Raw genomic sequence first — 72089 nt, forward strand, 5'->3', positions numbered from 1 at the left:
GTTCTCTCCCTTAGCCCCAACCAGTCCCAGCAGAAGACTGCCCCTCCCTAAGCCTGGTTCTGCTGGAGGTTTCTTCCTGTTAAAAGGGAGTTTTTCCTTCCCACTGTAGCCAAGTGCTTGCTCACAGGGGGTCGTTTTGACCGTTGGGGTTTTACATAATTATTGATACACCCCAATGTGAGTCACAACTGGGCAATTCTATGGTAACGGAATTACAACAGCAGCAAAATCTGGACATATGGCATCTAACCATGACAGATTAGCTCAGACTGTAATTCCGTTACCATAGAATTGCCCAACTATGTTTGCATTCGGCCACATGGCCTCATCAACATCTCACCAGATGTCTTCACTGCCAAGGCACCTGGGGAAGAATCTTTTTGCATGTCTGATCCATCTCTGACAGTGCTCAGATGTGATCTCCTGGCAAGCAGCATTCACGGCCTCCAGGAGGGCCACCTGGGCATGTGGCTGATGGTCACAGACCCTACATCTCCACACTGAAAACAACTCCTCAATGGGATTGAGGAAGGGGGAGTAAGGGGAAAGAAACAGACACACCATCCTGGGATGGGCATCAAATCCTGCTACCAGATCATGCGACTGGTGGAATGCCTTGTTGTCCAAGACCACTCCATAAGTTGGAAGGCCATCCAGTCCCCTGTCTGCTTCAGGCACCAGTCTTTCATGTAGTTCCTCCAAGAACAATAGGAGCTGATTGGTATTGTCGGGGTGGCCCCTCTCTGGCCCGGCACGGTGATTGTGGCCCATTTCCCTATCACGTGTCTGCCTCACCGACGCATGTTGACTTATGGTGAAAGTTGTGTCCATATGGTCACCATGTTGTAGTTATTTTTTATTTTCTAACGACACGGCATGGTGCCATTTCACTACTTTCTGTAGTGATTTACTGTTTTGGAGTTTAAGTGCTGTGTGCATACCAGTGAGTAGCTGCATCATATTTGTTTATAATAATTGAGAGCTGTAATGTTCTGAACTAACTAACAATATTTGGGTTGTTGTTTCATACTCACTTCTTCATTCCCTCACTCTCCCTATCTGTACATATTTGTGGGGTACTGATGAGGCGTTTAGCAGGCTGACATTGTTAAATAGGTGGCTGGGGCAATTTTTTTAGACAGCAAGGCTTTAACTGATAACTGGCCTACGTTCTGGGGCCACCGTGGCTTGCTGATTCCAGACTTCCTCCACCCTACTGGGGAACCGCCATCTTGTCTGTGAACATAACTAGAGCTTTACAGGGAGGGTAACATTAGGAATTTACAGCAGGCCATGGAGCAGGTGATTAGAGACCCTGCAAGGTTCATGATAAATTTGGGTGTGGAATCTATTAGCTTAGTGGGGAAATTAGTGCAGAAAATCCACTGTGCTGATTGTGCAGTTTATCTGCCAGTGAAGGAAATTAAACAAGTTGAGACTGTGGTCTGCTTCCGCAGACGTGTCCATAAAAATCATAGAGGGATATGCTTTGCAAACTTAATACCTGTTACTACATTGGATGATGTGGAAATTGAGGATGGCCCAGTGGTTGTTCCAACAATAGCAAAGATTTTGTGTCTGCTAACTACAACTCGTGTGGACTGTCTCAAACCTAAACCTACTTCTAAGCATCTTATATATGCTACTCTGGAACCACCCCTAAACCCAAACAGTCCAACTGTCAACCCCACTGAGGTCCTTAGTCTGGGTCTCATTAACATAAGATCACTATCCTCAAAATCATTATTGGTTAATGATCTAATTATTGATCATCACTTAGATATGATTGGGTTATGTGAAACCTGGCTTAAACCTACAGTTGTCTTCCCCTTAAATGAGCCTGCCCACCATCATATACATTTAGTCACGTCCATCGTGATGCAAAGCAAGGCAGGGGTGTTGCTCTTATTTATAAATCTAGGTTTAGCTCATTAGCTGCTGGGGGTCACAAATATAATTCGTTTGAGCATCTGATTCTCCGCTTTGCTCATGATATTATGCATTGCCAAGGTCAGAAGAATAAAAATCAGCCGTATTACTTTGTCACTGTATATAGGCCTCCTGGCCCATATTCTGAACTCTTAGATGAATTTGGTGTGTTCATCTCTAACTTGTCAACGAGTGCAGATAACATTCTGATCATTGGTGACTTTAACATTCATATAAATAAGCCTTCTGATCCATTCTGCAAATCATTTATGGAAATTGTGGAAGCATTACGATTTTGGCAATGCATTCAGGACTCAACGCACATTAGTGGAAATACCCTGGATTTGGTTCTTGCACGTGGTATTGCTGTCATGAATATTCACATCATGCCTCTTACATCAGTGGTCTCTGATCACTCGCTTATTAAGTTTAGTTTCACTGCCGTGTTTAGTGGATCAACAATCTTATTTATCACTACGGTGATGCATCAACTCCTCAACTAAGGCTGAACTTGAAGCTAGACTGCCTGATGTCTTAGCATCACATTTGGCAAATCCCCAGTCAGTAGACAGTCTTGTGGATACACTCAGTGCTCAAAACTACACTCAACATGATTGCGCTACATTTGTTAAAATTGCGCTCCCCCCCCCCCCCCCCCCAAAAAAAACACAGTCACGTTGGGTCAATGACTACCTGCATGACCTCAAGCATAAGGCTAGAGGTCTAGAACGGAAATGGTGTAGTTCAAAATTAGAAGTATTCCACCTTGCGTGGCATGATGGTATCTTAAACTATAAGCATGCATTACTGGCTACAAAGCAGACCTATTACTCTGATTTGATCAACAAAAGCAAGCATAACTCAAACTTCTTGTTAAACACACTGGCAACACTTATTCATGGACAACCACCTGTCATTCACTCTCATTTTACAGCACAATATTTCCTGGATTATTTTGAGAAGAAAATAGAAGACATTTGGTTAAACATATCCCAGTATGCCTTAACCCAGCCACTACACCCTTCTATTGAGGTGGGCTCCATTACTGAGGTATTACCTAGATTTACAGAATTTGAGAGCATCTCTCTAGGTATGCTGAGGAAACTCATAACGTCAACAAATAGCACAACCTGTTTATTTGATCCTATACCAACAAAACCTTAAGGACCTGCAGTCCAGTCTTGGGCCGACTGTGCTGGAAACTATTCATCTTTCTTTAACTTCTGGATCTGTTTCTAAATGCTTCAGATCTGGGGCCTGTACTACAAAGCGGGGTTACTGGCTTATCAGGGTAACTTCTGGAGTAAGTTGATGACGTGTGGAGTAACTTCCCGGTTAACCCGTACTACAAAAGGTGGATAGGTTTCGATTGAGGCATGCTGCCACAGCAACTTATGCTGTGCGCCAAACCTGCTCCAAGCAGGTTATGTTCTAAGTTAGCTTGAGGTTTTTGCTTAACCACACCCTTTATAAGTACCGTCCATCCACCTGCATCACTCTGAAGACAATGCCGGCCTGCATGATCTGTTTGATATTGGAGCACAAATTGTGATGGGCTCACCTCGCAGGGCGAGGGCTTTTAAGGACCGCCGGAATCCGCTAACATACCCGGACGATATTCTTTATGACAGATATAGTTCCTCAGCCGAGGGAATTCGTTATCTTTGTCAGCTGATCGGGCCAGAAGTCTGTAACATCATCCATCGTACACTGTAATAAAAGACTGTTGTTTTTACAGGAAAACACTGGCAGCTGTGGTTACCAGGGAATTCCTGTAAAAATACAGCGGTTAAATGTACAAAAAAAAGAGCTCTTGTTTGTAGATTTAACAGTTCCTTTAATGTGAGTCAGCCGTGGTTCATTCACTGTAAATCCATGTACATATTATGTCTGTAATGTTATCTACTGTGCTGCTGTATAGCTGCCAGCATTTTCCTGTAAAAACAAGGTATTTTTTTAGTGTAACAATGCCCCGACAATCGAGCAGATAATGTGCCTTGTGCCTATTTTGCCAGTGGACAATTTATGTATTCCATCTGTGATGCTGAACATCTGAGCAAGAATACTGTATGTCGTATGATTCACAAGGTAGTACTTGCTCTATCTAAACTGTTGGATGCATTTGTCGTTTTCCCTGGCCATTTATCCGCAATGCAAATCAAAGAAGGGTTTTATGCAATCGCGGGTAATTACTAATATCAAAATAGGTCTAATGCATGTCCATTAATTAGGCAAAGTGGGGCTTATCAAGCTATGAATATAAACCTACCGTTCTGAAGGATGTTTTTATATTTCATCTTCACCTGCTGCCAGGTGCGTTTGGCACTGCTATTACATCTGACATATTGACAGGATTAGGAATAGCAATCATACAGTCAAGGTAGCCTATTTAGGAAACATTAAATTAACCTAATATTTATTAGTAGGCCTATGCCCACTTCTGAATTGTGTTGCATCTGGGCGTAATTAATGAAAGAGGGGCTTTTTTTTTTTTTTTTACACATATCAGACATTCCACAGGTTAATCATCTGTGGTTAATCACCCGATCAGCAATATGTTGCCAACAAGCCTGTCTTGCTTTATTGGCAGACGATGTGTTCCATTTCTCCCTTAACGTTAATTTAAATTCCTCGTAGCTCCGCATAGTAATCATGCATTCTTCTTCGGTAAAGTAAGGTGACCGCGCCATCATTGAAAAACGGTGACATGTGCTGCAACCCGCCCCTTTTATGTGAACGCGCACAAACTCCACTTAGGTTAACACAGGTTCAACAAATCAACATCTTATTCAGTGTCGTAGTACCGATTAACACCACTTGAGGAAACCAGGTTTTGTCAACCCCAGTTTAAGAGGTTGACTGGGTTACATCTGAGTAAGTTAACCCCGCTTCGTAGTACAGGCCCCTGCAGTGATTAAACCATTACTTAAGAGACCTAATCTTGACCCTTGTGTACTGAAAAACTATCGGCCGATATCAAATCTATCATTTTGCTCGAAAATTCAGGAAAAAGTGGTTTCACGGCAGCTCATGGACTATCTTACTGAGAATAATCTTTTTGAGCCACTGCAGTCTGCTTTTAGAAAATATCATTCCACAGAGATGGCTCTCACAATAGTAGTCCAATCATAGTCCATTGGTAGTCCAATCTCTTCTAGATTGGACTACTGCAATGTTTTATTTTCTGGCTTAGCGCAGTCTAGCATTAGGGGTCTCCAATTGGTTCAAAATGCTGCTGCCAGACTTTTGACATGAAGCAGAAAGTTCGACCACATTACACCCATTTTGGCATCCCTTCACTGGCTTCCTGTCCCAGTGAGATCAGATTTTAAGGTTCTGCTATTAGTCTATAAAATTGTTTACGGACTGGCACCTCTCTACCTAGCTGACCTAATTAAACCTTATGTACTGGCCCGGGCTTTGCATTCTAAGGGTGCAGGACTACATTGTGTCCCTAGGGTGAATAAGAAGTCTGCGGGTCACAGAGCTTTCTCTTATCATGCCCCTGTTCTATGGAATAATCTCCCTGCATCAATAAAACAGTCAGATTCTGTGGAGGCTTTCAAGTCAAGACTTAAGACGCACTTATTTTCCCTTTCATATGGCTATCATACTGGCATAGTATAGTTCTATGCTTTTCACTCTTTTAATTCATTTTATTAGGAAATGGAACGGGCCTCAACTTTAACTAAATTCTGGGTCTTTTAGTGAAACTCAGGGCTAGTAGCCGGCAATCACCTTAGGATTTCCTGTTCTTGTTGCTTATGCTGACAAATTATACTGTCTTTCTGATGCCTGATTCGGTTTTTTTTCTCTCTGTGTAGGGTGCAGCTCCTGTTGTGAAAGTGTAGGAACACGGACCCACAACAGGGGGCGCAATGAACGGACAATGGAGGAAGGTGAATAACAAGGTTTACTATTGTGAAACGAGCACAATGAATACAACAATCACAATTTGGGGTCGAATCCGCTGGTGTCGTGTGGGCAGGCTCGAAGGTAGGAGACGTCTGTCTCAGTCGAACCGAAACCACCCAGATCTCCTCTGCCACCGAACCCTGGAAATACTGGAACCGCCAAGTCCCGAATTCCCAGGTGGCCACTGCCTCCGCTCGTCGGATCCGGTACTGCTGGCGGGAGAGAGCAACAACACAGGTGTGGATGCGACAGCACCCAGCAACGGAGAGGGGAGAAGCCGCCTCCACCTCCAGTTACAGTATGACAGGCAGGTGAGTACTTATCCAAGCAATTCAGCTGTCCTGAAAAGGTTTAACAAATCTGTTAGCTATTTAGTCAGAATATAAATGCAGAGAACGTTACCTTCGTCTAAAGGCGATATCTCGGCACTGAGGTGGAGACGCCGTCCTCCTGATATACCTCTGTGCTGAGTGGAACAGCTGTGTCCGGTGATGGGTGACAGCTGTCACCCAGGCTGCTCCCATAAGGTGGCAGCGCCCTCTGGTGCCTGGAGCCCGCACTCCAGGCAGGGCGCCCTCTGATGGTGGTGGGCCAGCAGTACCTCCTCTTCAGCGGCCCACACAACAGGACCCCCCCCTCAACGGGCGCCTCCTGGCGCACGGCCGGGCTTGTCCGGATGGCGACGGTAGAAGTCGGCCAGGAGGGCCGGGTCCAGGATGAAGCCCTTCTTCACCCAGGAGCGTTCCTCGGGACCGTACCCCTCCCAGTCCACCAGATATTGAAAACCCCGGCCCATCCGACGGACATCAAGGAGCCGGCGTACAGTCCAAGCCGGTTCCCCGTCGATGATCCGGGCAGGAGGCGGCGCCGGACCCGGGGTGCAGAGGGGTGAGGTGTGAAGGGGCTTGATCCGGGAAACATGAAAAACTGGATGGATCCGCAGTGAGGCCGGAAGCTGGAGCCTCACTGCGGCGGGGTTGATGACCTTGAGGATCTTGTAAGGTCCGATGTACCGTTCCTGAAGTTTTGGCGAGTCTACCTGCAGAGGAATGTCCTTGGTAGATAACCAGACCTCCTGCCCAGGACGATACTTGGGGGCCGGGGCCCGCCGCCGGTCTGCATGTGTCTTCGCCCTCGTCCGGGCCTTCAACAAGGCAGAGCGGGCGGCACGCCACACCCGACGGCACTTCCGTAGGTGGGCCTGGACCGAGGGCACACCGACCTCTCCCTCAACCACCGGAAACAAGGGGGGCTGATACCCCAAGCACACCTCAAACGGGGAGAGGCCGGTGGCAGATGACACTTGGCTGTTATGGGCGTACTCGATCCAGGCCAGGTGGGTACTCCAGGCCGTCGGGTGTGCGGCTGTCACACAGCGAAGTGTCTGCTCCAGTTCCTGATTCGCCCGCTCTGCCTGCCCGTTGGTCTGGGGGTGGTACCCAGACGAGAGGCTGACCGTGGCCCCCAGTTCCCGGCAGAAGCTCCTCCAGACGTGCGAGGTGAACTGGGGACCGCGATCGGAGACGATGTCTGATGGTATGCCATGCAGACGGACGACGTGGTGGACCAGGAGGTCCGCTGTCTCCTGGGCCGTTGGGAGCTTCGGGAGGGCCACGAAGTGGGCCGCCTTGGAGAAACGGTCCACTATCGTGAAGACGACGGTGTGTCCCTGGGACGGCGGGAGACCCGTGACAAAGTCCAGGCCGATGTGGGACCAGGGGCGATGAGGCACGGGCAGTGGCTGTAGCTGCCCTGAGGTCTTTCTATGGTCGGCCTTGCCCCTGGCGCAGGTGGTACAGGCCTGGACGTAGTCCCGGACGTCGGCCTCCAGGGATGCCCACCAGAAGCGTTGCCGGACGACTGTCACGGTCCTTCACACCCCAGGGTGACAGGAGAGTTTAGAACCGTGACAGAAGTCCAGGACTGCAGCCCTAGCCTCTGGTGGGACGTATAGTCTGTCCTTTGGTCCGTTTCCGGGGTCCGGGTCACGGGTCAGGGCCTCCCGGACGGTCTTCTCTACATCCCAGGTGAGGGCGGCCACGATAGCGGACTCCGGGATGATGGGATCCGGGGGATCCGACGGTTCCGTTTTGACTTCGTCTTCGTGCACCCGGGACAATGCATCCGATCTTTGATTCTTGGTCCCGGGACGGTAGGTGATCCGGAAGTCAAAACGGCCAAAGAACAGTGACCAGCGGGCTTGCCTGGGGTTCAGCCACTTGGCGGTCCTGATGTACTCCAGGTTCCGATGGTCAGTGAAAACCGTGAATGGCACGGCTGTTCCCTCCAACAGATGTCTCCACTCTTCGAGGGCCTCTTTCACAGCAAGGAGTTCCCGATTGCCGACGTCATAGTTCCGTTCAGCGGGGGTCAACCTGCGGGAAAAATAGGCACACGGGTGAAGGACCTTATCAGTCTTCCCGCTCTGGGAGAGCACCGCTCCTATCCCTGAGTCCGAGGCATCCACTTCAACCACTAACTGGCGGCTAGGATCGGGCTGCACCAGAACTGGTGCAGACGAGAAGCGCCGTTTCAACTCCTTGAACGCGGCTTCGCACCGATCCGACCAGGTGAAGGGGACTTTTGGGGAGGTCAGGGCTGTCAGGGGGCTAACTACCTGACTGTAGCCCTTAATAAACCTCCTGTAGAAATTAGCAAAGCCGAGGAACTGTTGCAGCTTCCTACGGCTTGTTGGTTGGGGCCAGTCTCTCACCGCCGCAACCTTGGCCGGATCAGGGGCGACGGAGTTGGAGGAGATGATGAACCCCAGGAAGGACAAAGAAGTGCGGTGGAATTCACACTTCTCGCCCTTCACAAACAGGCGGTTCTCCAACAACCGCTGCAGGACCTGACGGACATGCCGGACATGTGTCTCAGGATCCGGGGAAAAGATGAGTATATCGTCTAGATAAACGAAGACGAACCGGTGCAGGAAGTCCCGCAAGACATCGTTTACCAACGCTTGGAAAGTCGCGGGAGCATTAGTGAGACCGAACGGCATGACCAGGTACTCAAAATGACCTAAGGGGGTGTTGAATGCTGTCTTCCATTCGTCTCCCTTCCGGACCCGAACCAAATGATACGCATTCCTAAGATCCAGCTTGGTGAAAATTTTGGCTCCATGCAAGGGGGTGAACACCGAATCCAACAAGGGCAACGGGTATCGGTTGCGAACCGTGATTTCGTTCAACCCCCTGTAATCAATGCATGGACGAAGCCCGCCGTCTTTTTTACCCACAAAAAAGAAACCAGCACCCATCGGAGAGGTGGAATTCCGGATCAACCCGGCAGCTAATGAGTCCCGGATGTAGGTCTCCATTGATTCACGCTCCGGCCGTGAGAGGTTGTACAGCCTACTGGACGGGTACTCACAGCCTGGAACCAAATCAATGGCACAATCATAAGGACGGTGGGGAGGAAGCGTGAGAGCCAGATCCTTGCTGAACACGTCAGCGAGGTCATGGTACTCCGCCGGCACCGCCTTCAGATTGGGCGGGACTCGGACCTCCTCCTTAGCTTGGGAGCCGGGAGGAACCGAGGAACCTAGACACTCCCGATGGCAGGTTTCGCTCCACTGAACCACTACCCCGGACGGCCAATCGATCCGGGGATTGTGCTTTAGCATCCAGGGAAAACCCAAAACCACACGGGAGGTGGCCTGAGGCACAAAGAACTCGATCACCTCCCGGTGGTTACCTGACACCACCAGGGTTACTGGAGGTGTCTTATGCGTGATTGGTGGGAGTAGGGAGCCATCTAGCGCCCGAACCTGCACAGGCGAGGTAAGAGCCACCAGAGGGAGCCCTATCTCCCTGGCCCATCTACTGTCAAGCAGATTCCCCTCAGAGCCCGTGTCCACCAGTGCTGGGGCCTTCAGGGTTGAATCCTCAAACAGGATCGTGACTGGGAGTCTTGTAGCAATGTGGGTGTGTCCCACGTGAATATTTTGGCCCACCCCTGGCCCAGTCTCTAGGGGCGGGCGTTTGGCGTTTGGCCGCTCGGGGCAGTCTCTCACATGGTCCTCTATGGAACCACAAACAAGACACGCTCCGTGGGTCCATCTCCTCTGTGCATCTGGTGCCCTAAATGTTGCCCTACTCGTGTCCCTAGCTTCGTCAGTAGGGGGAGCTGTGACCCCACGGAGCGCAGGGGCTGTGGAGCGTGGGGAAGGCGGAGCTCGATCGGCACCGGAAGGGAGAGGGACGACGCGTGCCTGGCCACGCCCTTCGCCTCGTTCCCGACGGCGTTCTTCTAACCGGTTGTCGAGTCGTATGACCAGATCGATGAGCCCGTCTAAGTCCCGCGGTTCGTCCTTCGCCACCAGGTGCTCTTTTAGGACCAATGACAGTCCGTTTACAAAGGCGGCGCGGAGGGCAGTGCTATTCCAGCCGGATCTCGCCGCCGCGATGCGGAAGGCGACTGCATAGGCAGCTGCGCTCCGACGCCCCTGTCTCATTGACAGTAGCGCGGTTGAAGCGGACTCTCCTCTGTTGGGATGGTCGAACACCGTTCTGAGCTCCCGTACAAACCCAACGTATGTATGAAGGAGCCGTGAGTTCTGCTCCCAGAGCGCTGTAGCCCAAGCGCGTGCCTCCCCGCGAAGCAGATTTATTACATAAGCTACTTTGCTAGCATCAGTCGCGTACATCACGGGACGCTGTGCGAAGACGAGCGAACACTGCATCAGAAAATCCGCGCACGTCTCCACACAGCCTCCGTACGGTTCTGGAGGGCTTATGTATGCTTCTGGGGACGGAGGAAGGGACCGTTGAACGACCAGTGGAACGTCACTTTCACGCGCAGAGTCCTCGGGAGGGAGAGCCGCAGCGGCGCCCGAAGGGCGCGCCTCCACTTGTGCGGCGAGAGCCTCCACCCTGCGGTTTAGGAGAACGTGCTGCTCGGTCATTAAATCGATCCGAGAGGTGAAAGCGGTGAGGATCCGCTGCAACTCACCGATTACCCCTCCCGAAGCCGCCGACGCGCCTTGGTCTTCCATTGGCCGTTCAACAGCCGGTTGACGCCCCTCGGGGTCCATGACGCTGGCCGAGATATCCTGTTGTGAAAGTGTAGGAACACGGACCCACAAGAGGGGGCGCAATGAACGGACAATGGAGGAAGGTGAATAACAAGGTTTACTATTGTGAAACGAGCACAATGAATACAACAATCACAATTTGGGGTCGAATCCGCTGGTGTCGTGTGGGCAGGCTCGAAGGTAGGAGACGTCCGTCTCAGTCGAACCGAAACCACCCAGATCTCCTCTGCCACCGAACCCTGGAAATACTGGAACCGCCAAGTCCCGAATTCCCAGGTGGCCACTGCCTCCGCTCGTCGGATCCGGTACTGCTGGCGGGAGAGAGCAACAACACAGGCGTGGATGCGACAGCACCCAGCAACGGAGAGGGGAGAAGCCGCCTCCACCTCCAGTTACAGTATGACAGGCAGGTGAGTACTTATCCAAGCAATTCAGCTGTCCTGAAAAGGTTTAACAAATCTGTTAGCTATTTAGTCAGAATATAAATGCAGAGAACGTTACCTTCGTCTAAAGGTGATATCTCGGCACTGAGGTGGAGACGCCGTCCTCCTGATATACCTCTGTGCTGAGTGGAACAGCTGTGTCCGGTGATGGGTGACAGCTGTCACCCAGGCTGCTCCGATAAGGTGGCAGCGCCCTCTGGTGCCTGGAGCCCGCACTCCAGGCAGGGCGCCCTCTGATGGTGGTGGGCCAGCAGTACCTCCTCTTCAGCGGCCCACACAACAGCTCCATCCAGAGATGGGTGTGGTAATTGTGCAGAAGACCCTCCTGTCCTGTGCACCAACAGCTTTTCCTGTATATTCGTTTTGTGAATTGTTCTGTAATTTGTGTCTGTAACATGGCCCAAGCAGAGGGTCACCCCTTTGAGTCTGGTCTGCTTGAGGTTTTTTCCTCAGAGGGAGTTTTTCCTTACCACTGTTGCTCTGGGAGTTAATAAGGTTAGACCTTACTTGTGTGAAGCGCCTTGAGGCAACTCTGTTGTGATTTGGCACTATATAAATGAAAACAAATTGAAATAGAAAAACTGTAAATATGTTCATGAATATCAGCTGGAGTAAAGCCTGCTGAAGAACATACTGTCATCTGGTGTCTTCATCGCTGTGTTGTGACTGACACACCATCATGTCTACAGTTAGCCTCTAAATGAACTAGCACACTGCTATCACAGCCTCAGTAACAAGGACAGTTATATAAACAATTACCACAATACCTACACATGCAATTTCATAACAAATAATGAAAGTGAATGATGGCATAACACGAAGGGACAGGTTGGTCTGGGCACTGAACGGACAGACGGGAGGCATGTCTGGTCACAGCCGTGGCTGTAAAGATCTCTGCTCCTGGACATTTGGTGTTTGGAAGGACATGAATTTACAACATTCCTCCATGAGGCACGTGTCTCTGCCAGCTGTCCTCACGTGGAAATATATAAAACATCTTTCACCTTTTTCTGAACTGATTACAGACCAGTGAAAATAGTGCTGTGGTAAAGTTTCTGTATGGTAATCAGAGCTTATGGGTTTGAATCCCGTGAGTGACATTTTTTTTAACCAGGTTTATTTAACCGCGGGGTTCTGTATTGCATCCCCTGTTATGTATTATTTATATCAAACCAGTGATATTCACTAATTACACCGCTGGTTTTTATTTTATTATCCTCCACATCGGTGGCGCGATGTGGTACAGCTGCTCGCACTGTGTTCCTGCTCGAAAGACACCATTGTGTACACGAACTGTCGCAGCAACATCGTGCACACCTGCCCGTTGGCTCAATGTTTTCCTGCATCGCTCATATGAGCTGTTCCACCGTGAGTCGCCCTGAGTTGTACTTATTCGTTCTATGTGTAAAGGGGCTCTAAAATATGTACACGCAAACCCACACAAACCACAACAGGGTAAGTGTTCAATATATAAAGATCATATAAAAAATAAGAATTTCAGAAGAGTAAATGAAACAGAAACATTCGAGAGACAAAAGACCAGGACATCCTGGACTGTTGGACAGTGATCAGATACAGATCAACAGACCTGCGTGACTTTACTGGAGTGTTCGGAGTCTACAACCCCTGGCAATAATTATGGAATCACCAGCCTCGGAGGATGTTCATTCAGTTGTTTAATTTTGTAGAAAAAAAAAGCAGATCACAGACATGACACAAAACTAAAGTCATTTCAAATGTCAACTTTCTGGCTTTAAGAAACACTATAAGAAATCAAGAAAAAAAAATTGTGGCAGTCAGTAACAGTTACTTTTTTAGACCAAGCAGAGGGAAAAAAATATGGACTCACTCAATTCTGAGGAATAAATTATGGAATCATGAAAAACAAAAGAACGCTCCAACACATCACTAGTATTTTGTTGCACCACCTCTGCCTTTTAAAACAGATTGCAGTCTCTGAGGCATGGAATTAATGAGTGACAAACAGTACTCTTCATCAATCTGGCTCCAACTTTCTCTGATTGCTGTTGCCAGATCAGCTTGGCAGGTTGGAGCCTTGTCATGGACAATTTTCTTAGAATTTCAGAAGAGTAAATGAAATTGTCTCTCGAGTTTATATTTGAGAGACAAAAGGCCAGGACATCCTGGACTGTTTGACAGTGATCAGATACAGATAAGCAGACCTGTGTGACTTTACTGGAGTGTTTGGAGTCTACACTCACTGAATGTTGCATAAGCTGCTCACAAAACACCTGCACCTTTTTCAAAAGACGTTTCACAATAAACCTGTCCCTCTTACAAAAAGTGTTCATGCCCTCATGAAATATTGCTTAACCGTGTTAGTTCCAACGAAGAGCTGCTCCTTTTTTCATGGGAATTTCACACTGTATCTGTCCATCTGGATACAGGAGAACTCGGTCTGAGTTGACCCCTGGGGCCTGTACTACGAAGCGGGGTTACTGGCTTATCAGGGTAACTTCTGGAGTAAGTTGATGACGTGTGGAGTAACTTCCCGGTTAACCCGTACTACGAAAGGTGGATAGGTTTTGATCAAGGTATGCTGCCATGGCAACTTACGCTGTGCGCCAAACCTGCACCGAGCAGGTTATGTTCTAGGTTAACTTGAGGTTTTCGCTTAACCACTACCTTTATAAGTACCGTCCACCCACCTTCAATCACTCCGAAGACAATGCCGGCCTACCTGGATGATCCGTTTGATATTGGGGAACAAATTGTGAGGGGCTCTCTCCGCAGGGCGAGGGTTTTTAAAGACCGCCAGAATCCGCTGACATACCCGGACGATATTATCTATGAAAGATATAGATTCTCAGCCGAAGGACTTCGTTATCTTTGTCAGCTGCTCGGGCCAGAAGTCTGTAACATCACCCATCGTACACTGTAAAAAAAGACTGTTGTTTTTACAGGAAAACACTGGCAGCTGTGGTCACCAGGGAATTCCTGTAAAAAATACAGCGGTTAAATGTACAAAAAAAGAGAGCTCTTGTTTGTAGATTTAACAGTTCCTTTAATGTGAGTCAGCCGTGGTTCATTCACTGTAAATCCATATACATATTATGTCTGTAATGTTATCTACTGTGCTGCTGTGTTTTACAGGAATTCCCTGGTAACCACAGCTGCAAGCATTTTCCTGTAAAAACAAGTCATTTTTTACAGTGTAGCAATGCCTCGCCGATCGAGCAGATAATGTGCCTTGTGCCTATTTTGCCAGTGGACAGTTTATGTATTCCATTGGTGATGCTGAACATCTGAGCAAGAATACTGTATGTCGTATGATTCACAAGGTAGTACTTGCTCTGTCTAAACTGTTGGATGCATTTGTCGTTTTCCCTGGCCATTAATCCGCAGTGCAAATCAAAGAAGGGTTTTATGCAATCGCGGGTAATTACTAATATCAAAATAGGTCTAATGCATGTCCATTAATTAGGCGAAGTGGGGCTTATCAAGCTATGAATATAAACCTACCGTTCTGAAGGATGTTTTTATATTTCATCTTCACCTGCTGCCAGGTGCGTTTGGCACTGCTATTACATCTGAAATATTGACAGGATTAGGAATAGCAATCATAAAGTCAAGGTAGCCTATTTAGGAAACATTAAATTAACCTAACATTTATTAGGAAGCCTATGCCCACGTCTGAATCGTGTTGCATCTGGACGTAATTAATGGAAGAAGGTCATTTTTCTACACATATCAGACATTCCACAGGTTAATCATCTGTAACAGATTTGGAGAACAATTACGCATTTACCCGATCAGCAATACGTTGCCAACAAGCCTGTCATGCTTTATTGGCAGACGACGTGTTCGATTTCCCCCTTAACGTTAATTTAAATTCTTCGCATAATAATCGTGCATTCTTCTTTGGTAATGTAAGGTGACCGCGCCATCATTGAAAAATGGTGACGTACGCTGCAACCCGCCCCTTTTATGTAAACGCGCACAAACTCCACATAGGTTAACACAGGTTCAACAAATCAACATCTTAATTCAGCGTCGTATTATCGCTTAACACCACTTGAGAAAACCAGGTTCTGTCAACCCCGGTTTAAGAGGTTGACCCTGGGTTACATCTGAGTAAGTTAACCCCGCTTCGTAGTACAGGCCCCTGGTGCCATCAGATCAAAGGTCAATCATGAGCTGCACAATGAATTTGAACATGACATAAACTTTATGTTTGAATCTGGTGAACACTGTAGTCACCCAGCTGGAAAGAGGGATTTCTGACCATCACCCAGGGAAATTTGATGCTGCCAATATTTTTGTGATCCTGAAGGCCTCAAATTGAAAATTAGGGATGTTCCCATTGTAGCAAATTGTCCCATGTTGTTTATTTGGCAGCTATGTTGAGTTCACCATCAGAGTCCAGATGTAAAAGATTCATGTTCATATCCTCTTAACTCATCAACACAGAGACAAACAAACAAACAAAACCTATTTTACAAACATTTTTGGTTTGAGGAATTTATTAAAAATATGTGCAAATGCCCACAACAGTTTTTTTTAATTCATATTTAACAGTAATAATAATTATTTTCTGGACAATCCCAAATCAGGAAGAGTTTGGATTGAACAGAAAATGAAACAAACAACCAACCAATCAAGCAAATTGAAACTCTGGTGGTGTTTTGACTTAAATGAGATTTCAGACACTAAAGATATTTCAGGTTTTTCCTGGTCAACTTCATTATCCTGCACGTCGGTCAAGTGGGCTACCTGCAAATGCACAGAGGGTGATTTACAAATATCCCTTGATGTGTACACGTGCTTTGTGATCCACAAACACAAATTTCTAATTTGTAACTTGTGTGTGGGATTTACAAAAAAATGTCTATTTGTAAATATATTACTTTTTTCATTTGTTAAAAAAAGCCATTTGCAAAACTTAAAATCCTGTTTGTGAAGTGTGATTCAGCATTTGTGGATCACCGAACACACGCATATATCGTGTTGGTCTCTTAGACATTCTCAGCGCAAAACTGCAGTTGAGATTCACAAATATGTTGGTCGCTATTTACAGTCTCATCCAGTACACTTAAGCGGTTAAATCATGGCCCAAGGAGAACACCATCAGCAGCTACCCTCGTCTGCAAGTCCAAATAATTTTCCTGGCCATACATTAAGATAAACATAGTATATCTAGCATGAAAATAAGTCAGTTTTGAGTTTCGCAGTACGCATGCACGGAAAGCTCCTAACACGTCCGGTTCACAGGTCAGTGCGGATAAACACACTGCAGACGCTGTTTATGCTCGTAAGAAAACAGTGTTTTTGAAGCAACATAACAACTGAAAGAGAAGATGAAGTCACAGTGTGGACAGAAAACGGTATGTAAACGTTTCTAAAGTCAGTAGTTGTACCACGTCGGTGCCATTGTATGACGAGACACTTCCAGTGTAAACAAAGTCACAAAATGATCAGGCTGTGATCACTTTACCGTGCAAGGCCAGGGGTGTGTTCCATAAAAGCCAGATAAGCCAGGTTTATTTCATTTGTCTGTCTCATTTTCCACTGGAAAATAACACAAATGAAATAAGCCTGGTTTGTTTGGTAATACTGTTTTATGGAATGGACCCTGTTCTTACTTGTGAAAGTATGTTGTTCTCATATTGAGGCTTTTCAATCACGTGACTGGTCTGCTGAAGGGCAGGTGTCGTCTCCATTCTGGATTACAAGGAGGCTGGCACGTGACAGAAAAATAGAGAGAATATACGGTTATGATGATGCTTTAAACCAGGGGTGGCCAAGTTCGGTACTCGAGAGCCACCTTCCTGACACTCTTAGGCTCCCTGCTCCAACACACCTGAATCCAATGAAAGACTCATTAGCAGACTTTTAATGAGCCTTTCATTGGATTCAGGTGTGTTGGAGCAGGGAGCCTAGTTAATCTTATTTATCTAGTTGTTTGTTTATTTCTTTTTATTTATTTATTTATTTTTTGTTTTTATTTTATTTTGTCACTCCTTCATTGATGCTCCACATCTGTAGTTACACAATTGCACAGTTGGTGGCGGTAATGCAACATTCCGGATGCCAACCGCCAATAAATTACAAGAAGAAGAAGAAGAGCAGGGAGACCACCCTTGCTTTAAACCCTCGAGATAAAGCTATTTATCATGATAGATGTGTAGCAGTTGGTTCAGTGGATCTGTATCTTATACCAGATAGTGAATTTAGTGGTGATGTAACAAACTGGCCGACTGTCACACTGCGATATTGTGAACTTTTTGGTGTTTTCCATTTCGCCATTGTACACAATGGAGGAAGCTGCGGACCAGGTCAGCCTCGCCGGCCTCCTGCAGAGCATCACAGCGGGGCTCTGGAAGGGGAGGTCGTCTTGAAGTCCTGAGCGATTTGTCTCGCCAGGCACTGGAAGGGCAGCTTGCGGATCAGCAGCTCGGTGGGTTTCTGGTTGTGGCAGATCTCTCTCAGCGCCACGGTGCCGGGGCCTGTAACGGTGAGGCTTTTTCACACAGACGGTAGCTGGAGTGCTTTTCTGGGCGCTCAACTTGGTTCTGGCCATATTAAAGCTTCCTTCAGATCCGCTGAGCCAGGTCTCTCTGTATGTCGCTTAGAAAGCTCGTAACACTCCGCTGCTTGATGTACATTAACTGCTGGTAGCCTGTAAAATGAGCAACCTGCCTCATTTTTATCACCTCCATTTGAACAACCGATGACAGTTTCCCATTGTTGAAGCTTCTGCAATTGTTCGCCAAATGCATGGAGCGTATCACAGCGGCCACCGCATCGTAATCCAGAATGGGCACGGGACACAAAATGACGTGACCGAAATGTCATATGAAAACCCTCTTTACTCTTCTTAGAACATCTGAACTGCTGAAACTGTTGTATATGTTTATATATACATTGATAATTATGTCATATTATTTTTCTCTTTGTATGTATCACCTTTTCACTTGTGCAAGCAACATACTAGGTTATCATAAACGTAGCTTTCTTCTTATTTTCATATATCGAGAAAAAAAAAACAGATGAGAGAAATAAACTGTTTTCAAAACACTGAGAGTCACATTTGTAACATTGTCATTGAAATAAGCTTCTTTAACCTTCAGACTAGAGAGGTCTAAAATTATTACAATCCTGGTCTGTTTGCTGTAGTTACAATGCAATAAAATTGATTTTTTTTGTAGGGGGGGAGACGGGGTGGTGATTGACTACAAATGAAAGTGTTTATCTCTTGAGGGTTGAGTTGATTATGGAAAAAAAAAAAACCTGAGAAGTTTAAGGAAAATCTAACGTTTTTCATTTTTTCCCCCTCAGAAACGACGATTTGTGCAGTAAAAGGACGTGGCAATAGGGACTACATGCTGAACACCTGGAAATTAAATGGATGCAATCTTCATCCAGGAACAAATAAGGGATGTGGAAGCTGTGTTGCCTGCTCCCCTTTTATGTGACTGAAAGAAACATTCTTTAAAATCTGTCTTTTTGTACATTTCATACTTACTTGGCATACTGAATGTGATTGGTAGTGGTTTCCAGTCCAAGAGATATTTTGGGGCCCCTTTCCAATGCAATCTTTAAGCTTTCTTATTAGCACCGGACACAAAGTCGGAAACATTTCATTCTCAGAATTTTTTTTTTTTTTAATGGTGAAGGGTGGTGGAGGAAGACCTGCATCAAAATTTCGCAGATGAGACCTTCGTCATCTGAACACTGTCACTGTAATGTGTAATGTACATATGATTGGAATTGAATATTATAGTTGTACACGGGCATTTATAATACAGTTCTTAATAATTTGGCTGGCAAGCAAAGCAAGTGCAGCAGCCCGTCGTCTTTATGAAACACACCCAAATTTTGTGTGGAAGGTTGTGTATGTTCATAGAAGGGCTGCAGTCTGCTTTTAAAAAAGCAGTAAACAGAATCAAGATGGATGGTAATACACTTCCTTAAACCACTTTGAATCAAAGTATGAGTAGGTTTTTCCTGCTTTGTCTGTAAGGAGTCTCATCTGCAGGTCCTTCTCCTCTCCACTGACAGCTGGTCCAGAGTAATTACTGAAAATCAAACCTTATGCCATCATATCAGTCAAAAAAACATTAAATTACATCATGATTTATGAAACACTGATGATTCCTGATGTATTTATTCTGTCGGTTTTTGACAAATGAATGTGCTGTTTTTTTGTCAACCTTAGAAACATCAAACGCATGAAAACAAATGTTTGCCCACTTTTACATTTTCAATTAAATTTAACCACAAAAACATCAACCCCCCCCCCCCCCCCCCCAAAAAAAAAAGGTCATTTCACCAAATCCCAGGTGTTGTCGTCACTCTTGTGTTTGTGTGAGAACAAAATATCTACAATAAAAGAACAAAAGAGTTGGCTCAATTTTCACCAAACTTTGAGGGTTTGTGTGTCCAGATGATTAACTTTTGGAACATCGTCAAGTTCAAGCAACACATCACCTCAAAAATATGTTCACCAGAAGATCTCCTCGGCCAGGCTGCAGATTTGATTCAAAGCTCACAATGATCAGTAAAATATTGATAATCTCTTGTTGTAAGTATCTTCATGATGACGTGACAAAGAAGTCACAATGTCAAGTTATATATCGTAACAAAAACCAACACCTCATTCAACAATTGTGGCCCCTGGAAGCTGACTGCATGTATCACTGATGATTCATAATTCAGAATATAAACTGATGTCACACTGTGCAGAGTGCAGTGTGACATCAGCCATGTGATGACTTTCATTAAATGTTGGGATTAATGGAGTATAGAAAAGTTTTACACTGACACTTTGACATCCTGTCCTGTCATGTCCAGACTGTCCTCAGACTCACCTTAAAACAAACATGTCGTTTAACTGACAAAACTACAGAATTTTATTTCAGTGATCTCCTTCAAACATCTTTTTCATATATATATATATATATATATATATATATATATATATATATATATATATTTTTTTTTAGCCAACATCACAATGCTGCCACCTTCCAGTTTTATCCATCCACCCATTTTCTATATCTGCTTACTCCAATGAAATGTCACAGGACGGCTGGTGTTGATCCCAGCAGTCATAGGGCCTGAGGCAGGGTCCAACCTGGACAGGACGCCAGTCTGTCACCGGACCACAATCAGACAAACACGTTCACACCTACAGTCTATTGAAAGTGTCCAGTCTTTGGAAGTGGAAGGAAGCCGGAGCCCCCAGAGGGAACCCACACAAACATGGGAACAACATGCAAACTCCACCCAGAAAGGCCAGGTAGGAAGTGAACCCAGGACCTTCTTGCTATGAGATAACAGTGCTAACTGCTGAGGTACTGCACCTCCCATATGGAGTTTCAGTTCAATTACTACATGTATTTTGAACCATCACCTCAGGGGAGGTGATGGTCTAGTGGTTAAGCATTGGGCTTGTGACCAGAGGATCCTTGGTTCAAATCCCAGCTTGACTGGAAAATCACTAAGGGCCCTTGGGCAAGGTCCTTAATCCCCTAGTTGCTCTTAGTGTCTTAGTGGGTGCCTTGTTTGGCAGCACCCTCACATTGGGGTGAATGTGAGGCATTATTGTAAAGCGCTTTGAGCATCTGATGCAGATGGAAAAGCGCTATATAAATGCAGTCCATTTACGTAAAGCATCTCAAGATGTGACACAAAAGCAGGCTTTAAACCAGGGGTGGGCAGCGAGGGCCGAGACAGTGCAGGTTTTCCTTGCAACCAATCACCTCAGCAGGTGGATTGCTGATGAGCTTCTCCCCTGTACATAAACACCTGATCGTCAATGAAATCACCTGCTGAGACAAGTGATCATTAATGAAATCACCTGCTGAGGTGATTGGTTGTAAGGAAAATCTGCAGTGTCTCGGCCCTTCGTGGCACATGATTGCCCACTCCTGCTTTAAACCATACTCACCCCATGAAGGAGATCTTTTTTGCTCCACAGTCATTTGTCATTGGTACGTATCTGGCATCATCTGGGGGGTTGGTAAGGTTAGGCCTTCCCTCGTGTGAAGTCCCTTGAAGCAGTTTTGTTGTGATTTGGCGCAATATATGTAAATATGTTGAATTTAAATGAATTGAAATAAGATAGAGCAGCACAGTGGATTAGTGGTTAGCACTGTTGCCTCACAGCGAGGAGGTCATGAGTTTGAGTCCCACCTGTGGTCTTTCTGTGTGGAGTTTGCGTGCTCTCCCCGTGTTTGCATGGGTTTCCTCCGGGTGCTCCAGTTTCCTCCCACATCCAAAGACATGCAGGTTAGGTGGATTGGAACTTTAAATTGTATATAGGTGTGCGTGCAGGTGTGATTGTGTTTGTTTGTCTATATGTGGTCTTGTGACAGACTGGCATCCTGTCCAGGGTGAACCCCACCTTGGAAAAAAACTGATTTATAACATTTATTTAACCAGATAAAAGCCCAATGAGATCGAAACCTCTTTTACTAAGGTGACCTGACCAAGAAAGGCAGCAGTACATGCAATCGTAGACAGGTTAACATCTGGAGAAAGTTAAAATCCAATCATCTTGGTCATTGTAAATTATAACGATGTATAGGATAAAACAAATTAACACGGGCACTGTGCAAAAGAATTCCATTTGCAATCTCTTAAAATAGAGTGGAAGGTATTCAAAGGAATCAACTCAGACTGGACATTCCAATCAGAGGGAGCAGAAAAACTAAAAGCTTTCTTTACTGCTTCAGTGCGGACATGAGGTACACGAAAGCATAACGGCTTTCAGATCTCCAAAGTAAACTGGGTAAATAGGTCGGAACCAGTCCAATAAGAGTCTTCTAAACCAGAGTCATCTAATATGTATATCGCCTCACAGTCAAAGAGGGCATGCCAGCATTGGCATACAACTCACAGTTATCAGACATTTCCGAGCACTTAAGGAAAAACATGACTTATTTCTATAAAGGAAGCCCAGCTTCACCCTTAATTTGGAGATCAGGTGTTTAAGATGAACTTTAAAAGAACGCTCTGTGTCAATAGTTAATCCCAAGTACTTGTAACTGATGACTACCTTGAGAATATTACCTGGAGCAGTTTTAATTGATGGTATATTCCCCAAGGAAACAGGTGACTTTGAGAAGAACATTATTTTGGATTTTTCTGCATTCCACACAGGGATGCTCAACTCTAAAAACTATCAAAATGTTCCTTTGAGCACTTCAAATATCCAACATAAGAAAAGTTTTGAAAGTCTTAATTTTATTTCAGTTCATTTTCCCAGGAAGCAAACTCACACCGTAATTATTCCAAGTTGGCAAAAAAAAAAAAAACACCCAAAAAAACAGTTTTATAAAACTGGTAACTATCATAAATTACAGGTTGCGTTGAATGAAGTACCATGATTGTTCACTGGACAATCCCGTCATTGTGTAGCAGCAGATAATCCTTCACAGAGATTGGAATGTCCACTTGACTGACTGTTGCGTAATACAGGGCTCCTAAATGGCAACGTAGAGCACAGCGACAGAGATGCTGTAGAGATCGAGGCTGACCTCTCAGCTGACACACCAAGTCCAAGAAAATTTGCATTTCCTAAAGGAGGGAGTTAAAAATTGGCAACACTAAAACACTGGACTCTCAACGTCAATGAAAGATGCCAAGTAAGCACGGCCACGACCTCACCTCATATGTTTCAGTGGAAAGGGATTCCATCCAATCACAGGCAGGGATTGTTGGGTATGAATTCAGCATCAGCTCCATAGTCGCAGGAGACTGGACACAATACTTCAGCATCTGCTGGGAAAAAGAAAAGCAATTTTAAAACTGTTCAGTTTATTTGATGGTTTACAGGAAATTTTCAAGTTTAAATTTGGTCAAATGGTGGTAATAAGTTGGGATATTTTGCCTAACCTTTGGTGAAACAGGTTTAGCCCCGTGGTTCAGCAGTGACCGTGCGATTGCTTCAGGGTGCTGGTTTTGGTAATCTTCAATCCCCTTTAAATGAACAGCAAGAAAAACAATGAGTACTGTTGTTTTCTGAAAAATGCAGCTTCTTTACATTCAAAGTAGCCAGTTGAGGTGGTTTGGATGAAGAGCTGTTCAGATGAAAAGCTGATGTGATTTTTGGCTGGACGGAGGAACTACACAGTTTTTTTTATGGACGTCCGAAGTCTGTTCACTGCATCACCGGACTTCACGTCACAATTTGTACTTTACTTTGTGCTGTATGTAGCAGCAGTGGAACACCAAAATGTAAGTCCTTTTTCTGTTGTTTATAAATTAATAAAATATCAAATGACAAGGATCTATTTTAGCCGTTATATAAAACAAATAATGAATGTTTTTACAGTCTTTCAATGGAACAAATATTTAATTCGGTGAAAGCTGGAGCATACCATTCAATGAGGTGATGCCTCGTTGAATGGCATGTTCCAGCTTTCACCTCATGAAGTATTCGTACCATTACCATTCGTACCATTCGTACCAATGATCCTTCCGCAGGTTCACCTACGGAAACCTTGTTACGACTTTTACTTCCTCTAGATAGTCAAGTTTGATCGTCTTCTCGGTCCGTGACTATCCAGGGTTGGGACCAGGAAGCAGAGTTGTAGTCTTACACACCTCTCTGCAGCTTCTCTCCCCCTGCCATCCCCTCATTACCCCATCCCCGTAGAGATGGTGCCTGCTCCCAGACCACCAGTAACCAGTAAAAATCTATTTAAGCATAAAAATTCAAAAAGAAAAAATAATATAGCACCTTCAACTGCACCACAGACTAAAACAGTTAAATGTGGTCTATTAAACATTAGATCTCTCTCTTCTAAGTCCCTGTTAGTAAATGATATAATAATTGATCAACATATTGATTTATTCTGCCTTACAGAAACCTGGTTACAGCAGGATGAATATGTTAGTTTAAATGAGTCAACACCCCCGAGTCACACTAACTGCCAGAACACTCGTAGCACGGGCCGAGGCGGAGGATTAGCAGCAATCTTCCATTCCAGCTTATTAATTAATCAAAACCCAGACAGAGCTTTAATTCATTTGAAAGCTTGACTCTTAGTCTTGTCCATCCAAATTGGAAGTCCCAAAAACCAGTTTTATTTGTTATTATCTATCGTCCACCTGGTCGTTACTGTGAGTTTCTCTGTGAATTTTCAGACCTTTTGTCTGACTTAGTGCTTGGCTCAGATAAGATAATTATAGTGAGCGATTTTAACATCCACACAGATGCTGAGAATGACAGCCTCAACACTGCATTTAATCTATTATTAGACTCAATTGGCTTTGCTCAAAATGTAAATGAGTCCACCCACCACTTTAATCATATCTTAGATCTTGTTCTGACTTATGGTATGGAAATTGAAGACTTAACAGTATTCCCTGAAAACTCCCTTCTGTCTGATCACTTCTTAATTACATTTACATTTATTCTGATGGACTACCCAGCAGTGGGGAATAACTTTCATTACACTAGAAGTCTTTCAGAAAGCGCTGTAACTAGGTTTAAGGATATGATTCCTTCTTTATGTTCTCTAATGCCATATATCAACACAGTGCAGAGTAGCTACCTAAACTCTGTAAGTGAGATAGAGTATCTCGTCAATAGTTTTACATCCTCATTGAAGACAACTTTGGATGCTGTAGCTCCTCTGAAAAAGAGAGCCTTAAATCAGAAGTGCCTGACTCCGTGGTATAACTCACAAACTCGCAGCTTAAAGCAGATAACCCGTAAGTTGGAGAGGAAATGGCGTCTCACTAATTTAGAAGATCTTCACTTAGCCTGGAAAAAGAGTCTGTTGCTCTATAAAAAAGCCCTCCGTAAAGCTAGGACATCTTACTACTCATCACTAATTGAAGAAAATAAGAACAACCCCAGGTTTCTTTTCAGCACTGTAGCCAGGCTGACAAAGAGTCAGAGCTCTATTGAGCCGAGTATTCCTTTAACTTTAACTAGTAATGACTTCATGACTTTCTTTGCTAATAAAATTTTAACTATTAGAGAAAAAATTACTCATAACCATCCCAAAGACTTATCGTTATCTTTGGCTGCTTTCAGTGATGCCGGTATTTGGTTAGACTCTTTCTCTCCGATTGTTCTGAGTTATTTTCATTAGTTACTTCCTCCAAACCATCAACATGTCTATTAGACCCCATTCCTACCAGGCTGCTCAAGGAAGCCCTACCATTAATTAATGCTTCGATCTTAAATATGATCAATCTATCTTTATTAGTTGGCTATGTACCACAAGCTTTTAAGGTGGCAGTAATTAAACCATTACTTAAAAAGCCATCACTTGACCCAGCTATCTTAGCTAATTATAGGCCAATCTCCAACCTTTTCTCTCAAAAATTCTTGAAAGGGTAGTTATAAAACAGCTAACTGATCATCTGCAGAGGAATGGTCTATTTGAAGAGTTTCAGTCAGGTTTTAGAATTCATCATAGTACAGAAACAGCATTAGTGAAGGTTACAAATGATCTTCTTATGGCCTCAGTCAGTGGACTCATTTCTGTGCTTGTTCTGTTAGACCTCAGTGCTGCTTTTGATACTGTTGACCATAAAATTTTATTACAGAGATTAGAGCATGCCATAGGTATTAAAGGCACTCCGCTGCGGTGGTTTGAATCATATTTATCTAATAGATTACAATTTGTTCATGTAAATGGGGAATCTTCTTCACAGACTAAGGTTAATTATGGAGTTCCACAAGGTTCTGTGCTAGGACCAATTTTATTCACTTTATACATGTTTCCCTTAGGCAGTATTATTAGACGGCATTGCTTAAATTTTCATTGTTACGCAGATGATACCCAGCTTTATCTATCCATGAAGCCAGAGGACACACACCAATTAGCTAAACTGCAGGATTGTCTTACAGACATAAAGACATGGATGACCTCTAATTTCCTGCTTTTAAACTCAGATAAAACTGAAGTTATTGTACTTGGCCCCACAAATCTTAGAAACATGGTGTCTAACCAGATCCTTACTCTGGATGGCATTACCCTGACCTCTAGTAATACTGTGAGAAATCTTGGAGTCCTTTTTGATCAGGATATGTCATTCTTGTCTCAGAGTGATGCTGAAAAACTAATTCATGCATTTATTTCCTCTAGGCTGGACTATTGTAATTCATTATTATCAGGTTGTCCTAAAAGTTCCCTGAAAAGCCTTCAGTTAATTCAAAATGCTGCAGCTAGAGTACTGACAGGGACTAGAAGAAGAGAGCATATCTCACCCATATTGGCCTCTCTTCATTGGCTTCCTGTTAATTCTAGAATAGAATTTAAAATTCTTCTTCTTACTTATAAGGTTTTGAATAATCAGGTCCCATCTTATCTTAGGGACCTCATAGTACCATATCACCCCAATAGAGCACTTTGCTCTCAGACTGCAGGCTTACTTGTAGTTCCTAGGGTTTGTAAGAGTAGAATGGGAGGCAGAGCCTTCAGCTTTCAGGCTCTTCTCCTGTGGAACCAGCTCCCAATTCAGATCAGGGAGACAGACACCCTCTCTACTTTTAAGATTAGGCTTAAAACTTTCCTTTTTGCTAAAGCTTATAGTTAGGGCTGGATCAGGTGACCCTGAACCATCCCTTAGTTATGCTGCTATAGACTTAGACTGCTGGGGGGTTCCCATGATGCACTGAGTGTTTCTTTCTCTTTTTGCTCTGTATGCACCACTCTGCATTTAATCATTAGTGATTGATCTCTGCTCCCCTCCACAGCATGTCTTTTTCCTGGTTCTCTCCCTCAGCCCCAACCAGTCCCAGCAGAAGACTGCCCCTCCCTGAGCCTGGTTCTACTGGAAGTTTCTTCCTGTTAAAAGGGAGTTTTTCCTTCCCACTGTCGCCAAGTGCTTGCTCACAGGGGGTCGTTTTGACCGTTGGGGTTTTTCCGTAATTATTGTATGGCCTTGCCTTACAATATAAAGCGCCTTGGGGCAACTGTTTGTTGTGATTTGGCGCTATATAAATAAAATTGATTGATTGATTGACTGAACTCATAAACATTCCTTATTTGTATACTGTAGAACACATCTTTATTGGATTCCATGGAACAGGCTTTGGAGGGGGCACACAACCTAATCATCTCCACTCTAGAGCTGCCTATGATACTATTTTTATTCCACTGTTTCTGTTTAAGGAGTTTTTGGGCACCACACTTCTTTTTCACAGGACTCCTTAGAAAGTAACAGTCACCTTTTACCTGCACTAGACAATCCATCGGCGTGTAGCCTGCGCAGTTAACAACATCCGCCTCGGCTCCGTGCTGCAAGAGGAAGTCGACGATAGATGGGCTGCAGTTTGAGCAGGCATTGTGCAGCGGCGTGTGCATCTTCTTGCCTGCAGTTCGGGGGTCGGCTCCAGCTTTGAGCAGCATTTGAATCACGCTGAGGTAGCGGCTGGCCTCGGACAACTTCTCAGCTCCAGAGCACGAAGCGTTTAACGGTGTTTCTCCCTCCAGATTTGTGGCGAGCACATCTGCCCTGTGACGGAGAAAGAGCCCCACGTGTTCCTCCAGGCCTCGACGAGCTGCGACATGCAGAGGCGTGAGCCTGGACTCCCTCATCCTGATGTTGACCTCTGCCCCGGCATCTAACAGCAGCTCTGCACAGCTGCAATAAAAACACAAGATTCGATGTGATCATCCACAACTCTGACATCATCTGTGTTACCTATGCTGGAAAAAAAGGACATGAATTCTTTTGGAAAATGACAGATTCCATTATTCACTTTATTTCTTTAAAAATAAGTTTTAAACTGAAAATTGTGTTTGTTGAAGTTATTTGAGTGAATGCACAAGAGGTGTTTGTCTTAATGTTATAGTTTCATGACCGTTTTAAAGAAACATTTGAAAATATCCATCAGCAGCTGATTTGGTCCCACTGTGCAGTAACCCCAGATCTGGTTCATTTTTAGTTTTAAAATCCCAAATGTTGCTGCTCATCTGGTAAAAGCCGGCCGACATTCTTCTAACTAATATTATACATTGCTGTCTTACTTCTGGTGTGATTCCGTCATCCTTCTGAACAAGTGCAATAACTTAATACTAAACTGCTGATTTATTATTATTAATAACATTAATATTATTATAGATTTTGGTGGATTTGTATTAGAGGGCAGTATAGAACTATATTAGATTTCAAAAAACTTTTTTCCCTATGCATTCTATAACAGTTGTTCTCAACCTTTTTTCTTTTGAGTCTCTTCTTATAGCTAAGAAAGTCTGACCCCCCATCAGTGAAAGGAAAAACTTTAATTGAATTTCCCTCTGGGATCAATAAAGTATCTACCTATCTATCTAATTTTTTTCTCTACAAATTAACTTTAACAGTTTATATATGTTAAGTGGCACCCCGTCTTTCCATCACTCGGTCTGCATATTTGCATCTACAAAACATCAATCATCTTTGGGTGTGTCTCACATTCAATTGCCCTGCCCTACTCATGCATGTCCTAGTGACTTGTTGGGGTTGATGCCCGAGTCATGTACAGACTGAAATTGCTATTTGGCACAAGTTTTACACCGGATGCCCTTCATGACACAACTCCAATTCTGCATGGACACACAGCCCCTGGATTTTTCTTCTGAGATATGGTACACATTTACAGCTGGGTGGACTGAGACATTACAGATTAAGTGTCTTGTCCCAGGATCCAGACAGGTAGCATGAGTGGGAGTCGAACCCAGATGTACATATTGGCAGACAAGCTCCCTATCCACTGAGCTACCTGCTGTACAGATAGACCTTCTACGTGCAGAGCAGACAGACGTTTGTTTGTTGAAGGTCTAGAGGTGAGAATTGCATAGAGTTTGGATAAATACTGCAAAAGTGTTGTTTTTTACCTTTTTGGTCTGAATTTAGGGAGTAATTGGAACCATCCAGTGAGTATTAACATGCTCTTCCTGGATTTATAGCAGTTTGATGTGCTTGATGCCAGCCACTGTGTGGATGACAGAAGAGAAGTCAGCCCAACGCAAAATCATCCCCGAGCTAACCCTACCCCAGACCCTACCCCGGACCACAAACCTAACACGGACCCCAACCCTAACCCTAACCCTACCCTGAAATCTAACCCTACCCCGAATCCTAACCCTACCCTGGACCCCAACCTGACCCCTAAACCTACCCTGGACCCTAACCCTACACTGAACCCTAACCCTACCCCAGACCCCAACCCTACCCCTACCCTGAAATCTAACCCTACCCAGAACCCTAACCCTACCCCGGACCCAAACCCTAACCCTACCCCGGACCCTAAACTGGGCTGAGTTCTTCAGAGGGCCAAGTTTTCCTGTTACCATGTAGACACCAGTTTTATCACTTACTGGAACGACTGGGCTGAGGTGCAGAGGTGAAGAGGAGCACTGCCATCTGCCGCAAGCAGGTCAGGATCCGCTCCGTGAGAAAGCAGCAGCTGGACGCAGGGAGCATGGCCACCTGCACAGGCGTCATGGAGGGCAGTGCTGCCGCCAGGGTCAGCGTTCACCTCAGCGCCACGGAACAGCAGTTCCTCCACACAGGAAGTGTGCCCTCTGCTGGCACCCAGTCGCAAGGCAGATGTTTGCCTGACCTTGGAGCTCATAGTCCACATGCCTTGCAGAAGAAGAAAAGTGCTGTCAGGGTGGAAAATGAAGATCATGTTGAAACCAATGTTATCACTATGTGGAACATAATACCCATCTCTGGAGCCCAGGCGATCTCCTCGTGCACTGTCTCCATCACGGCGTTGACCATTGCTGGGTCTTTCAGCACTGCATACACTCCTTTCATGTCCCCAAACATGAAGGTATTATGGACGGCGGTGTCTCTGCACCGAACCGGGGATGGAGGGGCTCGGACCTCTTGGATCCACTGCTGCCTGGGCAGAGGTCTAGGGGCCGGAGCCAACGGGGCCCGACTCATCGCTCGCCTGTGAGCCAACGCCCTCCGTGAATCCTCCCACTCCTGAAACTCTTGCTCCAGTCTCATCGCCCGGAGTGAGGTTGAAGTAAACGGAAATGTGTCCTTAGACATGGCATCTGAAAGTGAGCCCACCAGAACTGATTTTAGGACACGAACCTGTGACAGACTGTACGTGAAAGGAAGTCACATGAAGTTCAACCAACTTAACCTTCGTCGTTGAACCAGAGGCATGCTTCTGACGTCCTACCTTGAACAGTTTCTACTCACCCTTTACAGGAAGAACACAGAGGTGATTTAAAAATAAAAATAAAGAATGTAATATTCAAAAATTAAATCATGGTTGTTTTCTTTTAAACTTACGGAGCCACTGGCAAATTAAATGTCTTTTCTCTGTGGACAGTCACGGGAATGTTGCTCAAAATCAAGTTCAGTTCCAGATAATAATAGCTCAGAATGCAAACTGATACGTGCAATACCTAAACATGGTCATCAGATGGCAGTATCGAGCCAGCATTGCTCTCCTCACAACGGTTGATTAAACCAAAGACACGAAAGTAGCGTCAAGATAGAAATCTTGTCTTGAAGAACAAGCTAAAATCTGATGGTGTTTGTTCATAACGTGTTATCGTTTTTACTAACGAAAGGAGGGCTGTGTGTGTGTGTGTGTGTGTGTGTGTGTGTGTGTGTGTGTGTGTGTGTGTGTGTGTGGGGGGGGGGGGGGGGGGGGCTGAGAAAGTACAATCGCCTGGAGAGACCACAACACTTCCACAACACCTACATCAGCAACAGATATTTGCATTAAAAAATGTCTTACAAATTGAGAACATGATTGCAAACACTGTGAAGGCAAACATATAGTATGACCTACAGTACGTCCAGCAATTTAAACTTGTCTGCTGCATACAATATTTGCAAAAACACAGCTGTAAGCAGCCACGGCACAAAGAACATACGAACTACACACACAAAAAAGAGGATTCTTGTATTTCATGTATTTTGGCACTCTTATCTTTATCTCTGCTTTACTTTATTACACTTAATTCATTCTTTTTATTTTACCTGCAATGCATTGAACAGCAGACGTCAGTAAAGTGCTCCAGGCAAAAACCTGTATATACTGTATGTTGCTCTTATGTTGCGGCTATTTGCGCTTCATTTGTGCTTTCGCGTGCACTCTGTGACTTTGCAGTTGACACATAGTAAATTAGTAAATAAAATAAATTATTGTAGCGGGATGAAAGTCCCGGGTCCCAATTGAAAAGACGTTCCCGCCAGCTTGGCTAATGCGGGAATTCCCCTTTCGTTGACTTGGTAGAGGAACGGTCTTTTGTGCGAGCCGCGTGGGTTCGATTCCCACCGTCGTTCCCATCACGAAGGTCCTGCTGGTTCAATCTAAAATATTAAATCCTTGCATGTGCTGTTATATTCGTGTTTTTTTTTTTTGTTTTTTTTTTTTGAAGCGTTTTCTCATTTTGCAAGACATTTATTGAGACAACTACCTGTGCTTGAATTAATGTTTTCCCCCTGAATTTCGGAGCATTTTTCTACATTTTCTTGTGTTATTTTAGTCTGAAAATATTGCATTCTCGCTCAGCCAGCATAACAAAAATGCGGTATGTATTTACTTTGACTGCTTGAAATGCTGATTATTCGAGTTTGACCCACATTCCTTACCACCAGGAGGCGACAGCGGTTGTTTGCCAACAACCATTCAAGAAGGAAAAAGAAGAAGATCGCTTCCGGATGTGTTTGGGAGTGAAGCCTCTTGCTGAGCTTCCAAAGGCTTGGCGAAAAGTGTGGCTACGTCATTACGTACAGTTTGAACGTGGCGGTCCCCTCATAGTCCTCTTATGTTTTTTCCACATCAGTGTGAAATATTAAACTAAATATAAATATGCGTGTTTATCCACAACTTCTGAATTGCGTCGGGTGTTTTACGGAATTTAGTGTGTGTGTGTAAAGGTATCAGAAACACGCCGTCGCGATGGTAAGTCCAATAAACGAACCACACGGAGCTAATGAAGCTATCCAGAAGTTGGTGCGTGACACGATAAATCTGTTAAAGTATCGTGCTTTCTCTCCTGATCCATTGATTTATTTCCTGTGAAGACTGTGAGTGTTAAATCTTATGTTACAGACTTGCAAGTTAAGTGGGCTGTTCAGCATCGCCGAAGATTTCGATGATGAGGTGATCGACTTTAACACACCTGATTCTAATCTCTCCACATATGGGGACTAAACAACACTTAGAATACAAACTGTACGGTGGCCATCCCAGGCTGGTATCTGAAGCCAGATAGGAGTCAATGAAGGATTACCCATGGGCCAACATTTTAAAAATGCTCCAATCATATTGAAAATATACCAGATTATTTGATCATAAAGATTGTAAAAAAGGTATAATTTGGAACACCTAAGACTGAATGTTCAAACCTTGTGACAAAGGTCAGTTTCAGTTTGTACAGGTGCCAAAAGTTAAAGTTGCTCCAGTTTGGATAAAAAGTGATGCAAATTGTTGGTTGATTTTAATTGGGCACCTCGAGGCAGCAAAGCCGCCTCGAGGTGCTGTGAATCTGGACAGGGCCTGGGGACTCACATTTTCAATACCTACTATGCCCCAGGACTCGGTGTAATGCAAACCCTGATCATCTGTCATCCGTTGGCCTCACATCTCCATAAATGCACTGTAATTTTCCCACAACACCCTATGATTTTTAGTGCAAAAATCGAAATGAGAGCGCTTTTAAGTTAGAATATGGATGGAAATATGCTGAAATTCACATTGAGACTGTGCACTTTGAGCTCTTAATCATGATTTGTATCTCTGGAATGCTGCAGTAGATGCCTAAAATAACCTTTTACATATTGGAGCTCTTTTTTTCTTCAGGACCTGCTTGAGACAGAGTGGATTGTCTCCTCAGCATCCAAACCAGCCGGTGTGATGACTGGTGCAGGGTCTCCCTGTGCGCTGCGTGCTTCCTCTGTCGCTCAAAGACACATGGAGAAAAACTGCCTCGAGCAAACTGGACAGAGATCACCTGTGGTCTGTAACGGCACTACAGCAAGGAGCAGTGTGCTCGCACAACCTGCCGCTGTCGAAGTCAGACAGCTCTCCGTCTCGCCCCACCCTCCTGCCCTGAGGGGCTCTGACTCAAAATTGGCACCACAACAGAGTCGTGTTAGTGCTGGAGGGCCACAGAAGCCCTCCTCTGTTCCAAAGGACGATTTTGACGACTGGGATATTGACCTGGCTGAACTGGAAGAGTGCGACCGCCAGGTAGGACAGTCACTTCAGCCCCCTGTTCCGTTCCCATCGTCAGCCCTATTCGGGTCTGCTTCTTCAGAAAAAAAGTCGCCAGCGTGTGGCGCTGCTCTCACATTATGTGGTGGAAGTCTGAGTGAGCCCAGTGCTGCAGACCACTCGTTTGGATCATCTCATCTTAAACTGCCTTCTCGTACCTTTTCCACTGTGCAGTCCCCGAGTTCCTGCCCTATTGTTCCGTCGCGTCCTCAGCAAAGTCCCGTCATTTTCCGTGGGCTTACTGCCACCACTCCCACTTCCTGTTCAAAAAGTCACCAGCAGCCACAGAGACCATGGGCAACTCCAGGGCCCTGTCATCAGAGCCGAGGCCTTTTTGAGACTGTTTCCCCAGCGGCGGCAGCAGCAGCGTCCTCCGCTCTGAGCTCCCCCAGCCTCACCTGCCGCCCCCTCCACATGCCGGTCCTCACCAATCGCCTGGTGCAGTTGGTGTCTGCCTCTACTAAGCTTCCCAGGAAGAGGCCATGCTCTGACTGTGATCAGCCGAGAACCCGTCGCTTCCCCGGCCCCGCCGGGCTCCTGCCACAGCAGGTTAGTGTCATGCATTGAAAAGCAGCCACACACTGACTGGGTTTTGTCTGGGTGTGTTAGTTTAGTGCTGCCGACTGAGAGTTTGAGCATGAAAATACAGCAGAGCAGTCCCAAGGTCATCTGTGTAAACTTTTGTCAGGAATAACTGCTCTTAAGAGGAGTTGTAGATGAAGTACAAATAAAATGTCTGTCCTGGGGGAAAAAGTATTGGTAATGTGTTTGTTTTTCCACCTTACTGCCATGTGATAATTTAAATGTTGTCTGTCAGCCGCAGGGCCAGAGTCTGGATGACATCATCGTGTCTGTTCCTCAGACTCCTGCTCATGGTGCTGTGGCCCGATTGCCAAGCCAGGTAACAAAATGGGCCAAATGGGCAAATTCTTATTTATTTATTAGCTTGATATAGATTTTTGTTTTCTCTTTGAAGATAGATCATATCTATTAGGGGTGTCACGGATTCCAAAAGACACAGTTCGGCTCTGAGACATGTTTTTTTTTTTTAAGCCACGGAGCAGATCATTTTTTTGGGGGGGGAGCATGAATGCTACTTTGTTTTTCTTTTTAAAAAGTAACTACATTAGTCATGAAAATAAATAAATTTTGTCTGTGGTTCTGAATGAAAACAAGGTGTCCAGTGCTTTCCAGAATGTTTTAAAATAAAATACTTGTTTTAAATTCCAACATGAACAGTATCGATGAATGTCAAAAAAACAGCTTCCTACTACGCATTTTAATAAGGGTCTATTGGCGGCCATTTTGGACGCCATTTTGAATCTTAAACCCATGAATTAATTTAGTTTAGGCACAAATGAGTTTGCTGGGACCTGCAATGGTCTTCCCATTGAATCTCTGTAATATTTATGTTGTTTATATGTTGTGTAAAGGTGTTTTAGTGAAAAAACCCCAAAACATTTTAGCGGCCATCTTGGACGCCATCTTGGCTAACTGGTTTGAGGACAGTTTTTATTTTTGGGAACATCCTGATTGTGTTTTGGGGTCATCTAAGGAACCTAAAAAAGTTGGTTTGGTTTTGTCTTGGCGGGGGGGGTGCAAATGTATTGGTCACAGCGCTCCTAGTAGTACAAAAAAAAGAGAGAAAAGTAGAAACTAATGAGTTTATAACTTTTTCTAAGAAGAGATGAGCATGTCTATATTGTCTGATGAGAAGGTACTTAGAATAATTTTATTTATAGTCTTTTCCGGATAAATACATTCATCTAACCCATATCAAGATGCTCATAAACACTGAGGAATACTCGTTATTTGTTCGGAGCTGTGGACTTGCAGCCACCTGCAAGCGCTTTGACCATGACGCTCCTGACTGCACAGGGAAGAGAGGACAACTCTTAGCGTCAATGGAGATTCTTTTTGCACTGAGCCTGTTTGAGTTCAGTGGGAGCTTATAGCCTCTCCACGAGGCCGCCTTTTATTTTAAGCAGGGTGTGCGTGCACAGAGCAGCTGCATTTCAATTCTTCATTTCTTCCATTTATTTATTTCATTTATTGTTACCACAACTGCATCAAAATTAACAGTTATTACACTAAAAACAAAAAATCGCACTGATGTAAACTCATTAATCCATGACTTACATACGTTCTGAAATGTGTGTGTGTGTGTGGGGGGGGGGGGTCCGTACGGATCACAGATCAAGTGTGATCTGCTGCACCCCATCATTGTTTGGCCTTTTTTTTCTACGTTAGACATGTTTAAAGTTAGAAAGTGCACATGTGCTTGTTACAGAATGCATAATTGACGTGGGGGAAAAATGGTGATAGAATTTACAGTTCTACCGTTTGCATTCATATAGGGCTGGACAACATAATAGTATTAAAGCAATGTCATGGCATTGATTATGCAGTACTGTTAATACTGCAATTTTTTTTTAACTTATTCTTTATCATGACATATTTGCTACTGTATAACTATAATATTTGATGTTCATATGTTTAGATCTGGCATTTTGTGTGAATAAATGATGGGCTATTAGGTACTCAATACTTGTAATCATCATAGAATAGAATCTTTGTCATTGTAACATGTACAATGAAATTAAAAATGCTACACCAGTCAGTGCAACATGCAACAACATTCAGGTCATATACAACTACAAGACTCTAAAACTATAAAAGCATAAAAAATAAATATAAATCTATCTAAATAAATGAAGAGTTCAGATGCATAACCGAGTATCTCCAAAACCATACATTTTTAGTTGAGGCCAACATGTACTTGGCTGTCAAGGGGACCGTCAGTGTGCAAAATATGAAAGAATTTGAACAGACTTTTCATTTTATTGATGAAAGTCTGTGCATTTCCAAATATGGTTTCCTTTAAATCTCCATTTTCAGCTGCATTTTTCTCCATTAAAAAAAAAAAAAATACTTACTGGGTTTTACATCTGAACTCTTCAAATAATTATAATACAAACCAGCGAACACTCAACCAAACGTTGAACATTAATTGCACAGTTCCTTAGTTGTACCAGCAGCAGTATTACATTTTGGCTTTATTGAGTGTGGTTATTGCTGTGGGGTAACAGCTGTGTCTGAATCTGTTTGTCCTTATTTTGATTGATCTGTACCGTCTGCCTGGCGGTAACAGATCAAACAGTGAGTGACCAGGGTGTAAAATATCCTTCATAATGTTCTTGGCTTTTTGAGACAGTGGGATCGATGTAGTTCTTCCAGAGTGAGGAGAGGGCAGCCGATGATCTTCTGGGCCATGTTGATGACCCTCTGGAGTGCTTTTCTCTGAGCCACTGTGCAGCTGCTGTACCACACACACACATACATTATATCAGTGTGCTCTCTATGGAACACTGGTAAAAGGACACCAGCAGTCTCTGTGTGATGTTGTTCTTCCTGAGCGCCCTCAGGAAGTGCAGTCTCTGTTGGGCCTTTTTCACCAGCTCAGAGGACACATTTTCCACAGTGTGGACTCCCAGGAAGCAGGAGTCTGCCACACACTCCACACTGTCCCCGCTGATAATCATTGGCGTAATGTCTGTTTTTTTTTTTCTTCCTGAAGTCTATTATCAGCTCCTTGGTTTTTTGAGATGTTGAGGATAGGGATGGGTATTGCTAAGATTTTATCGATGCCATTATCGATTCCGCTTATTGATCCGGTTCCTTATCGATTCCCTTATCGATACCTCTTGTGGATTTTGTACTAAAAGTAGGCTTTACAGGTTTTCTATGTATTTTATTGAGTCTTAAATAAATATGAAATTGGTCACTGTATCCTTGATCTCTGGATATAAATAAAAATAAACAAAACGGTGTTTCGCTTTGAAGTTATTAATTCCGACTGGATTCTATCGTTCTAACTTGACTCTGCAGAGAGCCGCGCAGCATTTGGAGCTGTGTGAACAGAACGGAGGACGAGTCTCGTTTCTTGCAACAAGACAGGAGTCCCAGTTAGTAACTTTAATCTGCACAAAAGTGACTCACGATTGACATATTCAGGGATGAAAGTGGTGAAAAACAAAAAAAGCTGAAACCCAAAATTACCCCCAACACCACCTGCACGAAAATGTTTGAATTCTAGAAGCTCTGAAATGCAATCTGGGACTATTCCAGACAATAAAGTGCAGTGAGTGCAGCATCCATTTAGGTGAGAAAAAAAAAACAACTTATTCAAATTCATTCCAGTAGTATTCTGCTCTTACAAGGTTGCAGCAGTTTTCTAGCTTGTCAGATAGTTCTGGAGGAAATCACTGAAGAAATTAACACACTGAGAATATGGTTTGACCGAAACAAACTGTCATTAAACTTAAATAAGACAGGGATGAAATGGAGGTGTGAGAGTCACTAGGTGTTCACACGAAACACTTATTTATTTCTATATGTATTTATGTATTTATTTATGTATGTTCATTGTTTTTATATTTTCTGTTGTGTTTCTATTCAGGTTCTTCTTGTCTCTTTCTCTAAAATTGTATATAACTAATCATTAGATTATTAATATAGAAACAAAAATAAATTAAAAAAAAACATTACAATTTGTAATACATTTGACTCTTTTACGACAACAAACGCTTATACAGAAAAATGCACGAACGTGATGATAGCTGCAACTGCTTAACGCTAATTTTTAACATTGAAAATGCCATAGACATGCTAACGCGTTAGCATGGCTCCCGTTTTTAAGCTATAAAATACATCTAGCAACTGTTTCAAAAGACCATAACAGGTCAGTTTAACATAAAAAAGGTAAATAATACTCAGACGTATGCTCTTTAGGGTTTTACCGGGGGAAAATTAAGATACAGCGAAATAAAAAAATGCATAAGCGAAGCAATAGATCGAAGCACTGTGAACCACTGCTTCGATTGGTTCAAGGTTCAAGGCAAAGCCGCACTGCAGAAAAGTTGATTACAGACTCTGAAGGACCGATAACAGAATCGTTAAGCAAAAAGCTTATTGATGTTGGTGGATCGAATAATTTCTTAACGATACCCGAAAGGAACCGGTTCTCGATACCCATCCCTAGTTGAGGAGCAGGTTATTCTCCCTGCACCACCCTATTAGCTGCTGCACCTCATTCCTGTAGGCAAACTCATCCCCTCTGGAGATGAGGCCCACCACTGTGGTGTTGTCCGCAAACTTGACGATGGTGTTACTGTGGTGGGTGGGGGTGCAGTCATAGAGTAGAGGACGTAGAGCAGGGGGCTCAGCACACAGCCCTGTGGGGCGCCGGTGCTGAGGCTGAGTGCTGTAGATGTGTGGTGGCCCGCTCTGATTCTCTGGCTGCATCCAGACAGGAAGCTGTTGATCCACATGCAGGTGCAGTGTGGGAGACCTAAGACGCCCACTTTGTCCACCAGTTTGTGAGGGAGGACGGTGTTAAATGCAGAGCTGTAGTCAACAAAGAGCAGCCGCACATAGCTTCCCTGTTGCTCCAGGTGGGACAGTGCAGCACGAAGGGCTGTGATTGCAGTGTCCTCTGTTGATCTGTTTGCTCTGTACACAAACTGGTGGGGGTCAAAACTGTGGGGTGGGAGTGATGTGATGTAACCCCTGACCAGTTTCTCAAAACATTTCATCACCACTGGGGTGAGTGCAACTGGCCGGTAGTCATTAAGGCTGGAGATGTGAGGTTTCTTGGGCAGGGGGATTATGGTGGAGGACTTCAGGCAGGACCGGACAGTGGACTGGGACAGGGACTGGTTAAAAATCCTGGTGAAGACTCTAGCCAGCTGCTCTGCGCAGTCCTTTAACACCCGTCCTGAGCCGCCATCAGGTCCAGCAGCCTTTCTTGGTTCGACGGCCCGCAGTGTGCGCCTGACCTCACGCTCCTCCACTATGAGGGTAGGGCTGCTGTGGACCGTGGAGTGTAGTGTAGCTGCCTCTGGTGGCTCCACCTCAATGAAGAGTTTCAGCTCCTCTGCCAGTGCGGTATCGCCTTGAGCAGCTCCAGGGTTGGTCCTGTAGTTGGTGAGTTGCTGGACTCCCTGCCACTCCTGCCTGCTGTTATTGCTGTCCAGGTGGTCCTCAATTTTCCTCCTGTAGTTCGACTTGGCCTCTTTGATGCCTCTCTTCAGGTCTGCTCAGGAGCTCGAGAGCCCTGTTGCCAGACAACTGTGTAGCACCTAGTTAGTCAAAAATATGCGGTACATATGCTGATAACTCAAGAGAGAAATTCATTCAATGCAATTTCATTTGAAATTTCCATTTCAAATAAATTGCAACAGTATTTGGACTGCACTGTCACCAAACACGCTGAAGTGAAAGATGCTGTGACATACCAAAATCGGCATTATTCTGAAGGCAGTGGCTATTCATACATAACCATATTCATATAGTGAAATTCTATTCGTACGTACTGGTAGTATCGCTCTCATTGGCCAATATAGGTCACATGATCATAAGGTTACGTACTTCTACACGTATTTGCTATTGATGCTGAACTGTGTGATTTCATTTAAAGGGTCCGAGCTCACAATCTGAGGAATACGAGTTCAGCGGTGGTGCTTGGGCGGCAATGAAGGCAGAAATGGGATTGGATGAAAGGAACCCTTCCTGCTTCCTGTATTCCTATAGTGTGGTCATGGTGCTACGTAAGGTGAGTTTGCCTTTACACACGTTTTGTTGTTTAGTTACAAACATAAAAAAGGGCTGGAACTGTAATTTTCTTTGTGTCAGTTATTTTAATGATTAATTGAGTCATCTGGTGAGACTCTTATATTAGCTTTAATTGTCGCATTCGAAGATACTAGGGGCACTGCGGTTGATCGTTTGTGCGCACATGCTGCTTTTGTGATACCCAGATGTAAAAGTTGAGACCCGGACAGTTTTTGGGTATCCAGAGCTCAGAAGCCCGGGTCGGTGGTATGGGACATTTCGCCCACAGAAATGACAGATTATGCTTAAATTTGATCAGTCTTTTAAAATAATTAGATTATAGGCATGCCTAGGTATAACTGTTGGGCATTTGTTATAAAAAATCGATCGACAAGAAAAGAAACCTTCCGTAGCACAGATGGCTTCAAGGTATTACATACATTTCACCCATTTCCACACAAAACTTGTCAAGCTAAATTAAGATATCAGTGGGTGAAGATGAAGATGTGTTGTAGGGCCACCAAAAAAGTCAGTTTACAATTTGATTGTCAGTTGGCTCTTGTTGTTCGTTTTGTGAATTGTTTTGTAATTTGTGTCTGTATCATGGCCCAAGCAGAGGGTCACCCCTTTGAATCTGGTCTGTTTGAGGTTTCTTCCTCAGAGGGAGTTTTTCCTTACCACTGTTGCGCTGGGGGTTAATAAGGTTAGACCTTACTTGTGTGAAGCGCCTTGAGGCAACCTTGTTGTGATTTGGCGCTATATAAAAAAAAATAAATGAAATGATTGGTATTCCTGTTTCTGATTGTCGTCTTCTTTTGCCGGCAGGACAATCTTATCTGCTCTCTACGCCAGATCTAACAGCTCCCACTTTCTGTAACCCGTGGTTGAAACAGTCCTATCTTATAAATACTTTTGGATGCTTTTAATTGTCCGTTTTAGCGCCATGGCGTTACTTCAACTACCTAAACATAGATTCAAAATGGCGTTGCAGCTTGTTCTACCCGGCCAGGCTTGTTGTTGACTTACTGCAGCCACAGCGCCCTATAGTATCTTCGAATGCAGCTTTTAGTCTTATGGTCTCAGATGTTACAATACTTATGTTTGCTGCAGGCTGATCCCTTTGATATTGCTTGCAAGTTTAATAATTTCTTTTCAAATGTTGGTGCTTCTCTTGCAAAGAAAATTGACTCCACAAATATAAATCTGGTTGATTACATTAAAGGTTCATTTCCTTCTGTGGGTGAATTTGAACCCACAAATTCCAATGAGGTTTGTGAAATCATTGCTGGCCTACGTCCATCTGGAGCTGGCCATAATGGAATAAGTACATCTGTTGTTAAATCTGTTATACATGAAATTTCTGAACCACTTACACATTTTTTCTTTGTCTTTGAAAACAAGCATAGTGCCTTCTGGTTTAAAGATTGCTAAAGTCATACCTTTATTTAAAAAAGGTGATTCTGCATCTTTTTCAAATTATCGCCCTGTTTTAGTCTTGCCATGTTTTTCAAAGATCTTGGAGAAACTTGTTTATAAAAGATTAATCATTTGTTTAAGAACTCAATTTTATATAATTAGCAATATAGATTTTGGAAAAATCATTGAACTTATATGGCTTTGATCGCACTATTGGATAGAATTCATTTAGCTTTGGAAAATAATGAATTTGGTATTTGTGTGTTCTTAGACCTTTCAAAAGCATTTGATACAGTAAATCATGAAATTTTGCTCTCAAAGTTAAATAAATATGGATTTAATTCAACTGTACATACATGGCTTAGTAATTATTTATCTGAGAGAAAACAGTATGTTTTTCTAAATCTGGACTCGTATCAATTCTATAGAGTGTGGAGTACCTCAAGGTTAAATTTTGGGACTGTTATTGTTTACAATATATATTAATGATTTTGCATCTGTTTCTACTACTACATTCCCAATGTTGTTTGCTGATGATACTAATCTTTTTATTTCCACCAAAGATATAGATAGTTTGGTTAGTATTTTAAATGATGATCATTTGAAATATTCAATCTGGTTCAAAGCCAATAGATTATCGTTGAATATAAAAAGTCTAATTTTATGTTATTTGGTGGCAATAAAAAATGTAATCATAGTCTAATTAAAATTTGCATTGATAATGAAATAATATCAAGGTTCTCATCTACATGTATTTGGGTGTGTGGATAGATGAGAAACTGTCTTGGAAAGAACATATTGATCATGTTTGTTAAAAAATAAAGTCAATAAGAATAATAAGCAAAATAAGACATTTAGTACATCACAGATGTCTTAACATTATATTATAGTTTAGTTTATCCATATTTAAGTTATTGTATGGGGAAGTATCTTTGCAACTTATGCAAACAAAATATTTCTTCTACAGAAAAAAATTTGTTTGAATAGCTACTCGTTCGAATCCTTGTGCTCCAAGTGCACCTGTTTTTTTTAAATTGCAACTCTTAAATATCTCCCATATAAATATTTTCCTGACCTGTACTTTTGTTTTCAGAGGGCTCTAACTATAAGCTTTAGCAAAAAGGAAAGTTTTAAGCCTAATCTTAAAAGTAGAGAGGGTGTCTGTCTCCCTGATCCGAATTGGGAGCTGGTTCCACAGGAGAGGAGCCTGAAAGCTGAAGGCTCTGCCTCCCATTCTACTCTTACAAACCCTAGGAACTACAAGTAAGCCTGCAGTCTGAGAGCGAAGCGCTCTATTGGGGTGATATGGTACTATGAGGTCCCTAAGATAAGATGGGACCTGATTATTCAAAACCTTATAAGTGAGAAGAAGAATTTTAAATTCTATTCTAGAATTAACAGGAAGCCAATGAAGAGAGGCCAATATGGGTGAGATATGCTCTCTCCTTCTAGTCCCCGTTAGTACTCTAGCTGCAGCATTTTGAATTAACTGAAGGCTTTTCAGGGAACTTTTAGGACAAAATGATAATAATGAATTACAATAGTCCAGCCTAGAGGAAATAAATGCATGAATTAGTTTTTCAGCATCACTCCGAGACAAGACCTTTCTAATTTTAGAGATATTGCGTAAATGCAAAAAAGCAGTCCTACATACATGATGAAAAATGTAGAGTCGTTTCATTCTTGAGATGTTACTATTTTTGTGTTTTGTTTTTTCAGCATAATATTCTGCAGGTTAATGTTCAAATACGTCTTTGTTTATATTTAGAGGTGAGTGTTGACCATAGACTTTATATATACTGGACAAAACCTCTGTGACATCATCCATTGGTTTTCTAGTTAGACCCAGAACAGCCGAAATGACGCCCTTGTCTGGGCATTGTCATGTTAAGAGCCCCACCCACACTGATTCAGGATGAACTCATTAATGCATAAAGGGGCGGAGCGTGGGTGGCACCATGTGTGACAGAAAAAGCCTGAACACGCCCCTTTCTTTGACTTTGAAGCGCCTTCAGCAAACAGATTAACCTCGGTTCAGGTGTTGAGTCATATTTTTGGGGACTGCGCGTGGTTCTCCTAACGTTTTACTTTTGGTGTGGACAGTAAAAGTCATGAGCCGTATTTATTCATTAATTGTGAGACCTACTGCTAAAAGTGCTAACACAATTAGAATAAAACATTAAATAAGACTCAGTTTGAGTTTAAGGAAGATTACTTTTTTTTTTTGTATTTGTTGTACTCTATTTATTTGAAATGGCATATACAAATTAAAATGTGTGAAATACCAAGTGTTCCAGTACTTTTGGAGGGTATTGTGTTTGGGTTCATCCTCTTCAACAGGTGTCTTTTTATTTTTTGTAACAGGTGTGACTTATCATCTGGAAAATACAACAAAAGCATCTTTCCTTTAAAAAGCCACACCTGTCTACCCATCTGTTATTTTTATGAATGTGTTTTCATAATAATCATTAAACAGGTGCCAGTACTGGTACATTTGCATAGCAATAGTCTACTTTTTGATTCTCAAGAGTAAGAAATGAAGTTTGTGTTCTCTCGCTGTCTCTCCAGGCTGCACTGAAACAACTGTCAAAAAACAAAGTTCCCAACATGGCTGTGGTCCTGAAGAGCATCGTCCACACTCACACTGATGCCAAGGCTGTATTTAAAGACCCGACAGGTAGTGGATACAAAGACTGCGACACAGTCATTGTCGGAATGTCAGGGTTTGATATCGGCGCTTGTCCAGTTGTCCTGGACAAGTTCAAAAATGATGACAACCAAGGTAGTTTAAAGTGGTCAAACTGTTTTTCTTTTCATCATTAATGCAGAACTGCACAAGATGGACAAGCTCATTATATTTCTCATGTTTGCTGTATTTTACAGAGTATATGGTTTTTTTTGTTTTGTTTTTTTTACTGGTTTGGGAATCCTGAGAGTTCTGTTCTGGTGTCACTTGTATAGATTTTGATATGGGACTTTTTGAGGAATCCAGTTGTAGACAACATTATGAAATGCATATCGTACCAACGCACCGGCGATGACTGTGTACTGCCCACCTCAACATGAAGCCTGCTGACATCTATTGCACAAATAATTAGTATTATATTATTAACTGGAGGCGACATAACAGTTTTTGCAGACATGCACCAGCAAGAATTTTCATTTTTGAATTGATCGATGGGTCCCAGACCCAGCTGTTTTTCATAAGCTCATGTGCGCTCCGCACACACGAGTGGGGCTGTAATTATCACTTCGCCGTGTGTGCGTGCATGCGTGTGCGTGCATAATGCTGCATGGGCCACTAAGCGTGTATGTGCGCGCACCTGCCACTGGACAGCTTTGCTCCAAAGTTTGCTGGCATTGGGCCATGCAGTCCCTCAGATGGAGCGCCTTTCCGGGAAACTTTCTTTTTTCTTGTTTGCCCAGTGCAGGAGCACAACACAACTCTGGACACTGGACACTGCGATGGATGGATTATCACATGGACTTAATTTTTTTTCTTTTGGGTGAGAGGATTCTAACCGCAGGATGCTGGCCTGGCTTCATGTCCATGTCCTGCGCTGTGAAACAGTCCTGGACCACTGTTGGAGGTGAGATTCATGTTTATTAATGCTGTCACAACCTGCCATAAGTGCCATGTCATATTCCCTCCAGAGTTAAAAGGTGAACATTTATTACAGCCTGAGATCCGTCCAGCTCCTAGCCTGATGTGTGCAATGATGCATTACTGCACACCACAGAGAGGTGCCCATGTTGCCCATAGCTGCCCATGTTATGATGGAGACAATAGTTCACATTATTTACATTGCCCATGGGAAGGAATGCACAAATATCTGTACTATAAAGTCTATTGTGGATATAACAGCCTGTTCAGATTTGCGGTGGCATGCATGCAGCAGTGCACAGAGCTTTCGGTTTCATAGCCGCTGTTCACATTCACTGTACATGTGGATAATTCATAATTATCATCATGAAACGTGCCACATAGATTTCAACAGTTCCTTTGCGCTCCAGGGGTGGCACGTGCAGATCATATCAGCAGGTATACCGTGCCAGATCCATCTTGAGGTTTTGTATGCGCTCAAATTGTTTCGGATCCCATTTTGCCACCATCGGCACAACAGTGGCATCACAGACTACATTGTCAGGATTGTTTTTTTGCAAGTTGACTGAGAACAATTTTGGACTCCTATTTAAAGTTCATGTTGGACTGTTGACATCAAATCCTCAGTGAGGAGCACCAAAATGTAAGTCCCTTTTCTGTTGTTTATCAATTAATAAAATATCAAATGACAAGGATCTATTTTCACGGTAATATAAAACAAATAATGTTTGCACCTCATGAAATATTCATACCATTGAACTCATGAACATTCATTATTTGTATACTGTAAATTGCAGTTAGATGGTCCTCACAATACACATGGACCGCCGTCGGATAGGTGTCCCGTCTTGATGACACTGGGAGAGTTATGAACATGTACGTCACACTCGGGGCCGCCGGCCAATTTTGACCAACTGTGTGTACTTCCTCAGATGGCTGTTGGAACGTTTTGGAACTGAGTTCCGACACCTTCCGGATGTGCACCAATTCTTAAGTCCGACGCCACTTTGCGTGATTCCGGCTATGTGTGGTGGGGGTATAAGCACCCTGTTTTCCATACCATCAACTATTTCTGATTTGGGGTTGTAAAAATCCTCTGTGCATCAGCTTCCAGCACACAGCACGCCACATAGAAATGAGAGAGAAGTCGGGAAAACGTCACACCTCAGCGTTTGTAAAATGTGGTGCAGAAACAAAATAATGAAAAGTGTGTGTGTTAGATTTGACATTTTCTCAGTGATCGCTCATTTGATTGCACTCCATCTGGTCAGAGAGCGGTTCAGCCACAGCAGCACGCCGGATTACAAGCACACACCCAAATTCAAACATAAACATATTGTTTAACTGCATTCAGACCAGATGGTCTGTCTCACCTTGGCTGCCAGAGGAACCTCTTTCCTGCTTTCCATTTTCAGTGAGTTTTTTTCTTCATTTCTTTCATGTCTCTAATCCTGCTTTTTGTCAATCCTTCACCTTTCTGTCTGATTCATGTCTAAGATAAACTGGTTGCCATGGACCCAGAGAGACCTCACATCAGCTGTAGCGATTATCAGCACTGGAGTCAACATACTGACCACTGGACTTAAGTGCTTATTAGCAATTCAACAGCTGTAGATTGGCATCAGTGGTGAATGTCTATTAAGTGCTTCTGACACCATAAGGAACCATTCTGTCCATAATATGCTGCCCACCAGCTGTAAGGGCTGTAACCTTTGCTTAAGTAGCCACTCATCTGCAGCTACAGTTGTTGCCTTATGGTGATGATGTAAAACGGAGATATGAGGATGTGGGCAGGTTTGCACTTAACCAGTTAAGTAATTTAATGCACAAGACATTAAGTCATTGGTTTTAGACTTTAGATGTTATATACGTACACTGATATGTACAGTTGTATGTAAACATTTGGGCACCCCTGATGATTTCCATGATTTTCCTTTATAAATCATTAGTTGTTTGGATCAGCAATTTCAGTTAAATATATCATATAGCAGAAAAACACAGTGATATTTGAGAAGTGAAATGAAGTTTGTAGGATTTACAGAAAGTGTGCAATAATTCTTTAAACAAAATTAGGCAGGTGCATAAGTTTGGGCAGCTCAACAGAAAAAATGCATCAATATTTAGTAGATTAACCTTTTGCAGAAATAACAGCCTCTAAACGCTTCCTATAGCTTCCAATGAGAGTCTGGATTCCTGGTTGAAGGTTTTTTTGGACCATTCTTCTTTACAAAACATCTCCCGTTCAGTCAGGTTTGTTGGTTTCTGAACATGGACAGCCCAGTCACACCAAAGATTTTCAATAATATTGAGGTCTGGGGACTGAGATGGCCATTTCAGAACGTTGTACTTGTTCCTCTGCTTGAATGCCTTAGTAGATTTTGAGGAGTGTTTAGGGTCGTTGTCTTGTTGAAAGTTCCAGCTCCCGAGCAATTTTAACTTTGTCACTGATTCATGAACATTGTTCTCAAGAATCTGCTGATATTTTCTGGAATCCATGTGACCCTCAACTTTAACAAGATTCCCAGTACCTGCACTGGCCACACAGCATGATGGAACCACCTCCAAATTTTACTGTAGGTAGCAAGTGATTTTCTGGAATGCTGTGTTCTTTTTTAGCCATGCATACCGCCCCTTGTTATGTCCAGATAACTCAATTTTAGTTTTGTCAGTCCACAGCACCTTATTCCAAAATGAAGCTGGCTTGTCCAAATGTGCTTTAGCATACCTCAAGGGGCTGTTTGTGGCGTGTTCGCAGAAAAGGCTTCCTCTGCATTGCAGAATCATACAGCATCTCTTTGTGCACAGTGCGCTGTATAGTTGAACAATGCACAGAGACACTATCTGCAGCAAGATCATGTTGTAGGTCTTTGAAGCAGGTCTGTGGGTTAACTATGACTGTTCTCACCATCATTCGCTTCAGCTTATCTGAGATTTTTCTTTGCCTGCCACTTCGGGCCTTAAGTAGTACTTTGCCTGCGGTCTTCCATTTCCTCACAGTGTAAACTGACAGCTGAAATCTCTGAGATAGCTTTTTGTATCCTTCCCCTTAAACATGATGTTGAGCAATCTTTGTTTTCAGGCCATTTGAGAGTTGTTTAGAGGCTTCCATGTTGCCACTCATTAGAAGAGATGCAAAGAGGAGAAACATTTGCAAATGGCCACCTTAAATACCCTTTCTCATGATTGGATTCACCTGTGTAAGGGGGTCAATGGTCAGTAAGCTTACCAAACCCCAATTTTGTGTTCCAATAATTAGTGCTAAATATATTCAAATCAATAAAATGACAGGGGTGCCTAAATTTATGCAACTGCCTAATTTTGTTTAAATTATTATTGCACACTTTCTCTAAATACTAGAAGCTTCATTTCACTTCTCAAATATCATTGTGTTTGTCTGCTATATGATATATTTAACTGAAAAAACAACCAGTGATTTGCAAAGGAAAATCATGAAAATTATCAGGGGTGCCCAAACTTTTACATACAACCGCATGTATGTGTGTGTGTGTATATGTGTGTGTGTGTATATATATATATATATATATATATATATATATATATATATATATATATATATATATATATATATATATATATATATATATATATATATATATATATATATATATCACAGTGTCTCATACAATAGTAAATTAAAGTGTGTTCTGAGTTTATCGAGCCTCTATGCCACTTCATCATGAAGCTGTATAACTGGGGATACAAAATGCAAAACATGCACTGTGCACAGCCACAGAAGCCCTAACTTCTTCTGGGTTGTCCAGGTGTCTTGGTGGCTTTCCTCAAGCTTCTCCTTCTTGCACAGTCACTCAGTTTTTGAGAACTGTCTAATCCACACAAATTTACCATAGAGTGCCATACTGTTTGTATTTCGTCAAAACCGATGTAAATAAAGTTCAAGACATACGTATTCAGTAACTTGGAAATGTTCATGTATCCATCCTCTGACTTGTCTGAAGAAAACTGGCAATTAAACTTATTTACAGGTATTATACCAAAGGGGCTGATTACTTATGCAATGCATCATCTTGGCTTTTATATTTTTAATTAATTTATATCAAGTTGTACAAATTTACTTACAGTTTGAGTCTAAGGAAGATAATTTTAGAAACATATTGAGAAGCCTGATCTATGTTTTGCATTTGAAATGCCATAAATTAAAATGCATGAAATACCAAGGGGCTGAATACTTTTGCAAGTTACTGTATATGGGAGAAAAACTCCCTCCAGCCTTTTTAAAGAAAGAAACCTCAAGCCGACCAGACTCAAAGGGGTGACCAACTGCTTAGGTCATTCTAACAATAACAGATCAAATAAATTAAGTCAGTGTGTGCACAGTTCCGATAATCCAATAACCTTTGGAAATAAAGTTTTCATTATCGATTATCTTCTCATATAACTTTGAAAACCATTATCGGACTAATTATCTTCCGATAAATTTTTGTCCAATAATTTTTAGACCGTTAACGTGGTGAACAGATGTGCAGTTCTACCCTCTGCAAACAGAGGAGAACTGCTTCTAGAAGAAACCGCTCTATCCTCTGCAGGCAAAGGAGAACTGGTCACAAACAAAAACAAAAAAAACCAAACTCATTTCTTTTAACCCCATACTGATATGCGTCCAATATCACCCATGTCATCCAGAGGCATACATTTTTAACTCATGGTTCAAATTTTAACCAAACTTATTTCGGACAAGTTATTTAAATTAACGTCATGTCTGAAGTTTTATGAAGTGAAAATATCAGATATATGTTTTAGTTTTACAGTAATGTGCTAATTTTTAAGCTTTTAGTGTGGACATGCTGTGTCTAGGTGCATTATGGGTGATAGGGTAGTCTCAGTACGTTCACAACAGGAGAAATGCATTTGAGACACTCTGATCAGGCGCCACTGATAACATTAAACTCTATTGCCTAAAATTCTCATGAATATATTCTCTGGGTTTATGCACGTTGTTATTGTGTTTGCGTTTATTAAATTCCATGCATCTTAAATGTAGCAAGTAGCAACACAGATTATCTGGAATTTTGTTTGCCAAGTTTTCAAGGTCTCTACTACCATCTACTGGCCAGTAGTTTTCATGGCAGTATTCAAACTGAAGCTGGGCAGACACTATGATATTTTCAATCACTGTACTCGGTTCCAGCTCAAACTGTACCACAGAACCGCACGGTGTAAAAGTTCAGAGCGCACGATTTATATTCTCACACACATTGTACGTTCAAAAACCACACGTCGGACTCGTGTTTCCAGAAGCAAAATGTAAACAGAAGCTTTTTTTTTCAAACTTAATTTATAAAAACTCTCGATGGAAGACATCAAAGTAAAAAAAAAAAAAAATTACAAGACAGGTCTGCGGTGTTTGCACAGGCAGAGTGCGAGCGGTTGGACACTTGTAGCGCTTCAGCAGCGGGATATCCTCACGACGGCCGACCAGAATATCAAACAGGTTTGATTTTCATCTGACCATACAATCTCAGATCAGGAGGTTGTTGTGAGATGTTAAACGCAGCTCGTTACTCCATGTATACTAAATGATGCGGGACGCGCGATTAACCTGAAAACTCCAAAAAATTCTCGCATGAATGAAAAATCAGCTGAAAAAGGGCCAAAACTCACACTGGCACCAGTTGATCATGGCAGTGTTCTATTTATTTTGACACCTGTTATATCAGACGGTTATCTAATTACAACTTGGCTTTTTTTTTTTATTATTTATTTTATTTTTTATTTTTTTTTACAGATAAAAAAAATGACATATTTTACAAAAGCACATTTATCTGTAAACACCAACACAGGACACACCTCACATTAACTTGTTGGTTTACATAGAATGAATCAACCAATTAGCGGAGGCACATTTTACCCAGAATGCCATCTGTCTGTTTGTTACAAAACTTCAGAATTAGTGTATTATTAAACATTAAAAGATATATGTTATATCTTAACTTTGCACAAATGACAGAATTGACATTAATGGAGTTATTCTATCAGTATTCATTTTATTTATACACCAAACCATAACTCAGCACTGCTTTATTTTACAAGACCTCCGCCTGACGGAAGTACTGTGATTGGGTAGAGAGTTGAGCTTTGTGGCTCCTCTCATTTGCTTCTGTGTTGGAAGCCATGTAGTAAACTGGAGCTTCCAGCAAGGGGCAGGGCCGCTCAAAGACAGAAGTGTTGACTCATTTCTTGGGTCTGTCGTCGCTTTTGATGCTTCCAAAAGGGATTGTGGTGTTAAAACTCAAAATCAGCTTGTTAGTATGTAGTTGCAAGTGTACCGGAGACAATACTGGAATTTATCGATTATCTGTAACTTCCGATACATTTTTTGGATGGTTTATTGTTTCAGCTTTATCGAAGATAACTTTTCAGTTATCTGATTATCTGTTATCGAAGTTAATTTTTTGGTTATCTGTGCCCACCACTGAATAAAGTACAACAAAGCATTTTCAAAAATGTGTATAAAAAAAAAACATGTCTTTGCTGTTCTTAAAGGAACGCAGATAGCATTTTGTATTGTCTTACGTTATAAGAACTTTCTTGCTGTTAAGACTTGTAAAATTGTTGCATTAAAGACATGACATAAATTTAATCGTCTGTCTGTTCTTCACGTCAGTCTTACTTTGACGTGGAGAAAGATCTGAAAGCAACTGTTGAGCCTCGTGAATTGAGAGGTGTTGACCAAATTTAGAAATGCTGGCCATCACAAAAAGGTACATTAAAATTTTATTGTGTTGTTTTGCAGCAGAGAAAAATCAAATTATGTTAATAATGTAATAACCATAATAACCTTCAAACTTTTCTGGAGGTCAGTGTGACCTCTTCAAAATACTTCCTTTTTCTGGGTGATGGGCATTGCCATGTCCACCGCACTAGCATAACTGCCTTGGGTTCGAAATCTAAAAATGCAAAAATTTTGGGCGCTGAAACTGGAGATAGATGTATGTAACACATCTTCAGTTTATTTATGTAGCTCCAAATCACAATAGCCTGATGTGGGTAAGGTCTAACTTTACCAACCCCCATGAGAAAGCACACAGGTGACCGTTGTCATAAAAAAACTCCTCCTGGTGATAATGAGGAAGAAACCTCAAGCAGAGCAGACTCAGAGAGGTGACCCACTGCTCACCAGTCACTTAAGAAACTGCATAAAAATAAATTTCTATATACACAAACAATTTCTAATTACTTAGCACTTTTTTTTTTTGTCATTTTTAAAGTGACAGTTGACCCTTTGTTTTGTTTTAACTGCAGGAGAGATTCAGGGGACGGTACACCGGCGCCTCCTGGAGGACAGACTAGAGGATCTAAAGGTTGGAGCTGTACTGCTGCTCAAACAGGTGAGATGCAGGATGTTGATCATGAAGCTAAGTTTCAACAACACAGTGGGCCGACGTATTTTTCCTTCTTGTACAGACAAGATTCTGATATATTTTTTCTTCTTCTTCCTTTTCTGGTATTTGTCTCCTGTCTCGGTTTGGACAGGTGGGTGTGTTTTCACCATCCCACCGTAACCACTACCTAAACGTGACGACCAACAACCTGCTGAAGATCTACGCTCCTGACGGAGTGCGTTTAACTTCGAATCAGCTCCCTCTGCTGGTGCTGGTGAGCTCTGCAGCTTCAGCTGAAAACAAGAACAATACCGTTGCATTCTGACAGATTTTGAATCCGTTTTTACCGAGCTGCCAGTTCTCCATTTAAACTGTTTTAGGAGCCAGAGCTTCAGTCAACCAGCACCTTCCAGGAGCCCGTATCTCGAATGCAGCTGGAGTTTGACGATGATGAAGGCCAAGGCCAAGAAGACGTCTCACAAAAAACACAAGCTGACCCCGGAGGTGCCCACGAACATGCTGGGAAACCAGCACCACAGGACACGGGCTGGGATGCAGGTGGGATTCCTGAACCGTTCATAACGTGTGAGGAACAGAAACCCAGCAGAGAAACAACTTAGAACTGAAAACAATCACAATCCCAAATGGCGTTGAATTTGATTTTGATCCAAAAAACCCTGATTTGCCAAATGTACCATTTACGGTTTTTCTCATGTGCTTTACATGAGCACAGTTTAAGACGTGTAACATGATTTTGTGTGTGTGTGTGTGTGTGTTGTGCAGATGATGACCTGGATGAACTTCTCGGAGAGTTACCCATGGACACATACAGCCTCTGACACAAACTTAGCATCAGGTTGTCTGCAGTCAGCGTCCACCTGCCAAACACTAAGATTGGTGCATTAAATAATTGTAGCATTATGGCTACTGAGTAGCCTGAACCCCCCCCCCCCCCCCCCCCAGGATTGTATTTGAAATTCATTTCAAAAGATTCTGCAGAGAAAAGTCTTTCTTTAATTTGTAAAATATCACAGATGCGCACACAACTGGTGATTGACATGTGACAAGCTAACCACTGGAAAAACATTTCATTAAAAAACAACAAAAAAATGAGTAAAAAATCAAGCTTGTTGGATTTGATTTCCATCTCTGTACTGTAAGTCACATTTTTTAAATTTTTTTTAACTACTTTGGTAGGTCCTGTGAAAAATCGCACAGTATTTATCTGTATACTAAGACAAGTGTGTGTTTGTCCCTCCTGTCCAAACGGCACCTTGGAATTGAGCCTAAGTTGGCACACATTTACTTTGACAAACGGGGAGTGACATATGCTACTGAGCACTTTACTAGTAGTACTTAAGGAGAGAGACACTTGTGCAGTAGAATTGAACCAAACTTTGCGCCCTTACACTAACGGTCACTTTATTAGGTACACCTGTTCAATTGCTTAACACAAATATCTAATCAGCCAATCACATGGCAGCAACTCAACGCATTTAGTCATCTAGAAGTAATGAAGACGACTTGCTGAAGTTCACACTGAGCATCAGAATGGGGAAGAAAGAGGATTTAAGTGGCTTTGAACGTGGCATGGTTGTTGGTGTCAGATGGGCCGGTCTGAGTATTTCAGAAACCGCTGATCTACTGGGATTTTCACACATAACTATCACTATGGTTTACAGAGAATGGACTGAAAAAGAGAAGATATCCAGTGAGCGGCAGTTGTGTGGTTGAAAATGCCTTGTTTATTTCTTTGGAGAATGGACACACTGGTTGAATGGGCGACTGTGTGATGCCATCTTGTCAATATGGACCAACATCTCTGAGGAATGTTTCCAACACCTTGATGCATATTTGCCACAATGAATTAAGGCAGTTCTGAAGGCAACAGGGGGTCCAACCTGGTACCAGCAAGGTGTAACTAATAAAGTGAGTGTATACTTTGACACACAGAGAGTGACAGGCTATTGAGCACTTTAGTAGTAGTAGTTAAGGCCCTATTCCCACTGGGGAGAGTATTAATTGCGCATGAATTGAGTATACAAATTGCGGGCGTTCGTTGTTGTCCGCAACAAAAATGGCCAAAAATGACAAATGCCCCAGTTTGAATTGCGGATATATTAATAATATATAGCGAATATATGATGAACAATCACGGTTATATAACGCATGTAGTGAGGAAACTGATCCGACACATTGAGATTATCACGGAAGTATTACGGGTGTATTATGAATGCATCGCGCACGTGTTGCGCGTGCATGGCATCTACATTACGGCCATAAAATAAGTGCACTCGGGCATTTGGCATCACTATTCACACCAGCAATACAGCCTCTGGAGCAAGTGCTGGACTTGGACAAGTTGACCACAGAGTTAATGTTCATGTTGTCATGTGAGGGTTAACTGTTCATGAGTTTGGGGAGCGGGAGGGGGGAAGCCGCTCGGGGTGTGAGACAGCTTTTTTTTTTTTTTTTTTTTTGTGTGTGTGTCACAGAAAACAGACTTCAGTGTGAGTTGTGGCTAAACAGCAACTCTTCCTTTTGTTGGTGTTAAATAAAAGTCCTGGAGGAGACGCAATTGCAGCAACTACATCTTTGTGGATCTACACACCCCGGGCCGGCACTGACTGGCAGGTATGTCGCTTTCTGCCACATATAATACTTTGGGTTTATGTGACGTGTTTGTTATGCATTCACAGATTGTCCGCAAATCAGCTGCAAAGCAGATGTAATAAAAACACTATTTGTGGCCAATCTGTATGCATTCACTACAACATATTTTAGTTTGTGATGTGGACATGATTGGCACGATATATATCCATTTTACACACTGTCCCGGTCCGCTGCCAAGCCGCAAATCCCTGTCAGTTGCGGATATCAACTGTTAACAGCAGATATACAGTGCATAGAGTGAGTATGTATGGTGTATGAATTGAGTATGTATGGAGTATGTAAGGCGGATGTTATCTGCATCCAGATTTTTGAGCTACTCAAAAATCCTGGCTGCAGACATGCGTGCCTCTGCGGATGATCATGGACGTGTTCAGATGACGGCCGACTCATACAGGCATGTTACATGGATATTGCGGATGTTTGACGAATATGGACCAATTTTGTGCTCAATCCATACGCAAATCCTCCTAAACGCCAGTGGGACAGGGCCCTAAGGGGAGACACATTTATGCTGCATCATCAGCAAGTGTGCTAAAACATTGGTGTTGTTTTTTCCTTTGAAGTTTTACGTCTTTTTGTTGCAAGTAACTGGTAGTATCAGTAGCGGCCTCCTCTTGAGGTAGCTTTAGTTGTGCCTGAACAGTTCTCTGGAATCCAGGGTAGGTAGGAGGTGATAGCTTTGCTGGTGAAGATGAAATTTTCAATTCAGTTTTTGAATCAAACCCAGTCTGGTGCTGATAATCATCCAGTTGTTTATAATAATAATGATTACTACACAGGAGAGCAATCAGAACACTTAAAAACTAATAATAAAAGTATAACCCAATAATCAATGGTACTCTACAACAATGCAAAAAAATCTCAAATTGAGCTGATCCTCTTCTTGCAGCTGCTCCCCGTTAGGGGCGCCACAGCAGGTCAATTGTTTCCGTCTCACCCTGTCCTCTGTATCTTCCTCTCTCACACCAACCTCCTGCATGTCCTCCCTCTGCACATCCATAAACCTCCTCTTTGGCCTCCCTCTTCTCCTGCCTGGTGGCTCCATCCTCAGCATGCTTCTCCCTATATACCCTGGGTCCCTCCTCTGGACATGTCCAAACCATCTCAATCTCACCTCTCTGACTTTGTCTCCAAACTGTCCTACTTGTGCTGTGCCACTGATTTTTTTTTTTTTTTTTTTTTCCCCCCCATTCTAATCTTGTCCATCCTCATTGCTCCCAAAGAAAATCAGGAAAATTGTGCGACTTATACTCTGGAAAATATGGTAATTAAGTTACATACTGAGGCTTTTCCGTCTGTTTTTATGCATAGCTGCGTTCGCATTAATGACCTTGATACCGAGTGGTAAATGGCTGAGTATTGATTTGTCAATTACACTAAATGAAAGTGAAGTAAGGCTGATTAGGAACTGCATTTTTGTGACAAACCTCCTTCATTTTCACTCTTCTGTTTTTCCTCACCCAGACGTCCAGTAGATAAACTCTGATCCGTCTTGTTTGTAATGCATTAAGATGCCGATCAAAGATTTAGTTGGGGGGGGAGTAGTTGGCAAGTCCCACGAGGTTTGCCTGACCGAAGTGGTGTTTCTGTGTCTGCAGAGAGATCTCCATGTGCTGGGAGTGTGACTAACAGGCTCTTTGGGATTCTTTCCCGCAGCCACACTGCTCCACTCCGCCTGCCTGACAAACACTGCATCAGATTTGGGTTAATCTCCAGCCTCTTTGTGTTTTTATGGACGAGTCACACACTTAAGTTTCCTCGTTTATCTTCAGGAGAGAATGAAACTGAGAGAAATTTTGTCCCAAATGTTGCATGCATCATTCTTTTAATACTGCAGCTTACGTTGTTTTGGTGTTCTGTCCCAGCGGAGCTGAAAAGTAAGAGCCGTGAGGGTGTAGGGATGAATTTAAAAACAATCTGGACTTTAACCTCATATTTATAGTTTTGTTTTGGTTGTAAAGTGCTGAACAACCCCTGAAAATGCCACGAGTGAAACACTGGATTGCACCATAGAGGCATGTCAAATGTTTGTCTTAACACCAGCAGGGGGCAGCATTTATCACTCTTTGCCTGTACATGTCCTCGTGGACATCATTAGTCAGCTTCATGACCTGAGACAATTTTTGTACATATGTCTTAATTGGGTGTGAACCTAATTTGACCAGAACTGCCTTTACTGCTGGTCACACGCTGGAATGATTTTCCCCTCAGTGTCAGTCTGTCATGTTCGTAATAATCAACAGTGTCCAGTCTCATCATCTGTAATTGCTAATTAACTCCTGATCTGATGTTATTATTTCCTAATCCTGTCCTGCAGTCTATAACTTAACTGCAATTAGTCATCTGTTTCGCTGATTCCTTTGATTGCTTGGGTTTAGGAGTCCTAAGAAGGGAGAGAGGTTTCTGAACTCTGAAAGTTCACAGTGCATTCAGGAAGTATTCTCATCGCTTCACTTTCCACATTTTATTTTACAGCCTTATTTCAAAATGGAGTAAATTAATTTTTCCCTCAAAATTGTACTCACAGCACCCCATAATGACAGCATTTTTTTCCCAATTTATTTTAAAATGCTCTGCGCCCTCTACAGATGAGATCTGTACTTGGATCACTGTATTATCCAAACACGGGTTTGACTGGTATGCGTACCAGTAATTCTGTCCCCATATTTGTGATATATCTGTGCTAGGATGTAGCAAGCTTTTAGTCTGATGCTTCTGCAGCAGCTCATAGTTGGAAAATCAGTTTGCATCATTTCACTGTCTCACTGCACAGTGATGATGCAACAAACGAGTAGCACAACCGGGGTGAGTTAAAAAAGAATGTTGTTGCTCCCCCCCCCCCCCCCCCCCCAAAAAAAAATGCTGTGAGATAAAACACATCATGAGGTCGTGGTTTCCATATCAGTACACAAGTTCTTATTCCTGCTCAGGCCAGCTAGGGCTCATCTAGATGGAAAGAGGATGGAACACAACCCCCAACACTCAAAGAATAAAGGGCCACTATTGAAGACTTTTTTCATATGTTACTACTACTATTATAACTACTTCTACTACTAATAATGACATTTTTAAGTGGTTAATCAGTATTACTATTAGCGATGTGAATCGTACAACAACTCATGATTCGATTCCGATTCTTGGGGTGACGATTCGATTCTGAATCGATTTTTGATTCAAAGAGCTCTGAGAAATAGTTATTACTTAAAAAATGTTTATGTTTAAGAAAATGCAGCTTTACAAGGTTAATCAAGTGATTCTAGATGTAAATTTTCTTATCTGCTTTGCTCGTTCAGAGTTGGCTGGCAGTTCAGCGAAGCGCTGGTCAGTAGTCAGCAGAAACCGCTGCTCCACTTCTTTTAGCTCCGGGTGATGCCATAGCATGTGGGCTTGCGGATTTGAAGTGTTTCCGAAGTACTTGACTTTCATTTTGCAGATTTTGCACACTGCATAAGTCATGTCAAGCTCCTTCTTCGCAGCATATAATAAAATCCAAAATGTGCCCAGATATTTGCCTTCAGTAAAGACGGCGCTGGCTGAATTAGCTCTTCGTCCGCCATGCTAAGCTGCAGCTCACGAATGTTTGAAGCATGCCGGACCCTCCCCTTGCGGGGATGCTTTAGTATGGAGATCGTTGCCTGACAAAAAGTACACGCAGTGATTAAGCAAGAAAATGTTTAAAAAAAAAATGCTTTTTAAAAATTGATTCTTGGACATTTTGGATCGATTCAGAATGGTAATAAGAATCACGATTCGGATGTGAATTGATTTTTTTTTTTTTCTCCCAGCACCCCTAATTACTATGTACCTAGGCTTTACTGCAGTGCACTAAGTAGAATTGATGCCCCATGTATTAATGAAAATATATTAATTTAATTGTTCTGTATAACTAACCAACATAGCTAAAGTCGGATGTAGAGCAGTGCCTCTCTCTTTTTTTTTTTTTTTTTTTAGAAATGTCTAAGCTCGGGCATAAGTGGGTCTGTTTGGTGTTCTAGCTTTAAAATCAGGTCAGTTCAGGTGAGGGAAGCCAAAAATCTGAAAGACTCGGGGTTAGTAATCTTATCAAACATGTAGGTTGTCATGTCAGTGTGGGATAGTGTAAAGGCAAAGAAAATTTGTAGAAGTAAACACTAATACAATGCATATTAAACAGTATAACTAATATTAAAAAGCTGAGTTACAAGCTAAGTATACGCTAATGTATGACTGCTTTTAAATCTATATAAGCAGTATTAAGCACATACATGTAACAATATTGTGATACATATCAGTTGTTAGGTCTCTGCTCTGGGCTTTCTGGGAGACTTTCTGGCTGATAGCGATGGCAAAATGAGGCCTCATGAAGTATTTGCAGGTTTTGTGGTGGTTACAGTTTTTGGAACTCACATGGTTATTTTTTTTTAACACAAAAAAGGAATCTTTTGAAAAGAGACCACTGTGGTAATGGGCTTAAAAAAAAAAAGATAAAATTCTTCATGAGGCCTCACATAGACTGAGTTCAGCGGGTGCGCATTTCTGAGGCTGCAATCATCGTGAAGTATGCAACAGGTGTATCCAAACAATCCCAGGAGTCATTGTGATATTTTTATTATTTTTTTAAGACAAAACAGTTGGCAAGTAATGATGAAAAAGGACAACTTTGGGGTGGATATATATATACAAACGTAAATAAGTCCTGTTAGAAAAATTAATACTAAACTACGGGTGGCACCCACTCCACCAGCTTGGCGCTTACAGCTATCAAAGTTCCCAGGCGACTGGGGGGTAGGGGCGGGGAAAACTGATGGCGCAATGTCAGAATGCTTTGTGGACTAGACTCTCTCATTTCAGAGCAGCTTGTTCCAGCTTCCGCTGTGTCTGAAGGGCTGAAGCCTGAAGAGTTTCTCAGCTGAGAGTAGAAAATCTGCTTGGGAAGTTGACCGTCATCCATCCCACCGAAGCTGGTTCTTGGTGATGACACACTCGATGCCCAGAGCTTGTCTTCAGCCAGGACGCTGATGTTGATGTCTAGTGGATTCTATGACATTTTAATTTAATTGAACCAGGTTAGTCTAATTGAGATCAAGATCCCTTTAGCAAGGGAGACCTGGACAGTTATAAAGTTTCCAATCCACCAAACCTGCATGTCATTAAATGTGGGAGGAAATTGGAGCACCCAGAGGAAATACACGTAAACACGGGGAGAACACATAAACTTCACACAGAAAGGCCACCGGTGGGAATTGAACCCATGACCTTCTTGCTGTGAGGCAACAGTGCTGCTACAGTAGTCATCCTAAAGATTCCTGATATTTTATCAAACCTTTATGGTAAAGAAATGTAATTGAAGTTCAGTGTTTTACAATTTGCTATATTATATATACTAATAATAAAATAACTAAATATAACCAGCAACACACACTCATCTGTGTATGTATATTACTGCAGGTCTGCCACCAGATGGCAGGCCCACTATATTTACATTACATTCATCCATCGTGCTCGGTATAAATTTATACATACGGGACAGGACAAAAGAAATGGTTTCTGGATTAAATCTTGGCAGATGTATTTCATGTATTATTAATTAAAATCTGTATAACAGACTGGGCACCTTTTAAACTGGAATCAAAGTAACGGCTCTGGGGCAAGACCTAAAAATATTTTTAAAAGCATTTTCCCCAGTTTTTTTTGTATATTTCAACCTTTTTGTTTCAGAGTAATCCCTTAATGTTATGAGCCGGAAAGTCGTGACAGACGATGTTTTAGTCATTTGATAAGCTGTGCACAGTGTCTCCTCCAAAAAACAAACAAGCAACAAAACTATCACCAAAATGTGCCTTTCTAAAGCTTGAAGTGTTGACGGGGAGCTCAGACATGAATAGCTTTTTTTTTTTTTTTTTTTTATCGGCTAATAGTACCCATGGGTATGAAGACAGTAAGACCTGTGGCAGTGTGAAATTGGACCCGTTTGTCTGACCGAGTGTCAGTGTAATTCTGTAATCATTCTATGTATGTGTAACATTTGTTCTAAATTGGGTTAAAAATTTCCTTGACCTTTGCCAAAATGAAATATTAAAGGCCAATTTTGGGGTCAACTTTTATTGACATACAGTAGTGTTCAGAATAATAGTAGTGCTATGTGACTAAAAAGATTAATCCAGGTTTTGAGTATATTTCTTATTGTTACATGGGAAACAAGCTACCAGTAGATTCTCACAAATCCAACAAGACCAAGCATTCATGATATGCACACTGTTAAGGCTATGAAATTGGGCTATTAGTTAAAAAAGTAGAAAAGGGTGTTCACAATAATAGTAGCATCTGCTGTTGATGCTACAAACTCAAAACTATTATGTTCAAACTGCTTTTTCAGCAATCCTGTGAATCACTAAACTAGTATTTAGTTGTATAACCACAGTTTTTCATGATTTCTTCACATCTGCGAGGCATTAATTTTGTTGGTTTGGAATCAAGATTTTACTCATTTACTAGTGTGCTTGGGGTCATTGTCTTGTTGAAACACCCATTTCAAGGGCATGTCCTCTTCAGCATAAGGCAACATGACCTCTTCAAGTATTTTGACATATCCAAACTGATCCATGATACCTGGTATGCGATATATAGGCCCAACACCATAGTAGGAGAAACATTCCCATATCATGATGCTTGCACCACCATGCTTCACTGTCTTCACTGTGAATTGTGGCTTGAATTCAGAGTTTGGGGGTCGTCTCACAAACTGTTTGCGGCCCTTGGACCCAAAAAGAACAATTTTACTCTCATCAGTCCACAAAATATTCCTTCATTTCTCTTTAGGCCAGTTGATGTGTTCTTTGGCAAATTGTAACCTCTTCTGCACGTCTTTTATTTAACAGAGGGACTTTGCGGGGGATTCTTGCAAATAAATTAGCTTCACACAGGCGTCTTCTAACTGTCACAGCACTTACAGGTAACTCCAGACTGTCTTTGATCATCCTGGAGCTGATCAGTGGGTGAGACTTTGCTATTCTGGTTATTCTTCTATCCATTTTGATGGCTGTTTTACGTTTTCTTCCACGCGTCTTTTTTTTTTTTTTTTTGTCCATTTTAAAGCATTGGAGATCATTGTAGATGAACAGCCTATAATTTTTTGCACCTGCGTATGTTTTCCCCTCTCCAGGCAACTTTTTAATCACACTAAGCTGTTCTTCTGAACACGTCTTGAACGTCCCATTTTCCTCAGGTTTTCAAAGAGAAAAGCAGGTGCTGGCTTCATCCTTAAATAGGGGACACCTGATTCACACCTGTTTGTTCCACAAAATTGACAAACTCACTGACAGAATGCCACACTACTATTTTTGTGAACACCCCCTTTTCTACTTTTTTTTTTTTTTACTAATAGCCCAATTTCATAGCCTTAAGAGTGTGCATATCATGAATGCTTGGGCTTGTTGGATTTGTGAGAATCTACTGAATCTACTGGTACCTTGTTTCCCATGTAACAATAAGAAATATACTCAAAACCTGGATTAATCTTTTTAGTCACATAGCACCATTATTATTCTGAACACTACTGTACCTATTTTTGTAGTAGAGAAGCTTGAATCTTTGACTGGACTGGGTTGCTTGATGCGAGGATGTTTCGCTTCAAATCGCAGAAGCTTCCTCAGCTAAAATTCTTGCTCTGGTAGTCTGACTTCTGTCTGACCCTTGTAGAGAAGAACAAACAGGAGCCACAAAAGCTGGAGTTTTAAACCTAACCAGAGCCCTCCTACTAAGAGGCAGACTGATATTAGCTAGTGACTAAACAAGGTAAAGGGTAAAGAATCTCTCCGACAGGGTTCTTACACAGATAGGAAAGGATGTGCTCGCGAAAGGACTAAATTTCTCAGTGACCCCTAAACATACAGTGAGGGAATATAAGTATTTGAACACCCTGCGATTTTGCAAGTTCTCCCACTTAGAAATCATGGACGGGTCTGAAATTTTCATCTTAGGTGCATGGCCACTGTGAGAGACTTTGTCTTTCGGCTGTTCCCGTTAGGCGTCGCCACAGCAGATCAATCGTTTCCATCTCACCCTGTCCTCTGTATCTTCCTCTGTCACACCAACCACCTGCATGTCCTCTCTCAGCACATCCATGAACCTCCTCTTTGGTCTCCCTCTTCTCCTCCTGCCTGGTGGCTCCATCCTCAGCATCCTTCTCCCTATATACCCTGGGTCCCTCCTCTGCACATGTCCAAACCATCTCAATCTCGCCTCTCTGACTTTGTCTCCAAACCGTCCCACCTGAGCTGTCCTTCTGATATGTTCATTCCTAATCTTGTCCATTCTTGTCACTCCCAAAGAGAATCTCAACATCTTCAGCTCTGCCACCTTCAGCTCTGCCTCCTGTCTTTTTGTTAGTGCCACTGTCTCTAAACCATACAACATAGCTGGTCTCACTACTGTTTTGTAAACTTTCCCCTTCACCCTTGCTGATATTCTTCGGTCACAAATCCCTCCTGCCACCTTTCTCCACCCACTCCACCCTGCCTGCACTCTCTTCTTCACCTCTCTACCACACTCTCCTTTACTTTGAACAGTTGACCACAAATATTTAAACTCATCTACTTTCACCACTTCTACTCCTTGTAACTGCACTATTCCACTGGGCTCCCTCTCATTCACACACATGTACTCAGTCTTGCTTCTACTGACTTTCATTCCCCTTCTCTCCAAAGTATATCTCCACTTCTCCATACTATACTCAACTTGATCTCTACTCTCACTACAGATCACAATGTCATCTGCAAACATCATAGTCCATGGGGACTCCTGTCTGATCTCATCCGTCAACCTGTCCATCACCACTGCAAACAAGAAAGGACTCAGAGCTGATCCTTGGTGTAATCCCACCTCCACCTTGAAGTCATTCCGACTGCGCATCTCACCGCTGTCACACTATTCTTGTACATGTCCTGCACTACCCTAACATACTTCTCTGCCACTCCAGACTTCCTCATACAATACCACAACTCTTCTCTTGACACCCTATCATAAGCTTTTTATAAGTCCACAAACACACAATGTAACTCTTTCTGTCCTTCTCTGTACTTTTCCAACAGTATTCTCAGAGCAAACATTGCATCTGTAGTGCTCTTTCTCGGCATGAAACCATATTGCTGCTCACAGATCTTCACCTGTTTTCTAAGCCTAGCTTCTACTACTCTTTCCCATAACTTCATGCTGTGGCTGATCAGGTTTATGCATCTGTAGTTACTGCAGCTCTGCACATCACCCTTGTTCTTGAAAATAGGAACCAGCACACTTCGTCTCCACTCCTCAGGCATGCTCTCACTTTCCAAGATTTTATTAAACAATCTGGTTAGAAACTCTACTGCCATCTCTCCTAGACATTTCCATGCCTCCACTGGAATATCATCTGGACCGACTGCCTTTCCACTCTTCATCCTCTTCATAGCAGCCCTCACTTCTTCCTTGCTAATCTCTTGTACTTCCTGATTTACTCTCACCACATCATCCAGCCTTTTCTCTCGCTCATTTTCTTTATTCATCAACTCTTCAAAATATTCCCTCCACCTTCTCAGCACACTCTCCTCACTTGTCAGCATATTACCATGTGCATCTTTTACCACCCTAACCTGCTGCACATCCTTTCCAGCTCTGTCCCTTTGTCTGGCTAATCGGTACAAGTCCTTTTCTCCTTCCTTACTATTCAACTTCTTGTACAGCTCGCAATATGCTTTTTCCTTTGCTTTTGCCACTTCTCTTTTCACCTTACGCCGCATCTCCTTGTACTCCTGTCTACTTTCTTCATCTCTTTGACTATCCCAAAACTTTTTCGCCAACCTCTTTCTCCTTATGCTTTCCTGGACCTCTTCATTCCACCACCAAGTCTTCTTGTCTTCCTTCCACTGTCCAGATGTCATACCCAGTACTGTCCTAGCTGTCTCCTTCACCACATCTGCAGTACTTTTCCAGTTGTCCAAAATTGCTTCCCCTCCAACCAGTGCTTCTCTCACCTGCTCGCTAAATTTCACACAACAGTCTTCCTCCTTCAGCTTCCACCATCTGATTCTTTGTTGAGCTCTCACTCTCTTCTTCTTCTTTACCTCTAAAGTCATCCTACAAACAACCATCCTATGCTGTCTAGTGACACTCTCTCCTGCTACCACCTTACAGTCTGTGATTTCTTTTAGCTTGCATCTCCTATAAAGAATGTAGTCCACCTGTGTGCACCTTCCTCCACTCATGTTACCCTGTGCTCCTCCCTTTTCTTAAAGTAGGTATTCACCACAGCCATTTCCATCCTTTTTGCAAAATCAACTACCATCTGTCCTTCCCCATTCCTGTCCTTGATACCATATCTACCCATTACTTCCTCATCACCTCTGTTCCCTTCACCAACATGCCCATTGAAGTCTGCTCCTATCACCACTCTTTTATGCTTGGGCACACTCTCCACCACCTCATCTAACACACTCCAGAAATCTTCTTTCTCCTTCATCTCACAACCAACCTGTGGGGCATATGCACTGATGATATTCATCATCACCCCTTCAATTTCCAACTTCACACTCATCACCCTGTCAGACACTCGCTTAACCTCCAACACACTTTTAACATACTCTTCCTTTAAAATGACCCCAACACCATTTCTCTTCCTGTCCTCACCATGGTACAACAACTTGTACCCACCGCCGATGCTCCTGCTCTTACTTCCCTTCCACTTGGTCTCTTGCACACACAATATGTCTACCTTTCTCCTCTCCATCATATCAGCCAGCTCTCTCCCTTTACCAGTCATACTACCAACATTCAAAGTCCCCACTCTCATTTCCACCCTTCTAGTTTTCTTCTTCTCCTGCTGTTCGTGGCAACGTTTTCCTCCTCTTCTTCGTCGTCTTCGTCCAGCAGTAGCCCAATTTCCACCGGCACCCTTTTGGGCAATAGCACTGGTGGCGGACATTGTTAACCCAGGCCATGACCGATCCGGTATGGGAATTCGGTTCTGAGTCTGCATAGTTCGGTTGGCTTGTTTTACGCCGGATGCCCTTCCTGACGCAACCCTCCTCATTTATCCAGGCTTGGAACCGGCACTCAGAATGTACTGGCTGCACACCCCATGTGGCTGAGTTCACTGTGAGAGACATAATCTAAAAAATAAAAAAAAATCCAGAAATCACAATGTATGATTTTTTTAATAATTTATTTGTATGTTACTGCTGCAAATAAGTATTTGAACACATGAAAATCAATGTTAATATTTGATACAGTAGCCTTTGTTTGCAATTACAGAGGTCAAACGTTTCTTGTAGTTTTTCTTCAGCAGGGATTTTGGTCCATTCCTCCATACAGTTGTTCTCTAGATCTTTCAGGTTTGGAGTTTCAGCTCCCTTCAAAGATTTTCTATTGAGTTCAGGTCTGGAGACTGGCCAGGCCACTCCAGGACCTTGAAATGCTTCTTACGGAGCCCCTCCTTAGTTGCCCTGGCTGTGTGTTTGGGGTCATTGTCATGCTAGAAGACCCAGCCATAACCCATCTTCAGTGCTCTTACTGAGGGAAGGAGGTTGTTTGCCAAAATCACACAATACATGACCCCATCCATCCTCCCTTCAATACGGTGCAGTCGTCCTGTCCCCTTTGCAGAAGAGCACCCCCAGAGTATGATGTTTCCACCCTCATGCTTCATGGTTGGGATGGTTTTCTTGGGGTTGTTCTCATCCTCTAAACATGGTAAGTGGAGTTGATTCCAAAAAGCTCTATTCTGGTCTCATCTGACCACATGACCTTTTCCCATGCCTCCTCTGGATCATCCAGATGGTCACTGGTGAATTTCAAACGGGCCTGGACATGTGCTGGCTTGAGCAGGGGGACCTTGCTGCCCTGCAGGATTTTAAACCATGACAGCATCATGTGTTACTAATGTAATCTTTGTGACTGTGGTCCCAGCTCTCTTCAGGTCATTGACCAGGCCCTCCTGTGTAGTTCTGAGCTTTCTCAGAATCATCCTTACCCCACAAAGTGAGATCTTGCATGGAATCCCAGACCGAGGGAGATTGACAGTCATCTTTTGTTTCTTCCACTTTCTAATAAATAATCATAACAGTTGTTGTCTTCTACCAAGCTGCTTGCCTGTTGTGCTGTAGTCCATCCCAGCCTTGTGCAGGTCTACACTTTTGGATAAAGTGCAGAAGTCCCAGAGAACAAAGAGACCAGACAGACAAGAGACGGAGACAAGAAGAGGAGTGTCTCTCCCTTATTTAGCAGGAGTAGAGGAAAAACTACAGAGGATCTTCAGACAGCACAAAATCCCAGTGTACTTTAAACCTGTTAAGACCTTGAGACAGAAATTAGTTCACCCTAAGGACAGGATCCCTAGTTACAGAGCAATGTAGTGTATTCTATCAGATGTCAGGAAAACTAACGAACACTACATAGATGAAACTAAGCAGCCGTTACACAAAAGGCTATACCAGCACCGCAGAGAAGGCGCCACTGGACCTCAGTCTGCAGTTCATCTCCACCTTAAAGACACTAACCACACGTTTGAGGACAAGGAAGTTAAAATCTTAGTCAGAGAGAAGAAATGGTTTGAGAGACCGGTGAAGGAGGCATTATATGTGAAACAGTTGAAACCCAGCCTTAACCAGGGAGGAGGTCTGAGACACGCTTTGTCCCCTGTTTACAATGGGGTACTCAGATCAAAGCAGTTTCAGTCTTTTGTTCATGGTAATGAGTCATTCACGTCATCAGGAGAGGCATCAGTCCCATCATTAGGAGGGACAGCTGCCCTCTCATTAGGAGGGTGCTAACTAGAGCACATTAGGTGCTAATTAAAGCAATTGTTTAGCCACTAGCCAATAGTAGTCTGCCTCTCGGCAGGGGTGGTTCTGGTTAGGTTTAAATCTCCAGCTTTTGTGGCTCCTGTTTGTTCTTCTCTACAAGGGTCAAGACAGAAGTCAGACTACCAGAGCAGAGAATTTTAGCTGAGGAAGCTTCTACGATTTGAAGCGAAACGTCCTTGTGTCAAAGATTCAAAGTCGAAGATTCAAGCTTCTCTACTATGGAAACCACCTGGACCACTGAGAGCCTTCATTGAAAAAAAAAATACCTACTTTTGCAGAGCTCAGCAAAAGTACCTGGGAGCAGCAGACCAACTAAAATACAGGCATCCAAGACCTTAACCTCAGTGATTGACTTTTCATAAAATTTAACCCCACCCGGCCAATTCCAGACTCCACTCCCACATGTGTGACATGTTTGGCGCACATCTGACTGGAAAATCTTCAATTTTGACCTTGACCTTGACTGACTGACCTTTTTTGCTAAATTTGATCCCACCTGATCATTTCCAGAACCCGCCGACATATATGTGCTGGTTGGGTGGACATCAAAGTAAAAAGAAAAATAAAAGAAAAAAGTAATTTATTATATTAAAAAAACAAGCTTTTAAAGGTGATTCTGTGGTCAATCTTTACCCACATGCCAAGTTTGTTGAAAATTGGGTTGTAGGATCTGGGGGCAGTGAGTGAACAACAGACAAACATTGCTCAAAATATCTGAGAAGTTTCAACCCTGACCCAGAAAAAGTGGGGCCTGGTTCTCCATCTTTTGCATTCGCAGAAACCAACATATTACGTTGGAGTGCGCCCCCCGCCCCCCCCCCCCCCACACACACACACATTTGTGACCAAGAATAAACGTCCCACTACGTAAAGATGCACTGATTATATTTTGCTTCCAGGACAAGATTATGAATAAGGTTCTCCACTTTTCTAATCCCACAGATGAGAAGTTGGCAAGATGGATAAAGGCTGATAAGAGTGTCAAGCACAAAGCCCCGGGGACCGTTTAATCCTTATAAAACTATCCTCATTACCTCTGTGGAAATATGGGGAGATTTGCTTAATTTAATTGTCAAAGTGCCAAACCCCTGCAGCTGTGTGAAACTACAGCAGATTTTATTTGGGGTAGGATGTGTTGGGGGTGGTGCAGTGGGGATCGACACACTGTGTGACTGGGTGACTGCTGCTGTGTGCAAATGACTGTGTTATGAAGAAAAACCGACTGTGTGTGTCCAATTCAGTTAGTTATTTATTTTTCTGTGCTGTTGCAATTTGCACCACTTATTTTATGAGCATAAAATAATTTATCCTGATGCTGTGTGGGAACTCTGAGGCTGGAGGCAGAGTTAAACTATTTATTATTTTTTTAAGTTTAGAATATTCAGTGAAAGTTTTATTGTCACAGGGTTAGTTGGGGACTTGCTAAACAATAACTTGTGATGATCTTATTGAAGGTTGCAGGGGATGGAGCCTGTCACAATGTGCACTTTGCAGGTGTTCCATTTCTCTCAACATTACCACAGATGCACCACTGAGTCCAAGTCTACTTTTCGTTATATTTCTGTTAATATACTCAACAAAAATATAAACGCAACACTTTTGGTTTTGCTCCCATTTTGTATGAGATGAACTCAAAGAGCTAAAACTTTTTCCACATACACAATATCACCATTTCCCTCAAATATTGTTCACAAACCAGTCTAAATCTGTGATAGTGAGCACTTCTCCTTTGCTGAGATAATCCATCCCACCTCACAGGTGTGCCATATCAAGATGCTGATTAGACACCATGATTAGTGCACAGGTGTGCCTTAGACTGCCCACAATAAAAGGCCACTCTGAAAGGTGCAGTTTTGTTTTATTGGGGGGGATACCAGTCAGTATCTGGTGTGACCACCATTTGCCTCATGCAGTGCAACACATCTCCTTTGCATCATCTGTGAAGAGAACACCTCTCCAACGTGCCAAACGCCAGCAAATGTGAGCATTTGCCCACTCAAGTCGATTACGACGACGAACTGGAGTCAGGTCGAGACCCCGATGAGGGCGACGAGCATGCAGATGAGCTTCCCTGAGACGGTTTCTGACAGTTTGTGCAGAAATTCTTTGGTTATGCAAACCGATTGTTTCAGCAGCTGTTCGAGTGGCTGGTCTCAGACGATCCTGGAGGTGAACATGCTGGATGTGGAGGTCCTGGGCTGGTGTGGTTACACGTGGTCTGCGGTTGTGAGGCTGGTTGGATGTACTGCCAAATTCTCTGAAACGCCTTTGGAGACAGCTTATGGTAGAGACATGAACATTCAATACACGAGCAACAACTCTGGTTGACATTCCTGCTGTCAGCATGCCAATTGCACGCTCCCTCAAATCTTGCGACATCTGTGGCATTGTGCTGTGTGACGAAACTGCACCTTTCAGAGTGGCCTTTTATTGTGGGCAGTCTAAGGCACACCTGTGCACTAATCATGGTGTCTAATCAGCATCTTGGTATGGCACACCTGTGAGGTGGGATGGATTATCTCAGCAAAGGTGAAGTGCTCACTATCACAGATTTAGACTGGTTTGTGAACAATATTTGAGGGAAATGGTGATATTGTGTATGTGGAAAAAGTTTTAGCTCTTTGAGTTCATCTCATACAAAATGGGAGCAAAACCAAAAGTGTTGCGTTTATATTTTTGTTGAGTGTAGATAAAAGACAGAATGTCAGAGACTTTGTTTGACTACTTCCTGAATCTACAAATTCTCAGCTGTATTTCTCATCTTCCTTCTTGATGATCATTCATTCACAACCAATCCTGAAGGTTGGGTAAACCACATGAGAGGCTGCTGTTGGTGGAGTAGCCTCACTGAAGCACACCAGTAAATGCAAATAAAATCTAAAAGAACAATGCCTTCAATCTGAAAAGTTTTTTATTTAATCTTACAAATGAATGAAATCATTGTGAAAACCAAATTTTTCAAATATGTATACATGCAATGTAATATAAGATGACATAAGATAAACAACTTCATTGTAAGCCGTTCTTAAAATGCTAGCAGAGTGACATGTTTGTGTACAAGCATTAAATTTGCTGAATGTTGATTTAAAACTAGTTTTCTAATAGTAGCCAGCAGTGTCTCTTTAAGAAAATACGTTTCATTCTGTGGCTTCAGTGTAATGAAGATAAACAGCATAAGTATGTCATATGCCACAAATTTAACATAATGCTTGTTGCATAAAGCCCAGTCAGTGTTGCAAAGTTAGTAACTTTGCCATTTTGCCATTTGATTTAAAAACTTCTTGACCTTCACTAGTGAATAAATATTCCATCGAGTGACAAATCTGGGAACTTTTACTCCATACAAACCAGTCAATTTGTAAATAAATGTCAAAAATTACAGGTATATATTCCCCATCTGTCTTGCCCACCCAGCTTCCTGCCATATGCAAATTTGATGTGATTGCATACTCACATAATCTAGTGACTTTTAGTGATATTTCAGAGAGCCAATAACTACTTTTGGTGATCCCCCCCCCCCATCCCCCCAAACACTGAACCCAGTTAGGCAACACAGTTCAATACACTGTGCTAACACTTTTATTGAATAAATAATGACTATCTAGAGGTCTCATATGATGTGACTTTACACATCCATTCATAATAATAATAATAATGATTATTTAGATAAGACTTTACCAAGCAATAAATAAAAAACTAATAATAATGAATAAATGCCAATAATAGAATGTACACTGCAACAATTCCACACAAATCCCAAATTAAATAGCAGATAATAACAAGGAATAAAATGAGCGACTTATACTCCGGAAAATACAGTGCTCACCGTGTTATAGATGGTTGCCTGAATAAAATGAGTTATCAAAACCCATGAGTCGTTTAATGTGACAGCTGCATTTTGTTTTCTTTAACCTTTGTGACAGGTTTAGAATTGTGGACAAATTTTTTATTTATTTTTTAAGCTGGTTTAATTTAGGCTGACAGTTTTTAATCACTTAATTTGTTGCGTGTCTGTCCTGTGATTGTGGAAGTAAATGGTACTGAATTTTTAATGTCGACTGAAACCCTCTCCAGTGTTGAACTGGATCTACTGTCCAACACATCTCAGTCAGGCCTGTTAC

General features: G+C 42.7%; 2 protein-coding genes across 3 annotated transcripts; one reads left to right on the forward strand and one right to left on the reverse strand.

Moving 5' to 3' along the window:
• Positions 1-22658: 22658 nt before the first annotated feature.
• Positions 22659-30355, reverse strand: asb16 (ankyrin repeat and SOCS box containing 16). 2 transcript variants are annotated; one of them, XM_034190272.1, is made up of 6 exons: positions 29964-30355; positions 29613-29880; positions 27489-27897; positions 23185-23268; positions 22957-23067; positions 22659-22866 (listed from the first exon to the last, which is right to left on the reverse strand). In XM_034190272.1, exons 1-6 carry the CDS (start codon positions 30298-30300, stop codon positions 22681-22683), a joined length of 1395 nt encoding a protein of 464 aa, XP_034046163.1. In that variant the 5' UTR covers positions 30301-30355; the 3' UTR covers positions 22659-22680. The 2 variants fall into 2 exon arrangements, with proteins under 2 accessions (XP_034046163.1, XP_034046162.1); XM_034190271.1 differs by having other exon boundaries at positions 22957-23070.
• A 1658-nt stretch (positions 30356-32013) lies between these two features.
• Positions 32014-53443, forward strand: hrob (homologous recombination factor with OB-fold). Its single transcript, XM_034191238.1, has 11 exons — positions 32014-32176; positions 32327-32377; positions 33077-34039; positions 34308-34391; positions 39969-40103; positions 44087-44195; positions 52404-52489; positions 52635-52757; positions 52864-53041; positions 53267-53355; positions 53415-53443. Exons 1-10 carry the CDS (start codon positions 32174-32176, stop codon positions 53320-53322), a joined length of 1788 nt encoding a protein of 595 aa, XP_034047129.1. The 5' UTR covers positions 32014-32173; the 3' UTR covers positions 53323-53355; positions 53415-53443.
• Positions 53444-72089: the final 18646 nt, after the last annotated feature.

The sequence above is a fragment of the Thalassophryne amazonica genome, chromosome 16 (assembly GCF_902500255.1).
Source record: "Thalassophryne amazonica chromosome 16, fThaAma1.1, whole genome shotgun sequence".
Lineage (NCBI taxonomy): Eukaryota > Metazoa > Chordata > Actinopteri > Batrachoidiformes > Batrachoididae > Thalassophryne > Thalassophryne amazonica.

Excerpts from the sequence above, each read along its gene's own strand:
- hrob (XM_034191238.1), top strand. Across the intron at positions 44,196-52,403 it reads TGTATTTAAAGACCCGACAG|GAGAGATTCAGGGGACGGTA; the intron begins GTAGTGGATACA and ends TTTTAACTGCAG. Across the intron at positions 53,042-53,266 it reads GGACACGGGCTGGGATGCAG|ATGATGACCTGGATGAACTT; the intron begins GTGGGATTCCTG and ends TGTGTTGTGCAG.
- asb16 (XM_034190271.1), bottom strand. The coding sequence starts at position 30,300 with ATGTCTAAGGACACATTTCCGTTTACTTCAACCTCACTCCGGGCGATG. Across the intron at positions 23,071-23,184 it reads CTAAACCTGTTTCACCAAAG|CAGATGCTGAAGTATTGTGT; the intron begins GTTAGGCAAAAT and ends TCTTTTTCCCAG. Across the intron at positions 22,867-22,956 it reads TTTCCACTGAAACATATGAG|GAAATGCAAATTTTCTTGGA; the intron begins GTGAGGTCGTGG and ends TCCCTCCTTTAG.